Genomic DNA, 50,819 nt, shown 5'->3' on the forward strand with positions numbered 1-50,819 from the left:
CCTTCCTGAAATAATTTCTGACTACAGATTCAGGAGTAAAACCTGAGAATTGCCAGGTGTGGCTCTGAAACAAACAAAACAAAACTACATGAAAATATAAATGTAACCAAGAAAAAATTGGAGAGGAAATGTTTGGGCCACACCCAACTGTACTCGGGCTTAATGCTATCTCTGAGCATAGGGATTATTTCTGAAAGTGCTTGGGGGACCTATAGGGTATGGGAATCAAAATGTGGGTCATAAGCATGTAAAGCAAACACCTAACATGGTATATTACTTCAACATTTCTAAAGAAAAATATAAAAAAGTAATGTTGCATGATACTACATATAGAATACATACATACAAATAGAATACATACATAGAATGTCTTGACAGACAGTCAAACTCAATTGCCTCAATAGTTGTAGCCAACTAGAAAATTCCTGTGAGTGCTGTGGAATGGGTTAAATGATGCATGGAACTGGAAAGAATGAGACAGAGATGGACTACTGTGTAGCCCAGGCTACTGGCTAATGGCCAATAGCAACTTTAATAGGGTTGCCTCTGTTTTTTATATTCTCTCCTATTTGCCTGTTTTACATGACTAGATCCATATGACTAAAATGAGGAGGAGTTAATCACAAAGGTTGAAAAAGAATGGGGAACAAAACTAAAGATGTTTGCTTTTTTTTTTTTTTTTTTTTTACTATATGGAATGCTGGGATTTGAACCAGGGTCCATTTTGTGTTGACCACGTGCAAGTCAAACGCCTTACCGCTGTGCTAGCACTCGGCCCCAAGATGTTTGCTTCTTGTAAGAAGAAGTCATATACTTGCATAAGGAAGCCTTACACTTACATAAGAAAACCAGATGTTAACTAAGGCATGACCTAATTGCAAGGACTCCAACAGGCAACTGACTGCCATCTGCTGCATCTCCTACTCTAGTTTCTCTACTTATCTCTGTAGTATCTTTTATAGCAAAAGGATTCATTGCTCTTCTCTGGATTTCTATTGCAATGCCCCCACACCCTCTGGGATTGCTTATGAGATCTTATGTCTAAGTTGTTTGGAGAGAGAAGAGGAAGAGGAAGAGAAAGAAAGAGTGATAGTGAGAGAGGGAGAGAGTGCATGTGCACACATACATAAAAAATTCAGTAGAATAGTGGCCAGAGAGATAGCATGGAGGCGAGGCATTTGCCTTGTATGCAGAAGGACGGTGGTCTGAATCCCAGCATCCATATGGTCCCCCCACACACCCCCACCCCTGCCAGGAGCGATTTCTGAGCGTAGAGCTAGGAGTAACCCTAGTGCACTACCGGGTGTGACCCAAAAACAAAACAAACAAACAAACAAAAATATTCAGTAGAATAAATTTGAGATCTAATTTATGAAATGATTCATGAATTGTGCCATGACCCTTCAAGCAGGTAGGCAGGAGCTCTAAGGAGGTGAACAAAGCTGAAGTCTTTATAGATAAGAGGCGAGATTACCAAAGAGCAGTGAGCACAGTTAGAGTACTAACTGCACTGAAAACTATCATGACAATGATAATGAGAGAAAGAAGTAGAATGCATATTCTGAAGACAGGCAGAGAGTCGGGGAGGAGGGAAATGGGGAACATTGGTGATGGGAGAGTGACCCTGGTGAAGGGTGGTGTACATTCAATGACTGAAACTTAACTATGAACATTTCTGTAACAACAGTGCTTAAATGAATTATTTTTTAAAAAAAATGATAAGAGGCTGGAAAATAAAAAAGAAATTGTTTACAACTATATTATTTTTTATCATATTATTATAGAAGGATGAAAGAGGTCTTCTACGTTATTTTACTTTTGTTTTTTGGGGGCTAAAACTGGCAATACTCAGGAATTACTGGCATTACTGATATTGCACTACTAATACAAATTAGTATTTGTATTAGCTGGCTCTGCACTAATGAATCATTTCTGGTGGTGCTCAGGGTATCATATGGGATGCTGGGGATCAAACCCCTAGTTGGCCATGTGCAGGGCAAGTGACCCATATGCTGCACTGTCTTTTCAGCCCTGGAAGAGATAGTTTAGGTAGGTTATTCTGTTAGTACACACTTCAGGTTTCCTGGATAAAAACTGTATATAATTTTGAGAAAAGTTGAAGGTGCAGTTGGATAGGTATAAAGTGCTGGTTTGGTGACATAGGTCTCTAATTATTCCAAGTTATTCCATTTTGGGCATGTTCTGTTTCTCCTACACACATGTTAACTTAAAGGGAAGACAATAATATATATACACATAATTATTTTACATAGAAAACTAATTACTTAACACAAGTATAACTTATTGTTCTCTTTGGAATGCTACTTCCAGAAAGAGCTTGACTGTATTTGAATAATTTTTGCTAAGTTTCACAACTTGCTAAGGTACTTTAAGCACCTACCATTGCCTGGCTCTGGGTAAACCCTGATGTCGCTCAGTGGCATCGTGTTCACATGTGCATGTGAGGCCCTGGTTTTGATCACTAACCAGCACCCCATTCCCTCACTCCACACCCACCTACACTTTGCTCCTATAAAGTACTCCTAGAGATATTTATATGACTATCCAAAATTCCACCAAATACTGGCTGGAAAACCTAAGGAGATTTTGTTCAAGTAACACCTGGGTCATGGCCTGGGTACTTGGGGCTATTCACTGAATTTCAAGGGCTGGGAAGAAATGACCAGTCCTGTCAGGTATTCTCCCCCCACCCCACCCCCTTGCTTTCTACTTCCTTTCCTGATCTCCACCTCTCACTGCACCAACACTTCTTGAGAGAAAACAAAGAAGCAGGTGGATAAAAGGCAGTGGGACCAGGCTAACCAGTTTCATGGCAGTACTCAGCTCTCAACAGCTGCTCAGGCATACTGCTGATGGGAGCCTTGGGGACCTAGAAGGGCAGAGAGGACAAATTACTTTGACTTTATTCTGGTTTTTTCTTTCTATGTAATAGCAAGAGAAAAGGACTCCTGGCTGGAAATCCCCTGCTCCCCCAAACCATCTTGCTTAGGTCAGTGACTTCTCGAACTAGCAGGAAAGCCATTCCATCCTACTCTGAGCCTGCATCTAGCAGGGCTACCTGCTCTCTCTGCTGGCCAGGCCTCTCTGAGATTCCTCATGATGAGCCAATTGTCCTGGGTTGATCAGGAAGGGGATGTGGGTTCTATGCGACAGACTGGGGAGCCTGCTTTCCAGATGAGGTCATTGTTCTCTGAATTATTACCTTACTTTCCTTGGCTTGGGCTAAGGAAATGCTTGGAGCAATGTTTATGAAACACCAAATCTCTGCCTAGTTACTAGAGCCTCCAGATATAATCTCTAAGTAGTTCTTTCAGTTTTTAGTGCCACGGGTACCTGAGCAGGGTACCCCACCTTTGAGAAAAAAAAATGGGTGGAGATGCCCCACTGAGGCAGGGCAGGCAAAAGCCAGCTGCCCTCCTCAGCCAGGAGGTCCGTGGTCTCCTGGCCAACTTGCTTTGTAGGTTTTATTAGAGCCTAATTTTGCTGGTAGGGAATACAGGCATGAAGCCAGGGGCAGCTTTGGGCAATGAGCAGGCAGCTCCCGGAGAGGGAGAGTCCTTCAGAGTGAAGTCAGCGGGGCTACCTACTGGTCCCAGTTTCCTGCCTGTGAGCCAAGTTCAGTTGGCTTGCCTGACTTGCCCTGGCTAAGGCCAACTTGGGTTAACCACCTTTACCCCTACAAGCACCTGGGATAGAGGTGAGGGGAGCAAAATTAGACCCCTGCTTGCCGACTGTTGGTGGGCTTGGCCTGAAACTCTGAAAAATTATTCTATTTTTGGTTCTCTGATTAATGCTGCAGCCTTGAACTTCCTGAGTCACTTTTCCTCTCTCCCAGCTCTGCTTCTTTTCTGAATGGAGTAAATTATCACAACACCATATGGCTAAACAACAATTCACCATGCCTAAAGCCCTTTTTCTGTACGACTCACTCTGATCTTTATCAGGCTATGAAGTGGACCTGACAGGTAATTCAATTGATATTTCATGAATGAGAGAGGCACCTCACTTGAAGCAAGAAGCTTTTATGCTGGAGTTTGTTTCACCACACCCCCCTTCATACTCTGCTGTCCCCAGAGTGTGACAGAGGCTCCCACAGGACCCTGTTGCAGTCATTTTCTTTCTTCTTATTTTTATTTGTGTGTGTGTGTGTGTGTGTGTGTGTGTGTGTGTGTGTTTGTCATACCCAGATCAGCTCTAGTGCTAGGTTCTGTTCTTGTTCTGATGCTTGGGAAACTGCAGGGCTGCACCTGTGGCATATAAAGTATGCAACCAAATCTTATGAGCTATCTCTCCTGCTCACTTTCTTTTTGTTTGTTTTGTTTCAGGGCTACACCCAGTGACACTCAGGGATTACTCCTGCTATGCGCTCAGAAATCACTCCTGGCTTAGGGGACCATATGGGATGCCAGGGATCAAACCCAGGTCTGTCCTGGGTCAGATGCACGCAAGGCAAACACCCTACTACTGTGCTATCACTCCAGCCTCTCTCCCGCCCACTTTTTTATAAGGAAAATTGTACCATGTTTTCACAGCACTTAAAAATGCCTGTCAAAGAAAAGCAGGCAGCTTGGCAAAGGTAAAGAGGCAACCTGGCTTTGCCCTTCCACTTGTGTGGGGCACTTTATAATCCTTCCTTTCCTTAGTTGTCTACCCCCCTTCTTTGGCCTTACCTCCTGGCATCAAGGAAAGCCTCTACTAAGTTTAACGGGTTACCTCTCCCACCCTTTGTCCACTTTGCTACACTGTGCTTGATGCCCCTTCAAGCACACTGGCTTTAGGAGGTAAGCATAGTTGAATAGCAGCTGCAGAGAGGGCACATAATCCAAGAGGACACAGTCCATTCATGGTAGAGAGTGGGCCTTGTGCCCTTCACTGGTCCAGAGTTCTTTGTGTCACCCCAAACAGTTGACTGTGGAGAGATCTGAGAAGCCCAGGAGTAGGGGCTAGGTAACCAGGGTTGAGAATGGTCTAGATATTGAATTGCCTGAGTGGAAATATTTTGACATTTTTACCCATGTACCACCATACTGATGAATTTTATATATATTTCTTTATTTGAAGGGGGCTTCTAAGTATTTTGAAGGTTCAAACTGCCATTCCCTGCAATACCTATCCCTGAGAGTATGCCTGGTGATTCAGTGCTCAGTCTGGTGATGTAGGGCCCAGTAATTCTAATGCCCATGAGAGTCAAAACTGGTGGTTCTGGGTGGGGCATGAGGTTCCAGGGATGAATTTGGGACCTCTGTATGAAAAGCGTGCATCCTGCAAGCTTACCTCCTTGACATTGAGTTTTAACACCAATTACTTTGTTTAATTTTTTTTTTTTTTTTAGTTTTGCTTTTTTGATCACACCTAGTAGTACTCAGGTTTATTCACTCTGACTCTGTGCTCAGGAGTGAACCTAAAGGGTGCCTGAGTGACCATGTATGGGGCTGGGAGTTACTGAACAGAGGTTGTGGCATGTCTGTCAAACACCTTATATCCTGGGCCATCTGTCTACTCCCTTTTTAAATCTTTTTTAGGATTCAAGGAAATGATGGCATTTTCTTTTTAACTACTGAGGAAACTGAGTGTCACTGAGGTGCAATAGTTTCTGAAGTATCAGAGCCAGCATTTTTTAGCTATTGAGAAAGATGAAGTATGGAGACCCAAAAGGTAGCCAAGAAGGGGACACCTTTATGATATAGAAGAGGGGACACTGTATGCATAGAGTGGCTCCTGTTGTTCAGGTTCCTACAGAGATTGGGAGTTGGCTGTGGGAAAATAGGGGAAAGGAATAGGAAGAAAAAGGTATATATGCATGCTGATGGGAAAGGTGGGAACGCTGAGAGACTGAGAACAAGCCAACTGCCCTCCTAAATGTTGCTGTGCCAGAAACGGATCTTCAACGAGACAAAGTATTTCTATTGCTTGTTTTGCCTCTTGTCCCTTAGCTGAACCTTGTCAGAAAATGTAAACACATTTGAAGCACTGGCCGTCATTTGATTTTAGAAATAGTTATTCAGTCTTCCTGTTTCCCATAGAGCTCCAACGTTCCACCCAATGTGCCCAGACACCCTTAGATACCGTGTTGGGTAGAATCTTGAACTCCATGAAGTTGTATATGGATGGTGAAGGGGGTAAGCATCTCCCTGAAGGGTTTGAGCTCAGGTGGTTCAAGAGAAGGAAATTCAATTTTGTCTTCAGTGAAGTGTCTAAAATATTGATCAGCACTTACTAAGCAGGCCAATAGGCCAATAGGCACCTCTCCCTATTTGGAGCTTTGGATAGGGAATCTTACTAGAAAAGCATAGGCTTTCTGAAAGGCTAGCTGCTAAAATGGGTCTGGCTGCTTACCTCTGCAGAAGGGAGATTTGCTTTATGACAACCTGTTCTGAGAGCTTCTGAGACTTCTGAGAGTTCAAAGGTGTGGGAAAGGTCAATAATATGGATAATAAAGGCTCTCCACCTGATTTCTCCCTAGCTCCTCATGAGGCTCTAAGATCTAGGTTGACACCAGGAACTAGGCACTAGTTGGCTTTAGGAACTAGGAGGCCCCCAGCCCTCCAAAGAAAGTGCCATATCCCAGGTGTCTTATCTAGCCATTCTCTGGGTAGTACAGACCTTTCCCTAACCACGGTAACAAATGTATGCAAATATTGTCCTAGGGCTATATGACTTCTCTTTCCTTCTCCCTGTTCTGCATAATGAGACTTTTCTCCCATGCTGCATTCATCACAAACCTCTCAGCAGTGGCTGCCATTCTTGTACAGATGAAAAACTAACTCCAATCTTTTAGAAAGAGTCATCTTGGTGTTTTTCTTTGCTTGTCTCAGTCTCTGCCAATTTAGAGTCAGATACAACGTGCCACATGATTCTTTTTAAAATTGGACTCTGGCTGGTACTGCTTTTCCTGCCCACTGCCCATCTGCAAGCTCTAAAGGCAATTTGAGAGCTGGGTGGGAGCCCATAGAGAGCACACAAGGAAGAACTGAAATAGTTGACAAGACTTGGTCCTAAAGGAAGTGATTTTTATTACCCTAAATGTCCTGGAGAGCCTGATGCTTCTGGCACAAGAAGAGTACAGGCTCCATTATGCCCGGAATCCAGAAGGCTTCTGTCATTAGCTTTGGCATACTTTTTTAAGATATGAGTCATGGGGCAGTCTGTAGTGGGCTGAACTTGAGGGGGCCATAGAGAAAGGTCACATCTCCTGGAACTGCAGGAGAGAGCTGGCAGGTAGGGGATGGTCACTGGGCCTGCTGAATTTTATGGTGGGGACTGAGGTCTGCATTCATAGGGCAGTTTTTGAGTCCTGAAGGAAGAGGTTGTGCCAGGCCATGCCCCTTATTGACTGAAATGTCCCTGAAGTTGGCTGCTGAATAGGGCTGGTAACATCAAAGCCAGATGCCATCCTGGAATCAAAGGACATGCTGGAATATTTCTCAGCATCCTTTTCATTTGGGTAAAATCCAGATGTCTAATTCTTTCCCATTGTAAAATCATTCTCTTTCATTCAATGAGGGAGCCTAAAACACACTCTTGTGATAGTTTATTAACATCACAAAGAAAGTACACTTTATTTCACAAAGTACACTTTATTTCCATTTGGCTAGCCCATTAAAATGTTTTATACAAGGTAAACATTATAAAATATATAAATTTAAATAACTTTGCTACATCCTACATACAACTCCAAATAGATGACATCACTTGCAAATTAAGTAAGTTAAACAATCTTAGACTATTTTGATAGGTCTAGAAAAATTCACCTGTTGACTTCTTCATTTTGTTTCAGGCCCCATTATCTACTAATCATTGAGCCTGGGCCAGCACTGATATATCACTTGATGCCCAAATTTTCAAATCTTGTTCTAATGGTAGAGTCAAATGCTGAGTCTAAGACAATGATTGAAGAACAGAAATTAGCAAGGTGAAAGCTCAGGAGCACAGTTTTCTTGTGTCCCTCCCCCATGAAATATTTTTTTTATGGTTCATCAACAAGAGAATAACAAGTAACTCAGAGTGGAAAGCAACATATGGTCCCAGAGTAGCAGCATATGAGTAACAGTTGATGTCATGTGGCCAAGTTCATTGTTGTACCAAAACACAATGTCCAATCTAGTCTTAGATTAAATTTCATCACAACATATCTGGTATTGTTAAAGAGGTTGAAGTAATTTATTTATTAATTTATTTTGGCTTTTGTGCCACACCCAGTGGTACTCAGTCATTACTACTGTTCTGCACTAAGAAATCACTTCAGGGGACCACATAGGTTGCCAGGGTTCAAACCTGGGTCAATTGCATGCTAAGCAAATGCCCTACCTGCTGTGCTATCGTTCCAGCTCTGGAAGTATTTTACTTCTAGTTGAAAAAATTTTTTTGGTTTTGGGGCCACATGTTGGTGATGCTCAGGGATTATTCCTGACAGAACTTGGGAGACCGTATGTTGCTAAGGGACTGAACTCATGTCAGTCATATGCAAAGCAAAAGCCTTTTCTACTATCTATAAAACCCAAGGATTGGAGTAATTTAAGCCTCTCATTTAGCACATAAGCCTTCTGCAGTCAGACTTGAAGTCACAAATGACAAATGTACTAAGTCTATGTTCCTGCTACCTTCCATGGGCAGACATTACTAATTCATTACTGTACTCCTTCATCTGTCCATCACCACACAGTATTCCAAGCAGTCTTTGCTCACCAATTGTGCTAAGATTCAAGATGACAATTATTTCCTAGCCTTGATACTTCTCAATTGTTCTAGTTTTTATATTCTACGTGAAATAGAATATAACCATCATTGAAGCTGGACAAACATATGAGTTGGTCTTTAGCCTAACTATTTAATAAAGGTCGTTAGCCTTTAGTTTAATCATTTAACTTATTTGGAGAGTAGCAGGTTTAGGTAATGCCGCCTGGCTGTGCCAAGGCTTACTGATGGCCTCTGAACTGAGGGATCACTTCTGGTGGAGTTAGGGATCATATATGGTATGAGGAATGGAACCTGTCTTGGTTGTATGCAAAGTAAGCAATCTACTGGCTATATTATCTCTCTGGTCTTCGTTTAACTGCTTTAAACTGGTGCCTATCAATGAATAAAGACACTTCAGTTATTATAAGTATGATAATAATGCATGTTAAGTGCTTAGTGTTTTGCCTGGCATATAGTAAATGTAGAAAATATTTAATAATGTTAGTATTATCATATTAAAAATTTAAGGCTACTGATATTGACAACGGAATTTATATTTCCATTGAAAGATGGAAAGTTTGACCTATAATATAATAAGTCGAACTATGTGAAATTGATAATCGATTGTTTTTGACAATTGATTCTTTTTTTAATATAATATTTATTTGAATCATAGTGACTTACATATCATTGATGATAATATTTTAGGTACATACTAACATAAAAACAGGGGAGTTCCCATCACCGAATTGTCCTCCCTCCACCTTCGTTTCTGTCCTACCTCCCATATCCTCCTCCCTCACCCCCAGGGCTGCCAGAATAAGTGGTCCCCTCTGTGCCTAGCTAACTGCTTAGTGGTCCTACACCTGTTTGGTCTTGGTACCTCTCTTATTTCTGGCTCTAGTTGGCAAGTGGGACTAGATAGTTCAAGTTATGTGGTTTTGTTTGAAGAAGAGAAAAGTAATAGACTGGGGAAAAAATCAAATACGCCAAAAATGGGCGGAGTCCTTCTGGAGGCTCTCATCCTAGGTTTGAGAGACGAAGGGGAAAAGGAGGGTGAAACACCACAACAGTACAAAAAGAAGTGTCAAGTAAAATATTCAGTGAGCACTTCAACAATAAAGATAAGCACCACATAAAGGCTATGGTCTTGAGATAAAAAACATGGCAGAGCACATAAAGGAAGAAAAGAAAAAAGAAAAGAAAAAAACAAATATAAATGGAGACAACAACTTCAATAACCACACCAAAACAAAGAAATTGACAAAAACTAGATAAATAACTAAAAAGAAAATTGTTTTGTGCTTTTTTGCCTTTTTTTTTCTTTTTTCTTTCCTCCTGCACAGGCACAATAAATAATGAGGTCATTTGAAAAGGAATTCCCTCAGCCTAAGAGATACAGGGTTTCTCCGTCCTTGAAGTATATTGTCATGGGATTAACTATAGACTCCTTTCAGGTTCATTTACTCTTCCCTTGCTGCTTTTGTGGTGTATGGAAGACTTCTGCTCCGTCCTGGGTGATAAAATCAGACCTCTGTATCTAGAGATCAAAATCAGACCTCTGTATCTGGAGATCTCGGTGTCTGTACAGGTCAGGGATTGGAACTTATGATGAAGTCTTTCTGTGGTTCTAGAAGTTCTGTTCCCTCAGTTGTTTTTGATAATTGATTCTTTTGGATCAAACTAATACATATGTTAATAATATTTTGTTCAAAACTACCTGTTCCAGCTTTATCAAACACTTCCCATCAAAGATGACCCTCAAAATATATTCTTATACTTCAAAATCTTCTTCAAATTGGTAAGCCTGGTGAAAAGTCCAGTGGAAAAGTTAAGGATTTATCTTATTTCACTAGCTGGGATCTAACCCCATACTCTTTTAAGGCTTAATTTCCCCCTTTGTAGATTGGGATAATTGTACTTTCTCTATAGGGATTTTGTGATAAGAGAGAATGATATAAAAGGTATCACTTCAAAATCAAAATTTAATAAAACTTAAAGCCATTTCGCCAAAGCAAGGTGTCATTAATTCTATTAGATCATGCCACTTCAGAAAACATTAGCATTCAACATTTAGTTTTAATAATATTTTACATATAAAAACTACACATAAATTAGAGAACCCATGCAATCATGCCAAATAATCATCTTAAAGATATTGATAGTATTCTTAATTAATTATTAAAACAATGAAGTAAATATATAGTGTTTTGTCTTTAAAAATAGTACCTCATCAAGTTAAAACATGTATGATAATTGGGATAGTAAGAACCATCTGTTAACAAGTGCCTTAAGCATAGAGCTCTTACATTAAAATCTGAAATTACACACATCAGAGTAACTCACAAAGAAAGGGATTGATTTCTTTCTTAGAGGTCTTTAATATGAGTCAAGAAAGTGTGATTTTGGTGTATTTTGCTTAAATAAAGGGCTCTAAACTTTCAGGCCTCCAAAGCCATTTTCAGCTCATTGACTAATAATTCCTTCTTTCTTTCTTTCTTTTTATTTTATTTTATTTTTTTGACTAGTAATTCTAAAAACAAACAGTTTTCTTTTTCCTTCAAGGGAGGTTACTTTGTTTACTTATGCCAGGAAGATCTTTTAGTAAAGGGAGAAGGTGTCTCTTGACCAGGAACTAGGAGAGGTGAATGTGGTTCAGTTCTAAATCATTTGTGCACAGAACTGGTGAAAGTCATCTTTAGTCGGCTTCAAAGGCGCTGTTGGTAGCTCCCACATATTCTGACTTCTTTTTGTGCCTTGTCCACATTTTTCGAAGGATGCTGGGCACACCACAGGAAGCATTTCCTGTCAGTGGTAGGGAGGCCTCTGCTCCTTGGGGAAGTGCTGGGTAGTCTTCAGTTATCTTCTTGAGTTTTCTGGGGCTAAAGAAAAGCCAGGGTGAGTGGGTGGGGCAATCACTGCACTAAGGTAAACATTTAGTTCTTCCTTCCCTCCTTCCCTCCTCCTTCCTTTCTTCCTTCCTTCCTTCCTTCCTTCCTTCCTTCCTTCCTTCCTTCCCTCCTTCCTTCCTTCCTTCCTTCCTTCCTTCCTTCCTTCCTTCCTTCCTTCCTTCCTTCCTTCTTCCTTTCTTCCTTCCTTCCTTCCTTCCCTCCTTCCTTCCTTCCTTCCTTCCTTCCTTCTTTCCTTCCTTCCTTCCCTCCTTCCCTCCTTCCTTCCTTCCTTCCTTCCTTCCTTCTTCCTTCCTTCCTTCCTTCCTTCCTTCCTTCCTTCCTTCCTTCTTTCCTTCCTTCCTTCCTTCCTTCCTTCCTTCCTTCCTTCCTTCCTTCCTTCCTTCCTTCCCTCTTTCCCTCCTTCCTTCCTTCCCTCTTTCCCTCCTTCCTTCCTTCCCTCCTTCCCTCCTTCCTTCCTTCTTTCCTTCCTTCTTTCCTTCCTTCCTTCCTTCCTTCCTTCCTTCCCTCTTTCCCTCCTTCCTTCCTTCCTTCCTTCCTTCCTTCCTTCCTTCCTTCCCTCTTTCCCTCCTTCCTTCCTTCCTTCCTTCCTTCCTTCCTTCCTTCCTTCCTTCCTTCCTTCCTTCCTTCCTTCCTTCCTTCCTTCCCTCTTTCCCTCCCTCCTTCCTTCCTTCCTTCCTTCCTTCCTTCTTTCCTTCCTTCCTTCCTTCCTTCCTTCCTTCCTTCCTTCCCTCTTTCCCTCCTTCCTTCCTTCCTTCCTTCCTTCCTTCCTTCCTTCTTTCCTTCCTTCCTTCCTTCCTTCCTTCCTTCCTTCCTTCCTTCCTTCCTTCCTTCCTTCTTCCTTCCTTCCTTCCTTCCTACCTTCCTTCCTTCCTTCTTTCCTTCCTTCCTTCCTTCCTTCCTTCCTTCTTTCCTTCCTTCCTTCCTTCCTTCCTTCCTTCCTTCCTTCCTTCCTTCCTTCCTTCCTTCCTTCCTTCCTTCCTTCCTTCCTTCCTACCTTCCTTCCTTCCTTCCTTCCTTCCTTCCTTCCTTCCTTCCTTCCTTCCTACCTTCCTTCCTCCCTTTCTTCCTTCCTTCCTTCCTCCCTTCCTTCCTTCCTTCTTTCCTTCCTTCCTTCCTTCCTTCCTTCCTTCCTTCCTTCCTTCCTCCCTTTCTTCCTTCCTTCCTTCCTTCCTTCCTTCCTTCCTTCCTTCCTTCCTTCCTTCCTTCCTTCCTTCCTTCCTTCCTTCCTTCCTTCCTTCCTTCCTTCCTTCCTTCCTTCCTTCCTTCCTTCCTTCCTCTCTTTCTTTTTTCTTCGCAGGCTCAGGGGACCTTATGGGATACCAGGATTTGAACCACCATTCTTCCTGGATCGACTGTGGGCAAGGCAAATGCCCCAAATGTTTAGTTTTTAATCACCTCTTCCCCCAAGAGCAGTGGCCAACTTTCACAGCTCACATATTACTTGTGTAGAATAGACCACTCTCTTCAGTACTATGAAGGAATAATTCTCCTGGGAGACCTTCCAGAGGAGTGAGGAAGAAAATGAGATGACCTTAGGTGCACCCTGCTAGCTCAGCCTTCTGCCTACATCTTCCCTAGAAAAGGCAAATGTCCCCAAATCACCAGCTCTAGAAAGGGGTTGAATTCAGAATGGAATTCTGCTCCCTGCTCAGTGCATAACCTCAGGCAAGTGGCTCAACCATTTTAGTTTCCTAATATGTAAAATGGTGCGATTGCTCCTCTGAAAAGAATGACCTTACTTTTCAAATTGCCAGGGCTTTAAGAACAAATTAAAATAGAATATATGAATTTGGAGGGAAAAGAATCACTAGAACCTTTGCAATGGGGTTCAGAAAGCCTGGCCTCTATCAAGCTACAGTAAAGAACTTACTGGTTCACTCTGGCATTCAGCAACAGCTCTTGCTGCTCAGAACAATTTATCATGAGAGCTTAATACAATCCAAACAATTTTCTTACTTTCCTCCAATTAGGTTCCTTTGCACTGACTTGACTTTTAGAATGCCTTCTAGATTACTTTCTTGCATCTGAAAGGATTTCCTATGAAATCCCAGGGCTTTTGTGAAGTAAGTACTCTTCAGATTGGTATTTTAGTTCTTGAATCTTCATATAAGACACACTGCTTAATACTTTCTGAACTATTGTGTAAATTACTTGAAAATGAGAGCAACAGTTTGGCTAAATGCATCATGGATGATCTCATGTTCCACTCTCATAACAACTTCTTCAATAATAGGAGCATTATTATCTTCTGTTTTATTTTTATTTTTTAAAATAAGACACGAAGCTCTAAATAATTTGCTTGAAGTCATAGCAAGTTGGCAGAAGTGCCAGGCAAGCAAATCAAAATCAAGAGCCAGCAGCCTTCATTATCTCCTAAACATGCCTTCTGCTTCCCTGTGGTAGAGGCATAAAAGTGCATGTTGAATTGTGTTGAAGACTTCTTGGTACAACATCAAGACAGTGAAGAGAATTGGTGGAGGCATTGAATACTTCTACTCTAATAGCTAGTCCTAGGTGAGAGTGCAAGTAACTTGGGCTCTCTGTGTTTGGTTCTAAAGCTTAGTCCATACTGCTTTAACTTTGGGTAGGAACTCTTAATCTAATTCATTATAAATTTCTGACACTTGCTTGCCTCTGGGAAGTTCTCAATATGGCCTATGATTAACCAAAACCTCTCCTGAATGACACTTCTCCAAATTCTAGGAGAGGCTTTTATGAAGCAGAAACCATCAAAAAACATTTCAGAGAAATAGTTGTCACGGCTCTATAGAGAATAGGATTATCATCTTCGTTAAAAGACGATTTGTAGTTGGTATGAATTTTGTTTTAGTATCCTAAGGGATTTGTAAATTGGGCCACCAATGAGTACTCCGTGATCCAGAAACAGTGGGGAGCTCAGCAGGCAACAGGACAAGGAAGACAAAGCTCTTACCCTCTTTTCAGAACAGCTCCATTCTCTGAGCCCATGGTTGTTGCCTCCAAGATGGCGGGTGTTTTCACTGAGATTCGGGCTACTGGAGGAATCTGTATTGTAAGGAAGGGAAAGGACTGTGAGGATGCAGTTGTGATCCTCGGGTATTGAATGGGGTCATTTGAAATAGGCTAAATTTAACCACCAACCACCTAGGGTCAGAATTTTGGCATTTTCCTGGCAGCAATCTCTCATGGAAGCCTTATTGATACACTGGAGGCCCCACCCCTGTTTCAGATCCAACAGGTTTGATGCTGAGCTGGGACTTTGTATTTTAAACAAGCTTCTGGATGCTCCTGGTATTACTGGTCCTGAGATCTCATTTTTGAGAATTTTTATTGTCAAGACACTTCAGATAATGACTACATCTTGCCCTAGAACTTTTTCCTCTTCAACCTGCTGTTAAATCTGCAGATTGTGGCTTTAAAATCCTATCTACATTCTTTTCCATTTTCACCATTGCTTCTGCTATTATTTTCAGAGATGATCCACCAGGGCCATCTTGTTTTCCCTCCCTTCTTCTCAGCTTTCCAGCCCTGTCTAGATGTTGACTACCTGACTTCCATTCTGCAGTCTGCAACCTTCACTTCAAGTCTCCTCAAAAATCCAGCTCAGGTTTATGCTCTCCTCCACCTGTCCCAACAATTCCAGGTCCAGCAGGGCTGGCCCTACCTTTCCTAATACTTTTGGTGTCTTTTCTAATACTCAGACACATTTATTTTTCTCCTGAGTTCAGCCTCTCACAGCCTGCCTTTCAGACTTCTTTCTCCAGGATGCTTTCCCTCAGGTTGGTGGCTCACCTTGATCTCTCTGCCTCATATACCTACTGCCCTGAATACCTGGTACAATTCTATTTCACATACTATTAGTTCTGTTATTATGGTTTTCTACTTGGCCCATGGGCTTGTTCAGTCTCTTCAACCTCACAATGGTCACATGACATGTGACAAGAGTCTGGAATGCAACTCCCTTGAGTGGGCCTCAGTCCTCTACAGTGGAAGTGTTCATGAAACTTTCTGGGTTGAAAAGTAACCCCTGGTTTAATAAGGGCTAAGTCCACAGGCAAAGCTCTATGTCTCCACTTCACTCATGCTGAAGTCATAAAGTCACCACATTCCTGAAATTGCCGGGAAATGTTAGTACTAATCCCATGAACCACACCCTTTTCCCCAATGAGGGCAACTGTGGGTAGAGTTACTGTGCCACCTTGTGGCTTCCTGGAAGTGCTCCCTGCTGACTAGGTCAGGCCTTTGGGGTGGAAGGGGTACATACACCTAATCCTCCTTTGTTCTAGTTTTTGTTTGTGTATTTATTTTTTTGGATCACACCCAGCTGTGCTCAGAGGCTACTCTTGGCTCTGTGCTTCTGGTAGTGCTTGGGGAACTATTTGATGCTAGTGATGGATTTAGGACTTCTACTTTCCTATGTACAAAGCATGTGCTCATTGAGGCATTGCTCTGCTCCCTGTCTTAATTTTTCTGTTTTGTCTTGGGGCCACTCCTGAGCTCCTGCTGGTGCTCTGAGGACCATGAAGTGCAGGAACTGAACTTCAGTTTCCTGAAAGCAAAGCATGCACTCCAGCCCTTTGATACTGCCATTCTCTCCCCATTGTCCTTGATTGTTGTGTTGCTCTGAATCACTCTCCTGCCCTGGGAGGCCCCAGTCCTACCATCTCAGGCCTAGAGGAAAGGGTCAGCCAGGTGGCCCCTCATTCTCTGTATAATTATTGTGTTCTCCTTCACACCTTTGTGAACATATTCCCATCACCACACAATTCTATCTCAGCTCACTGTGGCTCAATTTCTGCCAAGGACTCCATGAACCAAGTCCATAGGCTGAAAGCAGGTAGTCCAGTGTCATGGGATGCCCTTGTTCCTTTAGCCATAGTCTTCCTCTGGGTTTAGATGAAGGTGGCTATTTGAGCTGTCACACTGGAAAGTTCTTTTTGCGATAAAAGTCTAGCCTCAATTTTTCCTGAGTGCTATGTTGGAAGCAGCTCCAGATAAAAATAGCCTGTTCTCTGAAGAGAAGAAATTGTCCCTTTCTTCCCTTCTTGTGGTTTTGTTTTATTTTATTTTTGGTGGGTTACATGGGTTATATCTACTGGTGCTTAGGGACCAAAACTATCACTTCAAGATAATGCTTGAGAGACCAAATGGGACAGTGGGAATAGATCCTAGATATGCTGCATGCAAAGCAAGCACCCTACTTGGCAAACTGCTTCTTTAGTTCCCCACATGTGATTTTAAGTGTAATCTCTGGATTAGATTTCCTGCCAAGACTAGGAGGGACCCATCTCCATTCACTGTGTTTTGCAAAGACCTCTGGTCTGGATAACCTCTAAGGTTTCTGGTCATATGGAAAATCTGTTTATGAGAATTTATGAGAGGGGAAACCCAGCTTCCCAAAGTGACTCACCTCCAGTCATAACTCCATCTCCACTGGGCTAACCTTGACGACACCTCACATTTACCTCCTGAAGAAGACACAGATATCTTCTCCTCAAGGAGTGACTTAGATTAAACTTGTGCCATCAGTTCCCTGGTCAGTGAGGACAAGCTGCCCAGTTCAGGCTGGCATGCAGCAGATTTGTTCTGCCCTGCAGCGTGCAGCCACCTTGGCCAAAGCCACAACTTCCTGGGTGCCAGTCCTTAACAAACATCTCATGTCCCAAACTTGAGTGCCTATTCTGAAGAACAGGACATGGAGCAAATAACTTCCCTAGGAGTCCCATCATGAGATAACAACTGCCTTGTGTTCTCACAAGACCCTCCCATGTCTAAGGTGCATTTATTTCTACCCAGCATAGTTCTAGTATACAAATCACTTCTCCCCACCTCTGTCTGAGATGGGTTCTGTTTTGTCCTGGGGCCACTCCTGAGCTCCTGCTGGTGCTCTGAGGACCATGAAGTGCCAGGAACTAAACTTCAGTTTCCTGAAAGCAAAGCATGCACTCCGGCCCTTTGATACTGCCATTCTCTCCCCATTGTCCTAGATTGTTGTGTTGCTCTGAATCACTCTCCTGCCCTGGGAGGCCCCAATCCTACCATCTCAGGCCTAGAGGGTTCTCAGCCAGAGAATTGAACCCTGTTCTCTGAAGAGCCATATTTCTAACAACAAAATAAGCAGGAACCAGGAATGGTGGCAAGATGATAAAGATTTAGGGCTGAATAACTGTCAGAAGTGTTTTTCTATTAATCCCCAGGCCAGAAACAAGGAACATGTAGTCTCTCTTCATATCACAGACAGGCCAAGATTTAAAGCACACAGCTACAGTTAACCAGGCTTTATTTTTACTTACCAAAGATTTTCCATATGCTCGATTCCCACACAGATTCGATGATTTGGGTTCAGAAATTCCAACTGCAGAGTTGAGAGGAGGAGACATTAGTCAGTGGCACGCAGTGTTCTGCCTCCCCCTACTCCTGCATCCATTATCTCATTAGATAATCAATCACAGGCAGATTTCTAGAGGCCTTTGTAGAAAGCAGCAAAATCAGGCAGCAGGGTCTAGCCATGGGGCAGCTTCCAGTTGGGGCACCTGCACTTCAGTGTTCTTTCAGGGGGGCTATAAAAAGGGTCTAATAAAGTTATCTGTGTGGAATCATTTAGCAGAGTGTTTATGTAAAGTAGTTGCTTAAAAATGTGCCTTCAGCACCTTTTCCTTTAATGCCTCTAAGATTAATGAAGAGATTGGTGGAGATGAAGTCTTTATTGTTGCGATTTGGATATTCTTCTATGAAAATGGCCATAGAATCCTACCTGCAAAGGACTAGAGTTATCAGAGTCCTAAGAAACAAGGTATAGGACATCTGTGTGTGAGGAATCCTCTTGTTTATGCCTATATGGCGTTTCCATAGCTATCTAAAAGGATATTCTTATTGGGTAGAACTTAGTAGATTGTTTTTAGGTTATAATTTGCTCTGAATTTTATTCCATATGAATTGATGTTAATGGCCTTCACAGAACCCAAAATAACATACCAATTCAAGTCATATAACAAAGTTTTACATTTGGAAAGTAGAAAAAAACCTACATTACTGATGCTTGACCTACTGCTGAGTAATTTCTATCCTGAAGCCTACAGCTCTTGAGAATTCTGTTGTTGAACTGAGGCAAAAATAGTGGATTGAAATTTTATTTCAATCAAATTTTCTTCTGGGGCTCATGATCCTACACATACTATCATATTAAGACATATATAAATAACCAAGAATAGCTTTCTCTCAAATCTCCTTTCCTCAAAGAAAGCAGCATCTTATGCCAATAAATCAAAAGTTAGAAGATTACCAAGACTAAGCCATAATGTCCAGTACTCTGGACTAAATAATAATAATGCTTATTTTGAGGAATCCACTGTGTGTCAGGACTGGATTGAGTGTAACACTGAGCTGGAGCAATAGTATAGCGAGTAGATGCTTGTCTTACATATAGCTGACTCAGTTCTGATGCCAACACCACATATGGTCCTCGGAGCATCCCTTGACCCCAGGAATGATTCTTGAGCACACATCCAGAAGTAAGCCCTGAGAACCATCACTAGATGTGGCCCCAAACAAACAAACAAACAAACAAAAGAAAAACAGAACCAAAAAGATTTACCTTGGTTTTATATAACTCTCTCCACAGCTCTTAACAGATAGTATAAGAGCCCACTTTCTAGATTAGTAAAATTGAGAATGAGTAAACTGAGGCTTTAGCTATCTCTAAATAATTATTTATTATAATAATTAAAAATAACTTGATTCATAATAAATATCTCTATTCATCATAATGGTTTTGATGAAGCTAGATCAGGTCCAGGGCACATATTCAAACTTTTCCCACTCATTGGCCCCTTTTCAGTCAAGAAATGCAATATGACTTGGGAAGAAAGAGTGTTAAAGCAAAAGAATGACAGAGGCAGTGTTCTCTTTTAGGAGGACCCTTTTGGTACCCTTGTGGAGGGAGGAGAACTGATAGCTCAGGGGCAGGGTTGGCTGTTACATGTAAGAGATAAAGCAAGGCCCAGAGAGATAGCAGCACAGGGGTTAGGACACTTCGTTGCTTGTGACTGATCCCAGATTGCTTTCTAAAACCTTGTGGTCCCCCAAGCACTGCCTGCAAGAACTTCTAAGCACGGAGCTGAGAGTATCCCTAGGGTACTATAGGATATCACCTAGAGCCCCTCTACCCTTCCTCCCAAAAGAAAACAACTAAGATAGAGCAAATCTGACCCAGGTAGCTTACACTACATAGCAAGGAAAGCTGGGATCCTCCAGCTCTAGGGATCACCCTTCTTGGTTTTCAGTGGGTGAAAGTGGGAGATGCCTAGAGGTGTTGGGAAGATAGTGCCCTGAGTTACTGGAAAGAGGAATAATTGAAAGGCAGAGAGGTTTGCAAGAGGAAGAGTTCTGTTTGAACAAGTTGATGCTGAGATTCCCAGGGACATCTTGGTGAGAGTTCCAGCAAGCAGTCAGTCAATTCTCCTGGGCTCAGGCTCCAGTCACCTGAGACTGGCTAGGTCAAGGCCTCACAGTGAGAGAGTTTCACAGCGAGGCCTCTCATAGCATCCTTTTCTCCAGTATGAGAGAGGTACCACTTCTATATAGTCCAGCGAAGAAACATAACCTCAGATTGGATATAAATTGGAGACACACTTCCCTTTGACAGGAGGATAGAAGACTCCAGGTTGGTGCCAAGGCTTTTTAGTGGAAGACATAGGGCCTGGTTTTGACTCAGAAAGCCTCCCTCTCTCCCACCCAATGTGGAATCACAGCAGGGGAGCTGAAGGAGTTGAATCAATGCCCAGCTCAATCTTCTTTAAAAAACAAAACAAAAACCTTGACTAGCGCATTTTCACATGCGCTGACTGTCATGTGTTGAGCAGATTCTTTTTTTACAGGGTACTTAGAAAAGGAGGAAAGTGTACCTTAAAAAGAGAGACCTGGGAAGATAGTATTCTTTGGAGGAATTAGTTGAGAAACCAAGATACCTGAGATTCACTCTCAGTATTGTTGCTACATAGTGCAGCTATTTTTGCATTTCAGTTTTCTTTTCTGGTTGTGAGTCGGCAGGGGAGGAAGGCCGAACATCAGTGATTCTCTCCCTTTAGTATGCAATTTTGTCACTGTGCAGATTGCACACCAGGAGTTCCCAAACCAATAGATTCAAAATCTGTATTCCAACCAGTTCTTCGATGATTCAGGTGTTCCAGACCACAGAGTACCCATTTGAGAACTAAATATTAAATCATTCATGTTCTATGATCTATAACAAACATCAGCAATATCTGAAATTTCATTACAAAGAAAGTTGGAGATCTTACCCATTCCTATTGAGTTAGAATCTAAACAAGGGACTGAGTGATTTTTTTTTTACATTAAATTTTAAGAAACGGGCCCAGAGAGATAGCACAGCGGCGTTTGCCTTGCAAGCAGCCGATCCAGGACCAAAGGTGGTTGGTTCGAATCCCGGTGTCCCATATGGTCCCCCGTGCCTGCCAGGAGCTATTTCTGAGCAGACAGCCAGGAGTAACCCCTGAACACTGCCGGGTGTGGCCCAAAATCCAAATAAATAAATAAATTTTAAGAAACATGGCTCTAAATTCACTTTGGTTTTGTAGAAGAAATTTATATTCATTTTCTATACCCTTACACACCTACCCATCCACTATACACAGAAACATTTTTCTCTGAATTTGCAAGGCAGATTTTGGTTTTCTTAGTGCTTTCACTATACATACATATGTAGCTATGCAATCACTTAAGCAGAGAAAATAGCTTAATTTATGTGTTCTTATGCATGGCATCATAAGAACAGGGCTAGGAGGTTTATGAGCAAAGAAAACAGATCGTGTGTAGAAAGCTCTTCATGAGGGCAGTAAAAGAGGATGAAAGGATGGGGAACATTCTTAGTAGAATATTTTAGCAGTTCTTGTGTGATACAAAGTTGTCTAATCTCAAAGCTTTGAGGATATCCCAGACTTTTTACTGTGTCTTTTAAATAAATGTAGACCTGGGGTATAACAAATAACCTAAACTAGCAATAAAAGCAAAACACCATCTCAGACCTTATTCAGCAAGCTGGTCCTAGCTAACTGCTTGGCACAGAAGCTTTTTTTTTTTTTTTTTGTGGGGGGCGGGGGTCACACCCAGCAGTGCTCAGGGATCACTCTTGGCTCTACAGCTCAGAAATAGCTCATGGCAGGCTCGGCGGACCATATGGAATGCCAGGATTTGAACCACCGTTCTTCTGCATGCAAGGCAAATGCCCTTCCTCCATGCTATCTCTCTGGCCCCCAGAAGCCATTTTTTAAACACCCAAAGGAAGATAGTTTTCAAAACAGAGTTGTCCCCAAATCCTTTTTATAAATTGCTGAAGTGGCCTATCATTCAAATTTAAAATGGTATGAAAACTTAAAGCAGTTGTGTCTGAAAAGCATGCTTACTCTGCTTTTGTTTCATGGATCATATCCTCCTACTTTTCTCTCCCAGCACATATTTTTCATTACCTCCCAAATTCACAAGTGTGTCCTGGGAGGCAAGAGAGTTGATGAAGAGGCCGGAAAGATAGCACAGTGGTAGGGCGTTTGCCTTGCAAGCAGCCAACTCAAGATGGACGGTGGTTAGAATCTCCATCCCATATGGTCTCTTGAGCCTGCCAGGAGCGATTTCTAGTGCAGAGCCAGGGGTAACCCTGAGTGCAGTCTGGTGTGGCCTAGAAAACCAGCCCCCCCTCTCAAAAAAGAGAGTTGATGAAAACTTCTTTGCCGATTCCTCACACCAAGAAGGGCGTGTTTGTAGAAGGTGGTCTGGGTGTTGTGGAAGCTTGGTACATTCCCAGCAGGGACAACAAGTATTGGGAATTTGGGGGTTTTCACACTGCACCTTCATGATGAAGGACTGCAACCATTTCCCAGAGGTGCTCACAGCATCTTGTTGCTCACAGGACCTCATGGGCCACAGCATTCCCTGCCACCCTTACATCATCCCTTGGATTGTGTCAGGGACTTTGGCCAAGCACCTACCAGGTCTGGCCGGGATTTTCACCTGGTGTGGCCCCTGCCGCTGTGCAGTCTGCAGCCGGCCTGCCCGTCGACCCTCTCCATCGCTGCAGTCTCTGCGGTGCTGCAGCAAGTCCAGGGTCCTTGGGGTGCAGAGCTCTGATTCTATCACTACCTGAAAAGAGGAAAGATGGGTGGGCTTTTTCCTCCCTTCCATCTGGCACCATGACTCAGGCCCACATTAGCAGCTCAGCAGTTGAATCGAGTGCTGACAAGAAAGCTTTGGCACCTGCCTTCCCCTCTCCAGTTAATGTCAGACAGTGAAAAAAAACTTGGGTTAGATTAGAACATGGGCTAGAAAATGAAACTGCTATTGGGCTTCAGAATTACAAGTGGTGCCATGAGCCAGGAAAATACAGAATCTGGGTGTCTGCCATCAACCATATCTTGACAGAGTTAGCAGCCAAGGTCATTAGGTTCCAATTGGGGACAATCAGCTGCCCAGTGGATTGGTAGCATGGTTGGACAACAGATGAAGCTATTTGCAGTGAACGTTTGTGGCTAAACATGTTCAGATGAGGATTGTTCTTTAATTTTTCTAGTAAAGGAAAGACCAGAGGAGAGGACATGCTGTCCACATGATGCCCAGGTGTTGAAGAGAAAGAAGCTTTGCAATGCATGAAGGAGACCTGTGTTTGACCCATGCCACCATTGGGTACTACAGACTACAGTTTTGTTGGAAGTAACTCCTGAGCACCATTCAGGACTAGTCCCCTCATGTGAATCAACTGTGACCCCAAAATAAATAATAACAGAGACGGGGAGGAGAAGATAGAAAGGGAAGGAGTGGAAGGGTGGGAGACAGGGAGGAAGAAAGAAGAGATTTTCATGTACATTCACTTTTTCCTTTGAGTAAATGTGTTTAAGAGAAGACATTTTTCTTCTGTTTTGTTTTGTTTTGTTGGGAGGCCACACCTGGTGACAGTGAGGGGTTACTACTGGCTATGCACTCAGAAATCACTCCTGACTTGGGGACTATATAGAACACCGAGGGATCGAACTGCGGTCCTTCCTAGGTTAGTGCTTGCCTTACCTCTAGCACCACCACTCCAGCCCAAAACATTTTTCTTAACAATGTCCACTCCCAGAAAACTCTGAAGCATCCAGGAGGCTAGATTGTGCCCTGAGATTGTTAGGATAAATTCTGGTGGTTTCACCTCCATTGTTCAGAGTTGTTTAGGTTCTAAATTTTTGTTTAGGTTTTAAATCCCTTGAAAAATTTCTTCCCTAGAACTCTATTGCTATAAAATCTAATGACTTCCTTTTCATCTTCTTGGTTTTTTTTTTTTGTTTGTTTGTTTGTTTTTGGGCCACACCCTGTGACGCTCAGGGGTTACTCCTGGCTATGCGCTCAGAAGTTGCTCCTGGTTTCTTGGGGGACCATATGGGACGCCGGGGGATCGAACCTTGGTCCGTCCTAGGCTAGCGCAGGCAAGACAGGCACCTTACCTCCAGCGCCACCGCCTGGCCCCCTCCTTTTCATCTTCTAAAATAATAATGTTGTTATTATATACTAGTTATGGAATTATGTTATATTATAATATTTAATATTATATAATAATGTAATGGGTCCCCAAACAGTGCTCTGAGGTCAACCGGGCTAGGTGGTGCAGTGCAAGGGCTGAGGTTGCATTGCTACTCAGGCCCAGCTACACAGGGGAGCACCAGGACCACCTCAGTGTTGCTTGAGGACTTCCAGTAATCAAAATCATCCTAGTGCAGGTGCCCATGACCATTGGACTATCTCCTCAGTCCCTCGTTTTCATCTTAAAAGCTTTTTTCAAACTTCCTCTGTCTCAGAGGCATTCCACATGACCTCCCAGATGTGACTAAAAAATACTGCAGGTGTGGACCTTTCAAATCCAAATTAAAAAAAAATCAAGGTAAGATTTTGGTTAAGATGGGGCCAGAGAGATAGCATGGAGGTAAGGCGTTTGCCTTTCATGCAGAAGGTTATTGGTTCAAATCCCGGCATCCCATATGGTCCTCCGAGCCTGCCAGAAGCGATTTCTGAGCGTGGAGCCAGGAGTTGCCCCTGAACGCTGCCGGGTGTGACCCACAACCAAAAAAAAAATAATTAATTAAAAAACAAAACAAAACAAAAAAAAAAAACAAAGGGCCCGGAGAGATAGCACAGCGGCATTTGCCTTGCAAGCAGCCGATCCAGGACCAAAGGTGGTTGATTCGAATTCCGGTGTCCCATATGGTCCCCCGTGCCTGCCAGGAGCTATTTCTGAGCAGACAGCCAGGAGTAACCCCTGAGCACGCCGGGTGTGGCCCAAAAACCAAACCAAACCAAACCAAACGAAACAAAACAAAACACCAAAAAAAAACCCAAAACAAAAAAAGATTTTGGTTAAGAACTAATTACTCTCTACTTCACAAGTCTTCCCTAAGTCATAAATAATTTGAGGCACATTCAAATCCAGAGAACTGGTAAATTTAAGCCTTTGACAGAATGGTATGTTGGAAACACTAAATTATCTATATACCATCTTTCTTTTCTGTGTTTTGCTAATATTACTGCTTCTCAGAAGTTAGGGCATTTTCTTTAAGGATTTTTGTTCTAGAATTAAGTTTTCAGGTCCTACAACAGAGATCATTTCTACCCATGAAAAGCTCTTCTCATCTTCTATGTATAAAATATACTCCATTGTCCATTAGTTTGGAGGTTTATACCTGGAATTGCTCAGGGCTGAGGACGTGGTACTTATGGGTTGCTCAGGGATCATTTAGTGCTGGGAATTGAATCACGACCATCCTACAAGCAATGCTTGCACTATAACCAGTAAGTTATCTCTTTTGCCCCTCACATGTCATTTACAGTAAGCCACTAATAAGAAGCCTATAGGAAAAATAATAAGATAATTTTAAGGGGCCGGGCAGTGGCGCTAAAGGTAAGGTGCCTGCCTTGCCTGCGCTAGCCTTGGACGGACCGCGGTTTGATCCCCCGGTGTCCCATATGGTCCCCCAAGCCAGGAGCAACTTCTGAGCACATAGCCAGGAGTAACCCCTGAGCGTTACCGGGTGTGGCCCAAAAACCAAAAAAAAAAAAAAGATAATTTAAAAAAATCAATGAAAAGATGAAGTTATAATGATAATTAAGAAACATAATTAGGGGGCCGGGCGGTGGCGCTGGAGGTAAGGTGCCTGCCTTGCCTGCGCTAGCCTAGGACGGACCGCGGTTCGATCCCCCGGCGTCCCATATGGTCCCCTAAGAAGCCAGGAGCAACTTCTGAGCCCATAGCCAGGAGTAACCCCTGAGCGTCACAGGGTGTGGCCCAAAAACCAAAAAAAAAAAAAAAAAACAAAAAAAAAAAACATAATTAGGAAACCTAAATTAAAGCAGATTTTTTGTTTGTTTGTTTGTTTGTTTGTTTTGGTTTTTGGGCCACACCTGGCGGCGCTCAGGGGTTACTCCTGGCTATCTGCTCAGAAATAGCTCCTGGCAGGCATGGGGGACCATATGGGACACCGGGATTCAAACCAACCACCTTAGTTCCTGGATTGGCTGATTGCAAGGCAAACACCACTGTGCTATCTCTTCGGGCCCCAAAGCAGATTTTTTTACCTATCAAATTGCCAAATATTGTCAACATTGGTACACTATAGTATATGAGAACTGGGGTAGCAAACCTTCAGTAGCATTCTGGGACCAGTCTCAGCACTACCTTGTATAGCCCCTAAACAAACAAAACAATATACAAAGATGCATTGACAGCCTTCAGATAGACAAATGTGTATATATGTATCTGCACATAAATATGTATATAACCTAAATATAGAATAAATTATCCATAGCATCACTAAATATAGTTTTGAAAGTAATACTAATTGCTTTCTAAAGTAGTGACTTATTTGCATGCAGGGGCCTTGGTGATCCCTAGCATTCAAGGCCCCTGGAGTAACATAGGGAGGACCCACAAGCACAAGCTGGGAGAAGTTCCTGAGCACTACATACTATGGCTCAGTTCTCCTTCCAATCAATTAAAGTAGTAAAAGATAGATGAAAAATAAACTTAATATGAAAACCAATGACAAAGATATTGGAGAGATAGCACAGCGGCGTTTGCCTTGCAAGCAGCCGATACAGGACCAAAGGTGATTGGTTCGAATCCCGGTGTCCCATATGGTCCCCCGTGCCTGCCAGGAGCTATTTCTGAGCAGACAGCCAGGAGTAACCCCTGAGCACTGCCGGGTGTGACCCAAAAACTAAAAAAAAAAAAAAAAAAAAAAGAGAGAGAGAGATTGGAAGTAAATGAAAAGCACTGCTGAAAGCCTGACAGTTGTTCAAAATTCCTAGCAATATGTGAAAAGACTGGGGCAGAAATCTGATTTTTAGAAATCAATATATCCTCTGCATCTCAGATAGTATTGATTACACATAGTAGAAATGCAACTACTGGATAAATAGATGAATGAATAGTGGGTAGTTGGATGAATGAATGAAATTGCTCCTATCTTTTTACCTGTTGAATCTGTTTCACAATCTATGCACCAAGGAATGAATCCAAAAGGAAGTAATAGTATTTTGTGTAAATAAACTCATTATGCTTTTACATATTATGCTAAAACACAGTATATTGCAATTACTTTCTTTTTTTTTGTTTTTTTGTTTTGTTTTGTTTTGTTTTTTTGTTTTTGGTTTTTGGGCCACACCCTGTGACGCTCAGGGGTTACTCCTGGCTATGCACTCAGAAGTTGCTCCTGGCTTCTTGGGGGACCATATGGGACGCCGGGGGATCGAACCGCGGTCCGTCCTAGGCTAGCGCAGGCAAGGCAGGCACCTTACCTCCAGCGCCACCGCCCGGCCCCAACAATTACTTTCAAAGTAAGTTAATACCTAGATTAAAAATGTTGCTACCACATTATAGTATTTATTTAAATAAATTATATATTTGATATTTACCCTCTATATCTGGGGTTAAGTAACTGTCAGACAGGGAGGAATTTTGAACTGTTTGATATTTGGTTAATACTGACTAATTCTTTTGGTTAAGTGAAGAACATAAAAGGAGGGGGCCGGGCGGTGGCGCTAAAGGTAAGGTGCCTGCCTTGCCTGCGCTAGCCTTGGACGGACCGCGGTTCGATCCCCCGGTGTCCCATATGGTCCCCCAAGCCAGGAGCAACTTCTGAGCACATAGCCAGGAGTAACCCCTGAGCGTTACCGGGTGTGGCCCAAAAAAACCAAAAAAAAAAAAAAAAAAAAAAAAAAGAACATAAAAGGAAACAATTACAAGATGGAATGTGGAAACTCTTCTTGTTACTGAGAGCAGGGCAGAGAGTGAAAAAAAAAAATAAAAGAAAGTTAATCAGAAAGATCAAAAGAGGTTTCTTACATTCTTGGCCAAGAGGTGTTGAGAGCTTTTGACTCTTCTTCTGGCTGGACTGGACACTGCAAAGAGAGATAAAGACATGGCTTTAGACATTGCCTGTAAGGTTGATGGAGATATAAAATAATATTGAAAGAGCTTATGCTTAGAGTGAGGCAGGGGAAAAGAAGACCAGGGGATGGGGGATGGGTAGAAGAGATAGGGCATTGAGAGCAATGGAGGTTTTTTTTTTTTATTGTTTAAATACATAATTACAATAGGAGAGCACCATAGTTCTTAACAGTATCATTCACTTGCAAAAGATGGAAATCACCTTGTCATCAATGAACATAATAAACAAAATATGTTATTGTTTCATACACTGGAATACTATTCAGTCTTAAAAAACAAAAATGTGTACCTGAGCAATAGCATAGTGGTACAGCATTTGCCTTGCACACTGCTGACCTGGGACAGACCCTTGGTTAGATCCCTAGCATAGCCTGCCAGGAGATATTTTTGAGTGCAAAGCAAGACATAATCCCTGAGTGCCGCCAGGTGTGGCCCCCAAACCAAACCAAAACAAAACAAAACAAACAAACAAACAATAAAACATATGCTACAACATGAATAGATCTAGAGAACATTGAAATTAAGACAGACAAAAATACAAATATTATGAGTCCACATATATGAGGCACCTAAAGTGGAAGTCTATAGACATGGAATCAATAAAAGTTAGTAGGAGCTGGAATTAAAGAGGGGAAACTGGGAGTTGTCTTTGGTTATAGAATTTCTGTTTGGAATGATGAAAAGCTTTGGTTTCACAAAATATGTAATGTCACTTTAGTGCCATACACTTCAAATGGTTAAGTAATAAAACTGAGATAATATTTGGATCAAAGTAATAACCTAGCTGTAGGGCATTTGCCTTGAATGTGGACAACTCAGGATGAACCTGGATTCGATTTTTGGCATCTGATATGGTCCCTGAGTCTGTCAGGAGCGATTTCTGAGCACAGAGTCAGGAGTAACCTCTGAGCGCTGCTGGGTGTGGCCCAAAGACCAATAAAACCTTACTGCACACATAAAAATTTTAGAAAATCAATTGCCCATAAAGAAATACTACTTGCTTGGGAATAGATATAACCAGGCATCTACCTTGTCTACATAAGGTAAATACACAGTTACCTCTTTAGCTCTCTTTACATTGCTTCTAGAATACTTTACTTCACACTTAAATCTCTACTCACTGCCTTGCTGAGAACTGAAATGATTTCCTGTCACATATCAAATGCTCTGATAGGTGTTAGATTGTTGTTATTTTCTGTGTGGCACCTGTATGCAAAGAAACCAGGACAGATAATAGCCTGGGTTCTTAGCTCCTTTACTTCGGTGTGTATCTGAGCTTGACTCAGGCTAATTACATACACCTCTTTTTTCTGTCTGTAAACTAATAATGACACTTATCTCTGAAGACTGTGTATTCAGTGATCTATTCTAACTAAAGACAAAAGAGTAAAGACAAAGAATATGTTCCTAGGAATTGGTGAAAGTTAGTGGAAGGAAGAGTTAATTTCTGGACACTCTGTGGACTGACTGAATCCAATTCTATTAGGCTCTCTGGAGTTTTCCCTTCTTGCCTTCCTCAACTCCTTCCCATTATTGCTTATCCCTATGGCTTTTTTGCTTGCTGTGGTGCTGTTCACCCTAGATTTATACCACTCTGGTGTATTTCAGGAAATAACTTCTAGGACAACTTCTTGGTAAAACCACAACTTTTATCTTTTTAATTACTGTGAATTAGGTCTGTGAAATATTTACCTTAAAAAGCTTCTTTAGTTCACTCTAGAGAGTAAAATTAAATACTTGTCTTTAGTTACAGTCTTGTGTGTTTAAACTATATAAAAACATCATAACATTTGCTGTTGCTATATTTCTGTGAGGCATTAAGTGGCTAATCTAAAAACATTAATTTTTGAGTTGAATCCAATGCATATCTGCTTGTATATATCTGAAAGTGGAATATAGTACAACAGGGAAATATAAAGTTGTTCATATGGAGTTTTACCATGCTATGGCTTACTTATATTTTTTTACTCCTCACAACTCTATAAGGTAGGTGCACTTCACTATTTTTACCTTATAGTAAGAAGTACTGAGATTAAAAGAATCCCAAAGTTGATTGTAGAGTAAAAAGCCTACACTCTTAACCATACTGCGCCCTGCTGAACTGTGCTCAGACAATGCTTGGGTCATTGCAATGTGAATAAACATGTCTAAACAGAAACATTTGGAACATGATGAGTCAAGGGTTAGAGATCCTTCCTCTCTCATGAAGAGCAAATTCTATCTCTTTTACTGAGTGTGCATCTTGTTGCACTTGGGAGAAGACAAAATAAGGAAAAAATAGGGGCTGGAGTGATGGTGCAAGTGGTAGGGCATCTGCCTTACACACGCTAACCTAGGACGAACCTAGGTTCGATCCTGTGGCATCCCATATGGTCCCCCAAGTCACAAGCGATTTCTGAGTGTATAGCCAGGAGTAACCCCTGAGCATCCCAGGGTGCAACCCTAAAAAATAAAAAAGGGGGAGAATATAAAGAAGACGGGGACTTCAAGTATGTATTGGGTCATGTAAGACTGCAAATACTTCGGAAAATATTATTCTGAGCAGTGAAATCTGTGGATATAGAAAAAAAACTTGACTTAATTCCAGGAAGAGGCCTGGAATAAAATGGTAAGAAAGGAATATAGCGGGGGCTGGGAAGATGGCGCTAGAGGTAAGGTGTCTGCCTTGCAAGCGCTAGCGTAGGACGGACTGCGGTTCGATCCCCCGGCGTCCCATATGGTCCCCCCAAGCCAGGGGCAATTTCTGAGCATATAGCCAGGAGTAACCCCTGAGCACCAAACGGGTGTGGCCCAAAAACCAAAAAAAAAAAAAAAAGAAAAAGAAAGAAACTTATTCCTCATAACAATGCTGAGAGGTAAATTCTAGTTTTCACTTTTCTTTCTTTGGGGGGAGGGGTTACTTTTGGCTCTGTGCTCAGAAATCACTCCTGACAGGCTTGGAGGACCATATGGGACGCAGAAAATTGGACTCAGATCAGTCGCATGCAAGGCAAACACCCTACCCTCTGTGCTATTGCTTTGCCCCCTCATTTCCCCTTTTCTAGTGGTGAAAACAGTAGAAACAGGCTAGGTAATACAGCAGAAGTAGAGGCAGTATCTTACTCATTATGTTAAACATATGAATCAAAAATTTTATTCAGAATGATTATATTCCGGTGAAGCATGGCCTTGCTCGTGATTTTTTAATTAAGGGGATCATTTGGCTTTGATATTTTTCTTACTTTAAACATTTTCAATGAAAAAAACAACTAGTTATATTTTAACAATTTCCACATTTGCTTCTGATTTCGGTTTAGAAAGAAAACAAATTTAGAGGATTAAAATAAAAAGAAATAAAAAATTTTATTGTATTTTTTTGCATTTTCAAATGAAATAAAAGCTAGCACAAGTGCATTATTTTTCAGTCTATTTAATTTTCACTCTACATGCTGCTTTTGCATTCTATCTATACACATTAGATCTATTTTATCCCTGTTTGACTGCTGTGAAGTATTCCACAATACAATGGCACCATACTTTATAACCTCCCCTTTTCATGGACACTGATTATTGTCAATTTTGCCCTTGTAGAATCAATGCTGCTGTAAGCATTCAGAGACAGAGAAGTTGAATTGCCTGGTCAGAATGTAAACGTAGAAATTCCAGGGATGCTTCTGAGTTTTCTCTATAAAAAGTTCCAACTCTTGCTTGCAGGCTGACTCCTAGCTCTTTTTTTTCCCCCCACTCTGGCAATATATATCTTAAGCTTAATTTACTTACTGGTCAGGCTAAGTATCTTACTGTGCCCTTTCTCCCACTCCCCCTAACACCCTATCCCCTTCACAGGCTGTGAGTAGATTTCTCTGTGGCTGTCACAAGAAGAAGAAAGGTATTATTTGAATAGGGAGTCACCATACCAGAAAAGATCCAGCCCATTGCATTCAAATCTGACAATCAGGCCAGGAGCAAAGTCTCAGCTTTCCAGGGAAAGCAAGGGTTGCAGAGAGAGGAAAGAGGCATGTAGGATAGAGGCTGAGCTGTGAAGGAAATGAGGGGGACTGTTCAGTGACATCCCAGGAGCCATCTGAGCTCTCACACATAGCCCTTCTTGGAATGTGTACTACGTACCTCACTCAAGGATTCCCAAACCCCACTTGGGAGCAAGGAAGCATGTGATAGTTCCAGGTTGTTTGGGAACCTGGTCCTGGGATATGTTTTCAGGCTTATGTTTATAGGATAGCCTAGGTCAGGTCATTCTTCTTTGTTTATGTTGGGTCACACCCCGCGGCGCTCAGGGGTTACTCCTGGTTCTGCGCTTAGAAATCACTCCTGGCAGGCTCGGGAGACCATATGGGATGCCGGGATTCGAACCACCATCCGTCCTGGATCAGCTGCATGGAAGGCAAACGCCCTACCACTGTGCTATCTCTCTGGCCCCATGATCAGGGCATTCTTGACCATATCACTGGACTTCAGGTCCCTGCCAGTATTTCTCCTTACATTTTATAGTATAGTTAGAAATCATGCTTTTGATCCATTTGGTTCTCCTTTCCAGAACTGGATTGCTTGCTAAGAAGAGGGAAGAATTTGTCAAGCAGCCTGGGAATTTTTATCTGTTTCTTAAGAAAATGGCTTGCTGCCACTTGCTTTAGTTCTGCATTCAGGGTTGCCCTGTTGAATGAGACAAACTGGCATGCTTTAACTACTCCCAGATCCCCCTTGATAGATTATTTCTCAATGATTGATGGTCATCCACAGGAGCCTCCTATTCAGAAACAACAAAATACCATCAAAACAGAACCCATTAGCACCTGGGGACCTTCAGGGAAAGCAGTAAAACAGCAATGGACTGGCCTTCCCTACCTGCTTGCCTAAGAGGTCAGGAAAGGAAGGTAGGAAAGGAAGGAAAGGTCAAGGGTAATTTTGCTCACCTTTGGAAGGAATCACCGTGGTGAAAACTTCGATGTTTTCATCACTGCAGCTGTAGATCTGATGCATCCTTTCAACCTTCTCTCCCTCAAAGTGCCTGGGAACTGGAGGCCTCTCTCTGAATCCTTTAGTGGCGAGGTTTCCTAATCCAGTCTGGCTGGAGAATCATTGTGCAGGTTCACAAAAGCCAGGCTGGTGCTGTGATCTCATCTCATTCCAGAGTCTTCACTGCAACATTTTCTAATCCCATCTGTCTCCCCTACCACTTTTTTTTTTTTTTAAATGAATCCTATTATTGCAAACCTTTGATTGAGCGTGGAGGCTTCAGTCCCCTCCCAGCCAGGATGTAGTTAACATTTTTATTTCGCCTAGTCTGCTGCAGTGAATTTGGGAGTCTTTTGTGAAGCGATGATGAAGTGAAATCGCCTACTCGGTTTAGCGCCAGGCTTGGCTGGAGCATGCCACCAAAAAGGAAATGTGGATTTGGGTATCAGTAATTCCTCTTCTCATTTTGAAATTCTGAAGGCGCTTTTTCTTTTTGGTTTTCTCCAGATAAACGATAGATGCAGACATTTGTCATGTGCCAATTTGGCTTTTACTTCATAGTTTCTATTTTCAACAAAATGACTGATTCTTTCGCCTCATGGCGGTAGATTGATCGGGTTGACATTTCTCAGGAGCTGTGAGGTTAGCATCTTTCTGTACGTGAGGTGCTTCCATGGGCATGGCACTCAAAAAGCCCAATTGCAGAAAGGTTTGCATTTTGATTAACTTAAATATTTGTATTTTAAGGGGCCGGAGAGATAGCATGGAGGTAAGGCGTTTGCCTTTCATGCAAAAGGTCATGGGTTCAAATCCCGTCATCCCATATGGTCCCCCGAGCCTGCCAGGAACAATTTCTGAGCACTGCTGGGTGTGACCCCCCAAAAAAAATTTTGTATTTTATTCTTTAAAGTATATATAACATGTATAATATATGCGTACAAATGCAGTATGGTTGAAACATATATTATGTAAAATCTACTGTCCTTCATCAACTATTACAGATTGATGGCGAAGAAGATGATAATATAATAATGAGGCAGGCAGGTAGGTAGGGAAGAACCCCCACCACAGCAATTAATAGTTGAGGTGTAATAAAACTGAGATGGGGAAGCTGGAGCAATAGCAGAGTGGTAGGGTGTTTGCCTTGCACGCAGCAGACCCAGGACTGACCCGGGTTTGATCCCCAGTATCCTATATGGTCCCAAAAGGCTTCCAGGAGTGATTTCTGAGCACAGAGCCAAGAGTAACCTCTGTGTACAGCTGGTGTAGCCCCCCCCAAAAAAAAAACAAAAAAACCCGCAACCCCCAAAAAACCCCAAAACTGAGATAGGATTTGGAGGAATTTGTCACTGATGAGTCACCTGGTGCCACTACAGACCCAGAGAAGTTGGAACCAGAGATGCTCCAGCATGAGCAAAGTCCAGCAAAAGAATGTCAAAGAAGATGATTCACTACTCCATGACACCATCCTAACAGGACTCTTGCCTAGATAAAAAAAAAAACCCACATAGGGCAGTTGGGAAAATGCTATAGAAATAACTCAGAACAGGGGCCGGTGAGGTGGTGCTAGAGGTAAGGTGTCTGCCTTGCAAGCGCTAGCCAAGGAAGGACTGCAGTTGGATCCCCCAGCGTCCCATATGGTCCCCCCAAGCCAAGGGCAATTTCTGAGCCCTTAGCCAGGAGTAACCCCTGAGCATCAATTGGGTGTGGCCCCAAAAAAAAAAAAAAGAAAGAAATAACTCAGAACAAAGAAAGGAAGCATACCTACATGCTACCTGATCACACATGTCCCCATATCTCCTCTTGTGGTATGTGCACTTTCATGCTGTTCCCACTGGGATGTGTCCTGGGCTTCTTTCAGCCTTTGGACAAGCCCGAGCTCTCTCTTGAGCATTTCACTTTCTCTTTCCTCAGAATTTTTCAGCAAAACCTGTTTATCCTTCACTGCTAGTCTCCTGAAATTCTTTTCTGAGATAAAGGCAACAGACCTACAAGGCCTGGCTGAGGTCTAGGATTGAATTTCCATGCCTGCTAAGATCAAGGCCTACAATCCTAGATCTCCCCAGTCATTTATTTCCCCAGGTGGCAGAGGTGGGTAGAGAGAAAGTGGCAGATTCCATTTTTGGGACTGCTGCTCACACCCCATTTCGAGTAAGTCATTGGGAACCCCTATTGGCATTAATAACATAAATAATAGTATTGCCATTTAGTAAATGCTTTTATTTTATTTATTATTATTTATTTAAGTTCTGGCAACCAAAACTATATTCACAATATCAGCCACAGAGTTTGAAATTCCTGGACCTCAGGACTCCATATTTTTTTTATAATTTTTTTTACTTAAGCATCATGGTTACAAACATGTTTATAATTGGGTTTCAGCCATAAAATACTGTCTCTTTGAGACAGACATTGTATTTCTCTATAATTATTATGATAGTTGTTAGTGTAGTTATTTTTCTAATTGCACTTACCACTTTGTGATAATCTTCATATCATGAGCTGGTCCTTCCAGACCTCATCTCTATTTATTCTGGTATTATTATTATACTGCCTTTTAATTATTCTTAAATTCCACATATGAGTAAGATTGTTCTGTGTTTTTCTCTCTCCCTCTGACTTACTTCACTCAATATAATAGTCTCCATCCATGTGTAGGCAAATTTCATGACTTCATTTTTTTCTAGCAGCTGCATAGTATTATTCTGTTGTATAGATATACCACAGTTTCTCTAGCCACTCATCTGGTGTAGGGTATTTGAACTGTTTCCAAATTCTGGCTATTGTAAATAGCATTGCTCTGAACATGGGAGTACAGAGAGCATTATTATTATTATTATTATTATATATATAATATATATTTCCAGAGAATATTCCTAGGAGTGGTATTGCTGGATCATATGGGAGCTCAATGTCTAGGGTTTTTTTGTTTGTTTGTTTTGTTTTTTGGGCCATACCCATTTGACACTCAGAAGTTACTCCTGGATATGTGCTCAGAAATCGCTCCTGGCTTGGAAGGACCATATAAGACATGGGGGAATCAAACCACGGTCTGTCCTAGGCTAGCACTTGCAAGGCAGACGCTTTACCTCTTGTGCCACTGCTCTAGCCCCTCAATGTCCAGATTTTAAAGGACTAGAAAGGCTAGATTAGAGGCATTCCCACCAGTACTGAATCATTCTTTCTCCTCACATCCCTACCAGCATTGGTTGTTCTTGCTTTTTTTTTTTTTTTTTTTTTTTTTTTGTGATGTGTGCCAGTCTCTGGTATGAGATGATATACCATTGTTACTTTGATTTGAATCTTCCTGATGATTAGTGTGATGTGGAGCATTTTTTCATGTGCCTTTGACCATCTGTATTTCTTCTTTGAGGAAATGTCTGTTTATTTCTTCTCCACATTTTTTGATGTGGTTCGATGTTTATTTCTTAAGTTCTGTCAGTACCTGTGTATCATAGATATTAACCTTTTATTTGATGGGTGTTGTGTGAGTAGTTTTCCCATTCCATAGGTGACATTTTTACTATAGTCACTGTTTCTTTGAAGTATAGAAGCTTCTCAGTTTAATGTAGTCTCAGTTGTTTATCTCTGCTTCCACTTGTTTGAATAAGTGATATTTCCTCTTTGAAGATGTCTTTTCTATCATTATTTATGTTTAAGAAGACCATTGATTTTTTTTTAGGCTAGTCAAGTGAAGAAGCAGTGGGAGTGGAGAAGAAACAAAGAAATCTGTAACTGGCTGTGATCAGTTAATTGTAAACACCACTGCACTTGGACCAGCCAACCATTGATTTTTTTATATTAATTTTGTAGCCTGCCACTTTGCTATATGAATCTATTGTTTCTAGGAGCTTTTTGGTAGTCTTTAGGATTTTCTAAGTATAGTATAATGTCATCTGTAAACAGTAAAAGCTTGATTTTTTTCCCTTTGCTTTATATATTTTTTTTCTGCCTAATTGCTATGGCAAGTACTTCTAGTACAATGTTGAATAGGGGTGGCAAGAGGGGCAGCCTTATTTTGTGCCAGATCTTAGGGGAAAGGCTTATAGTTTTTCTCCATTGAGTATAATATTTGCCATGGGCAAATATGGATATTCCTTAAAAAACTTGACATTGAGCTCCCATATGATCCAGTAATGCCACTCCTAGGGATATACTCTAGGAACACAAAAAGACAATATAATAATGCCCTCTTCACTCCTAAGTTAATAGCAGCTCTATTTACAATAGCCAGAATCTGGAAACAACTCATGTGATTAACAACAGGTTGAGTGGCTAGAGAAACTGTGGTACATCTATACAATGGAATACTATGCAGGTTTTTTTTGTTTGTTTGTTTTGGGGCCACACCCGGCGGTGCTCAGGGGTTATTCCTGAGCCGTCTGCTCAGAAAGAGCTCCTGGCAGGCACAGGGGACCATATGGGACACCGGGATTCGAACCAACCACCTTTGGTCCTGAATCGGCTGCTTGCAAGGCAAACGCCGCTGTGCTATCTCTCCGGGCCCATACTATGCAGTTTTTAGGGGAAAAAATGAAGTCGCGAAATTTGCTTATACATGGATGGATTTGGAGATTATTATGTTGAGTGAAATAAGTCAGAGGGAGAGAGATAAGCACAGAATAGTGTCACTCATCTGTGGGATGTAAGGGAAAAAAAAGACTTATAATAATAACAACACCCAAAGACAATAGAGATAGGGGCTAGAAGGACCAGCCCATGATATGGAACTTATCACATAGAATGGTAATTGCAGTTAGAGAAATAACTACACTGACAGCTATCATGACAATGATAGAGAAATACAATGCTTGTTTTAAAGACAAGCAGAACAGTGGGAGTGGGGAGTTAGGGAGTGGGGGAACAATGGTGGTGAGAAAGTTGTACTGGTAAATGGTGTGCATACATTTTATGGCTGAACACCAATTAAGAACATGTTTGTAATCATGGTGCTTAAATAAAGATTTTTGTTTATTGTTTTATTGGGCCATACCCAATGAAACTCAGAGGTTATTTCTGACTCTGCTCTCAGAAATTGCTCCTGACTTGGGGGACCATATGGGATGCCAGGGGATGGAATCTCGGTCTGTCTAGGTCAGCGCATACAAGGCAAATGCCCTACTTCTTGCACTACTGCTCCAGCTTCAAATAAAAATATTATTAAAATAAATTAAAAAATAAACAAAATCCTGGAACACCCAAGGGTTATATTAACTTAATTTCAACTGGTCCAACTGGATTAAATTTTTTCTAAGAAAGCAGAAACCTAATCAATTATAGTAAATTGTGTCTAATGAATACACCCAAAACAAAAATTAATTATGCCAGTTAAGTAAATGGCACCAGAGAAAATAATTCTTTAAAAACATTTAAGGTTCTAGGGACTGGAGTGGCCCAGGGCCCTAACATCTTTGGGAAGACCCTGTACCCCTACCAAATAAGCCACAAAACAAAAAAATAATCTTGCCATTTTTTGTTGTTGTTATTTTGTTTTGCTTTTGTTTTGTTTTGAAGCCATACCTGGCAATGTTCAGGGGTTATTCCTGGGTCAGCACTAAGGAATTACTCCTGGCAGAGTTCTTGGGACCGTATGAGATGCAGGACATTGGTCAGCCACATGCAAGTGTCTTACCTGCTATACTATCTCTCTGGTTCCTTAATTTTACCACTTTGAAATATTTTTAGAACTATAATTCTTGTTAAAAGAAAAATTATTTTAAATTAGTTAGTATACAGAAAGAGTGAAAAATATTTACACTAATTTAGTCTCACTTCCTAAAGACAATCATTCTTTATAAGCCAGTAATGTACTTCTGGACCCTACGTGTGTATCATATGTATATTATTCTAAAAACAAAAACATACTACACATGTATAAGTACCCATCATGTAGGTGCTGATGTGTGAACATGTTTATATTTTTTTTTAATTTTTATTTTGATCATAGTGGCTTACATATTGTTGACAATAATATTTTAGGTACATATTTACATAAAATCAGGGGGGATTCCCATCACCAAATTGTCCTCCCTACACCTCCGTTTCTGTCCTACCTCCCATTTCCTTTTCCCTCACCCCAGGGCGGCTAGAATATGTGGTCCCCTCTGTATCCAACCCACTACTTAGTCTTGCACCTGTTTGGTCTTGATGCCTCCCTTATTTCCCCCTCTAACTGGAGGCAGGACTAGCTAGTTCAAGATGCGTGGTTTTGTTTGAAAAAGAGAAAAGTGATAAACTGGGGTAAGAGTCTAATACCCCGAAAATGGGCGAAGTCCTTCTAAAGGCTCTTATCATCAATTTGGGAGATGGAGAAAAAGAAGGTGAAACACTCCACTAGTACCAAAAGAAGTATCAAATATCCAGTGAGGGCTCCAGCTATATCGATAAGCACCTCAAAGAACAGACAAAACAAACCAACCAACAAAAACAAAAACAAAAACAAAAACAGACAAACAAAAATCACGCCATGGTCTTGAATTGAGAAACATGGCATAGCACATAACGAAAGAGAAGAAAGGAAGAGAGAAAAAAAAGTAAGTATAATTGGGGACAACACTTTCAATAATCGCACCCAAACAGAGAAATCGACCAAAATAGATAGGTAAATCAAAAATAATAATAACAATAATAAATAAAGGTAATATATATTTATATAAAAAATAACCAAGGTTTTGTGCTTTTTTGTATTTGTTTTTTTTCCCTCCTGCCCTGGCACAGTAAATATTGGGGTCATTCGAAAAGGAATTCACTTGGCCTAAGTGATATGGGGTTTCTCCGTCCTTGGAGCATACTGTCATGGGATCAACTCTAGACTTTGTTCAGGATCAGGGTCCTTTATTTTCCAGGTGGTGTTTTTTTTTTTTTTTATATTTTTTATTTTTAAATTTATTTTAGTCTTTTTTGTCTTTGGGCCACACTCTGCAGTGTCCAGGGCTTACTCCTAGATCTGTGCTCAAGGATCACTCTTGGTGGGCTCAGGGGACAATATGATTGAAACAAAGTCAGCCATGTGCAAGGCAAGTACCTTATCTATATACTATCTCTGTTTTAAACAAAAGTGTTTAAATAGCCACTATCTAAAGACATATATGTACATATTTATGACTCCACCCTGGATTTAGGTGTAAAAACCTGCAAGAACATGCCCATCTCTGGGAGGTGTCTTGGGCCCCGCCCATTCCTGGGAGGGGTCTTGGGAAGGTTAGATAAGGCCTTGGACCCAAGGGATTAGGGTCTTTTGCCAGGATGGAAGTTGGAGGAGACATGGATGAAAGAAGTTAAGATGCAGGGCAAGCCAAGAATGGCAAATGCTTAAATAGGTTTATGATATAAGCCACACATGTGATGTTATATCTCATGAAGCCTGTCTGAGTGAGTCTGATTGCCGCTGCAACCACCTGAAGTTGATGACCCCCCAATTATTGGGGGATGGAGCCACGTGGCCGGGACCTAAGGACAAAGGCCTCCATCTCCACCATCCAAGCCCATCCTAAGGGCTGCTTTACTACACATATGCACTCCATATACATATAAACATAATTATATATATGCTCCACTATAAGAATATATTCATTCTTGACTATAGCTCAGTGGTAGAGCATGTGCTTCTCATTTGAGACCCTGGGTTTGATTACATCCCCCATCTGCATATATAAATATGCAAAATGTTTATAGGTCTACCCCTTTCTTGATAGACCTATTTTATTTGCATTTAAAATGGAAACAATAAGGGGCCAGTGCAATAGCAAGCAGGTAGGGTGTTGCCTTGCATGTGGCCAACCCAGGACTGATTCCCAGCATCCCATATGGTTCCCAGAGCCTGTCAGGAGTGATTTCTAAGTACAGAGCAAAGAGTAATGCCTGACCACTGCTGGATATAGCTCAAAAACACACAACAACAACAACAAAAAATATTTTGCCAAATGATCTGGTGTGACTTTTGTTGTTTGAATTCAACATTTTGATGTTAGTCAGCATTCTGATATTACTCAGGAATCGATACTTTATGAAGAGGTAAAGGCCAGAGTCCTTATCTGAAAGAGAAACTCTTCAGTATATCATGTTCTGATTGAAGTTGGCAATTCCTGTAGAGAATGATTTTAGATTTGAGTAAGGTAAACCTCCTACTGGGTTTCGCCACCAGTCCTAATCATCTGACTCTCATAGCTATTTCAAGTCTGTATCTGTGCAGGAACAGGGACCCTCCAGTCTCTTTGATAACTCTCCTCTTCCCAAACTGTATGGACGCTAGTGCATTCACATGAAGATACTTTATTTTACATCATAAAGTTCCAGGTAGACTGGACCTCGCACTTCTTTCTCGTAGAAAATATACAGCTCAAAACTCAGCTGAACAACCAATAAACTAGTTTTCAATATTTTTAAATCATACTTAGATAACCTCGCTTGTTTAGGAAAATGACCTCTAAAGCAAATATACCTGTAGCCACCTTTTATATAAACAGTTTAATAGATCACTTTCTCTTTTATAAGAATATTTTATATCTATTTACACTTTGATTACAAACATGATTGTAGTTGGGTTTCAGTCTTATAAAGAACACTCCCCTTCACCAGCGCAACATTCCCATCACCAGTGCCCCAAATCTCCCACTTCCCTACCCCTCGTATTTAAAACAGAATTTCTACTTCCCTCATTCATTTACATTGTTATGATAGTTGTCAGTGTAGTTTTTTTTTTTTTTTTTTTTTTTTTGGGCCACACACCCAGTAACGCTCAGGGGTTACTCCTGGCTATGTGCTCAGAAGTTGCTCCTGGCTTGGGGGACCATATGGGACACCGGGGGATCGAACCGCTGTCCGTCCAAGGTTAGCACAGGCAAGGCTGGCACCTTACCTTTAGCGCCACCGCCCGGCCCGTCAGTGTAGTTTTTTCTCTAACTGCACTCATCACTCTTTGTGGTGAGTTTCATATTGTGAGCTGGACCTTCCAGCTCTCATTTTGATGGTCTCTGAGAATTATTACAAAAAAATGTCTTTTATTGTTCTTAAAACCTATAGATAAGTGATACTGTTCTATGTCTTTCTCTCTCCCTCTGACTTATTTCACTCAGCATAATAGATTCCATGTACATCCATGTATAGGAAAATTTCATGACTTTATCTCTCCTGACAGCTGCATAATAATTCATTGATTCAAAAGTCCTTAACAGAATCTTAGCAAACAGAATTCAATAATACATGAAAAAGATTAAAAAAGATTATACAAAAGAAAAGATTATACAGTATGACCAGTTAGGTGGGTTTCATCCTAGAGATGTAAAGATGGTTCAATAGGGGTCGGGCGGTGGCGCTAGAGGTAAGGTGCCTGCCTTGCCTGCGCTAGCCTAGGACGGACCGCTGTTCGATCCCCCGGTGTCCCATATGGTCCCCCAAGAAGCCAGGAGCAACTTCTGAGCACATAGCCAGGAGTAACCCCTGAGCGTCACAGGGTGTAACCCAAAAACCAAAAAAAAAAAAAAAAAAAAAGATGGTTCAATATATACAAATCAATCAACATCAAACACCACATCAGTAAGAGGAAGGATAAAAAAAACATATGGTTATATCAATTGATGCAAAGAGAGCATTTGACAAAATCCCACAGCCATTCATGATAAAAACCCTCAGCAAAATAGGTGTGGAAGTAATTTTCCTCAACATAGTAACAGCTAACTATAAAAACCTCACAGCCAACATTATTCGTAATGGCGAAAAACTGAAATCTTTTCCATTAAGGTGAGGCAGGAGGCAAGGATATCAGCTATTTCCACTATTATTCGACATAGTATTAGAAGTCCTAGCAATAGAAATCAGACAAAGAAGGAAATAAAGGAATCCAAATTGGAAAAGAGGAAATCATACTATCTCTATTTGCAGATGACATGATGATATACATCAAAAACACTAGAGTCCACAGAAAAGCTTCTTGAAACAATAAGCAAATATAGAAAAGAGGCCAGCTACAATGTCAATACACAAAAAAGACATTTGCATTCCTTTATACAAATAATGATTCAGAGGAGAGAGATCAAAGTGTCTATTCCATTTAAAATAGGTCCAAAAACTATCAAGTACCTAGTAATCAACCTAATAAGAGAAAAGAGAGACCTGTATCAAAAAAACTTCAGGGGCCAAAGAAATAGCACAGGCCTTGTATGCAGCTGACCTGGGAGGAACCTGGTTTGATTCCTGGTATTCCATATGATTTCCCACCCTGCTAAGGCGATTTATGAGTGCAGAGCCAGAAGTGACCCCTGAGTGCTGCTGGATGTGGCCCAGAATCAATCAATCAATAAAGTTTTTTTTTTTAAAGAAAACTTCAAAACCTTAAGAAAGAAATTGAAGAAGACCTAAAGAAATGGAAGAACATTCCATGGGAACTATCTCTTTTGACAGGGATGTGGTGAGAAAGGAACTCTCCTCCACTGCCTGATCCAACTCCTATAGAAAACAGTATGGAGGGTTCTCACTAAACTCAAAATTGGGCTGCCATATGATTCAGCCATCCTGTTTTGGGTATCTATCCCCAGGACAGAAAACATTCATCCAAAAGAATGTCTGCACACTGCTATTTATTGCAGCCTTCAATAACCAAGACTTGGAATCAACCTAGATGCCCAACAACAGATGAGTGGATCTTGAAGATGTGGTAATATATACAATGGAATACTACATATCTGTAAGGAATGATGCAATCATGCAATTTGCAGCAACATGGATGAAACTAGAAGATATGTTAAATGAAGTAAGCCAGAGAAGAAAGATAAATACAGTATGATAACACTTATGTTGTGGTATTTAGAATAACTGAACAAAGAAACACAATGGTAAATGGTAGTTGTTGTGAACACCTTTGGCTTCAGAGTATAATGAGGAGAAGGAAACAGTGAAAAAAGAGAAACACAAAACCTACATTATTTTATATTCAAAGAGACCTGCAGCAATGGATACAGCTGTTTAGACTGAGCAGATGTTCAATCATCTGCTCTTTACAAAGTCTATAATAGCATTCTAATGTTTTTATCCACAGAAACAGGTGCAGAATGCATTTGGAAGCCATGGACTCCCACTATGGTGCTCACTATAAGAATTTTTTAGTGTCTTGGGGCCAGAGTGATAGCATATTGGAAGGACTACCAACCTGGGACAGACCAATGTTTAATTCCTAGCATCCCATATGGTCCCCCAAACCTGACAGGAGTGATTTCTGAACATAGAGCCAAGAATAACCCTTGCGCACCATCAAATGTGGCCCCCAAACAAACAAAAAACCAAAATAAAAATAATTTTAGTGTCTTAATTTTAATATATCTATAATAACTCTTTAATCATTTTTGTTCACAGTGGTTCTTGGAGATATAGGTTGGTCACCCTAGTTTTGCATTGCAGGGTTATATTAGACTTAAAATACAGTGCTCAAAATATAATGTCTTGACAAATATTATAATCTATTCATTTTTTCATTTGATTATGCCTGCTAATATGATCTAACGTTTATGTCCACAGATACCATTGGAATAGGTAAGTGCAAGCCATAGACTCTTGCTAAAGTGCTCATTCTTTAAATATGTCATTGCAACTTATTTTCAGGCTACTTTCCTGTTATATCATAATACCCATAATTTCAATTTGCTTTCAGGAAAGGAATCTGGATGTTCAAGACTTGTTAGACAATACTTTATGATGTAGACTCCTTTTACAGTGCTCATTACCATATTGCTTAGTATTCTAGACTTGAACATTATGATTGTTTTAATAATGTTCTATACACAATCTAATCCAGGAAGTCTTTTTTCAGTAAACTTTACCCTCACCTATGATGATTTGCCTAGGAAATGGAAACCTTTCCATCTGACTTGCCAAACAAACAAACTGCACCTCTTTTTTTATTATTTCTTAATTTTTCTTTTTTATCTTTTAAATAGGGGCTCCCACCTTTTTTCATAGAACTTTGGGATATGGAATACTTTATTTTATATCATATTTCTATATTTTTCTATAAAATTAAGAAGAATAGAAAAAAAGAATGGGGGCCGGAGAGATAGCATGGAGGTAAGGCATTTGCCTTGCATGCAGAAGGACGGTGGTTCAAATCCTGGCATCCCATATGGTCCCCTGAGCCTGCCAGGAGCAATTACTGAGCATAGAGCCAGGAGTAAACACCTGAGCACTGCCAGGTGTGACACAAAAACATAAAAAAAAATTTTTTTTAATTAAAAAAAATTTTAAAAAAGTAAAAAGAATGGGCCAAGGGGCAAGTGGTCTCAGGTGCATTGGTGGAGGAGAAAAAAAAGAACAGAACTAAATATCCAAGTCAAAGTTAACAACAATAGAATCAAGAGACCTAAACTTTAGCAATCTAAACTTAAACGGGCCTGTTATACCAGCAGGACCAGGGCAAAGTGTGGTGGTATAGGATGCACTCTGGGAGGTTGACACTGATGGTGGGAATGGCTCTGACTCATGTATATCTGAAATTCAACTATGATGGACTTTGTAGATCACAATGGTTTCAATAAAATAAAATAAAATAAAATAAAAATTGAGTAAGGTAGTGTCTTACTGGTCTAGAGTTCCTTTCTCCTAGTTTGGGGGAATTCACTCCTGAGCTTTCTACTGTTGATATGTAAATGACTTCTAACTTTCATTTAAGACTAGTTTCTATACTTACTCAAAAGGCCATCAATGAATGCTAAGGGAAAACTATCTCTATATTGAATCCTTTGAATAATACTTGGCTTTCTGTTTTGTTAAGAAGAAGGATTGAATGTGCTTCACTCTAAATTTCATTTAGGCTGAAATCTAAACAAGGCTTCTCAGATTTGAGAATACATCAGTATTTCTGGGCTTATTGCTGCAAATTCTGATCTGATAGGTCTGGGCAGGGTGTAAGAGACTGAATGTGGGCAGACCCTGAAGTGTCCTCCTTGGTGGTATCAGCTGCATACCCCCAACTGGAGTTGGGGGCAAGTTTTCACTTGTGGAGATCAGACATTTCCAACCTATATGCAACAAAGTTAGGAGGAATTCGAGTCTCCCACTAGACTGTTTAGATTGCCCGGGACCCAGGAATAAGTATTTAAGAACATCCCTGTGACTATCACGTGCAGCTGGTGTTTGGACAGAGTGGTGGTTCTCAAATTGTCCCCAGACAACAGTATGGGCACAACTCCAGGACTTGTTAGACATGCAAATTCTCACCTTGTCACTAGACAGAAACTGGGATAGAGCCCAGCAGTCAATTTGAACAAACGCTCCCATTTGCAAACTACAGATAAATAGAAGAAAGAAAAAGGCTCAGATTGCCCCCCTCTAAGGTTGGAATCCATGAGTTTCTGACTTGATGGTGAAACAGATCTGCTAAGCAACTTGATTTGTGTGAATGCAAATTCCTGTTCTCCACTTCTGTTCTTTCTGGTTCCCAAACTCTGGAGAAGTTCCCAGGAGTATGTGGCTTTAAAAGAACTTATTGGGGGGCCGGATAGCAGTAGGGTTTTTGCCTTGCATGTGGTCAACCTGGGACAGACCCAGGTTTGATCCCTGGCATCCTATATGGTCTCCCGAGCCTGCCAGAAGCAATTTCTGAGCGCAGAGCCAAGAGTAACCCCTGAATGTGGCCGTGTGTGGCCCAAAAATACACAAATATAGTGACTGAGTATAGGGGTAGCTGTTCCTCAGCATGAATGGTGACCTGAGGTTACTCAGCTGGTGCTATAAAGCACCTATGTACTCTACATATTTAGACCTCCATAATGTGCTGGATAACAGACTGAGGATATTACTGGTATTTGTTTTACATATTGTGTACCAGGACTGTTATACATTAGCCTTAAAAATAACTCTGAGAATCAGAGAGCTAGCATAGCAGGTACAATGCTTGCTTTACATATGAACAACTTGGGTTCCATCCCTACCATCCTGTTAGGTTTCCCAAGTTCATCAGAAGTGATTCCTGGGGCTAGAGAGATAGAGCATTTGCCTTACACACAGCAGATGCAGGACAAAGGACAGTTCAAATTCCGACATCCCATATGGTCCCCCATGCCTGCCAGGAGCGATTTCTGAGCTGGGAGTAACCTGTGAGCACAACTGATTATGAACTGCCCCAAAACAAACAAACAAACAAAAAAAGAAGTGATTCTTGAGTGCCGAGATAGTAGTAAAGCCTGAGCTTTTCTGGGTATGGTCCCAAACAAACAAACAAACAAACAAACAAAAACCCAAACCGGGCCAGGCGGTGGCGCTGGAGGTAAGGTGCCTGCCTTGCCTGCGCTAGCCTAGGACGGACCGCGGTTCGATCCCCCGGCTCCCATATGGTCCCCCAAGAAGCCAGGAGCAACTTCTGAGCGCATAGCCAGGAGTAACCCCTGAGCGTCACAGGGTGTGGCCCCAAAAAAAAAAAAAAAAAAAAACCCAAACCCAAAACACAATCCTGCAAGGCAGACCTATCACTGTTATAACTGACCTGAATTCTGTCATGTCCCTATAACCTGGACTCCCACCACACTGAAGTGCCAAATTTTGCAGACTGGGTGTGGGGACACCAGACTGTGAGTTTCTGAGATGCTGTGTCTAACTTTCAGTGGCTTATTTTGGGAGACATTTTGATGCATTTATAATTTTAGTAGGCATGACATCTTCCTTTCAGTTCCTCAGTGAAAGGTGGGCGGGAGATGGTTTTGATGGTTTTGATTTTTAACTTATGCAAAGCGATGTTATTTGGGTGTGAAAAGACTTTCCTTTGCAGCCCACAGGTGGTTCTAGTGAACCGTGGTCAAAATATATATAGTTTATCTAGTTCAATTAAAAATAAATAACACATAGTTTTTCCCGGGACAAGCAATCAAATATTTCATGGGATATGCCTGAACTAAAAATTACTTCTCATTTCCTGAATTTGCTTTAATTGGGTATTCTGTATTTATTTGCTAATCAGGTACATCTATATAAGTGAGCTCTTTAGTCCTAGTGTTGAATGTGTTTCACCTCCTTGTGACCAATGTTGCTCTGGATTTAACACTCATAGTTAGGGTTTGAGTAGCAACCAAAGACAAATCCTACAAGTCTTTACTAGATTCTGCAGCCATAAAGATTATTACACACTAGTTTAGTCTAATATACCTTATAAAATTAGAACTTATTGTGGCTGCAGAGAGAGTACAATTGGTAAGGCAAACTTGCATTGCACATAGTTGACCCAAGTTCAATCCCTAGCACCCATATGATACCCTGACTATCACCTTCATTATCCTAATTATCATATAGTAAAAGCCCTGAGCATTGCCAAGTGTAGCCCCCAAACCAAAAATAAGGGGAAAATTGCACTTTTCCCCAAACATTATGTTATGAACACTTTGCAGACCATTTTGCTTCATTCTCACAACTCCGTAAATATTACCATTTTATACACAATAGAGATTAGGCTACAAAGCCTAAATATGAATCTCAGAGTTTCTCCATTATCAACATTTGGGACTAGATAATTCTTTGTTTCCGTGACAACTTTTTGCATTGTAAGATGTTTATTTTGCAGCATACCAAGCTTTTACCTGTAATAAACTGGTAACACTCACTCAATCTCAACAATCATTTGTCTCCAGACAAATTATCCATGGGTGGAAAATTTACCCTTGCTTAAGAATAAGTACTAACTTCAGATTATATACTTAAGATACCAGGGGCTGGAGAGATAGTGCAGCAGGTAGGATGCTTGCCTTGGATGCTTTAGACACAGGTTAGATCCTTGGCACTATTTATGGTTCCTTGTGCTCAGGAAGTGATGCCTTAGAACAAAGCCAGAAGTAAGGCTGGTTGTGGCCTCACAACCAAACCAAACCAAAGTAAACTAAACCAAACCCATCTAAAATAAGCAAACAAACAAAAAGCCAAACCAGAGGCAGGAGTGGTGGCATAAGCCTTGCATGTGCTAACCTAGGATGGACCATAGTTCGATTCTCCCCGAAATCCCATATGGTCCCCCAAGCTAGGAGCAATTTCTGAGCTCATAGCCAGGAGTAACTCCTGAGTGTCACCAGTGTGGCCCAAAAAGCAAACAAGCACTTAAGCAAAACCAGAACAAAGTAATCTAAAACAAACAAACGTACAAACAAAAACAAAGCTGAAACAAAGCAAAACATTAAAATCTACAGTTAAACCTTCAGTTTAGCATTGCTTATTGAGTCAGAATGGGAACCAAGACAGCCTGCCCCAAAGACTGTACTTGAAGACACTGCAACAATTTCATGTAAAGAAAAGCTCTGGAAGGGAGAGAAATCTCACCTATCATGCTATATTGAGAGATTCATTTGAAAATGTCTGTAAAGGCTTGAAATAACTAATCATGGTAGCTGTTTTAGGGTACTAGCACAGAGAACTTAATGAAATCCAGAATAAACTGTCTGGGGTTTCACATGTATTTAGTCTGGTTGTTAATTAAGTCATAAATGAGACGATTACATTGTTATGTGGATCTCTCTGACTTCAAATTGTGAAGGGTCTCCTGTTGTTGCCTAACTGAAAAACTTACAGTGCCCCTCACTGTTGCCAAAACTCTTTAGGGACAGCTGACTTCAACCCCCAGACCCTGCTATCCCAGAAATGTTTCTTCACTTTTAAAAAAAGAAGCTTAAAATTATACAATATGGAATAAGCCATATATTGGGAGCCATATTTGATGGTGCTCAGGGCTTACTCTTGGCTCTGCACTCAGGGATCACTTCTGAGTGCTCCAGGATCCAAAGTGGTACAGGGATTGAACCCAGTTTGGTTAAGCACAAGGCAAGTGTGTTATCTGTTTGTCTCTATAAATAGCAGTTTAAAAGTGTACTTTTTAGGGCCAGAGAGATAATATAGCTTGTAAGGAGCTTGCTTTGCATGTGGCTTTGGCCAACCCTGGTTCTATCTCTGACCTCCCATATGGACCTCTGAACACTACCAAGAATGATTTCTGAGTGCAGAGCCAGAAGTAACCCATGAGCATGATCAACCCCCCCAAAAAAAAGTGTTATTTTCATCTCATATTTACAATATCAGGGAACTAGAGGTGTGCTGAGGTCATGCTTAGTAAAATAAGTTAGAAGGAAAAAAAAAAACAAATGTTGGAAGATCTCAGTCCTATGTGGGGCATGAAGAAGCAAAACAAGGAAATAACAAAAATAAAAACTTGGATTCTGAACATACACCTGAAATTAACAGAAGGGAGGAGAAGAGAATTTAATAAAGACAAGGAGGTAGAACATTCTGTGGTGAAGGGTCATTGGTACTTTAGTAGTGGGTATGGTGTGATTACACATTTTGAAGAGACATGAAAATTATACTCCTCAAACATATAGAGCTTTATAAACAATAACCTCAATAAAAATAAAAATTAAAAGGGCATATTTATTGATATTTGATATCAGTAAAGAAAGCAACAATGGCTAAGATAACATAGAGAGTTAGACTATAGAATTAAGTTTTTATGAGATGGTATAGGGTGAATATGAGAATACTTTGGCACATTGAGGGAGGGAAGTAGGTACTCTAGTAGTGGTTCAGTGTTGGATGAAATCATGCATAAAACTATTATTAACAGTATTGCAAATCATGGTACCTCAGTAAAAAGGGAGAAAAAAAAGAATTGTGGCTATGTTTATATATGTATGCATAGCTTAATATAGATTTTGCTGATGTAAATATATATAAATTAAAGTATGTGTTTTTAATATAACTACAAAGTATTTTTCTAAATTAAAAAATAAACTCAATTTTATGGTCAAATATTTGTAGATAAACTATATGACAGATAAATCAGTTCA

General features: G+C 41.1%; 1 protein-coding gene across 1 annotated transcript; it reads right to left on the bottom strand.

Moving 5' to 3' along the window:
* Window positions 1-11,388: 11,388 nt before the first annotated feature.
* VXN (vexin) lies at window positions 11,389-33,114 on the bottom strand. The gene is made up of 6 exons (XM_049781844.1): window positions 32,979-33,114; window positions 27,964-28,019; window positions 22,589-22,739; window positions 17,882-17,943; window positions 14,542-14,633; window positions 11,389-11,579 (listed from the first exon to the last, which is right to left on the bottom strand). Exons 1-6 carry the CDS (start codon window positions 33,043-33,045, stop codon window positions 11,396-11,398), a joined length of 612 nt encoding a protein of 203 aa, XP_049637801.1. The 5' UTR covers window positions 33,046-33,114; the 3' UTR covers window positions 11,389-11,395.
* Between the last annotated feature and the right edge of the window lie 17,705 nt (window positions 33,115-50,819).

Source organism: Suncus etruscus, chromosome 10, assembly GCF_024139225.1.
Source record: "Suncus etruscus isolate mSunEtr1 chromosome 10, mSunEtr1.pri.cur, whole genome shotgun sequence".
In the NCBI taxonomy this organism is placed as follows: domain Eukaryota; kingdom Metazoa; phylum Chordata; class Mammalia; order Eulipotyphla; family Soricidae; genus Suncus; species Suncus etruscus.

Coding starts and splice junctions, on each gene's coding strand:
- VXN (XM_049781844.1), bottom strand. CDS start 33,045: ATGCATCAGATCTACAGCTGCAGTGATGAAAACATCGAAGTTTTCACC. Junction 28,020..32,978: donor CACGGTGATTCCTTCCAAAG/GTGAGCAAAATT, acceptor CTCTCTTTGCAG/TGTCCAGTCCAGCCAGAAGA. Junction 22,740..27,963: donor AACACCTCTTGGCCAAGAAT/GTAAGAAACCTC, acceptor TCCTCTTTTCAG/GTAGTGATAGAATCAGAGCT.